The 71551-nt window shown below is 47.6% G+C and overlaps 1 protein-coding gene and 1 long non-coding RNA gene across 2 annotated transcripts; both read right to left on the bottom strand.

Annotated features, from left to right (window-relative positions):
* Nucleotides 1-36570: 36570 nt before the first annotated feature.
* Nucleotides 36571-36903, bottom strand: LOC116461481 (glutaredoxin-1-like). The gene has a single exon (XM_032754045.1). The coding sequence runs from the start codon at nucleotides 36901-36903 to the stop codon at nucleotides 36571-36573; it is 333 nt and encodes a 110-aa protein (XP_032609936.1).
* A 15697-nt stretch (nucleotides 36904-52600) lies between these two features.
* Nucleotides 52601-56431, bottom strand: LOC116461066 (uncharacterized). The gene is made up of 3 exons (XR_004245979.1): nucleotides 56141-56431; nucleotides 55403-55512; nucleotides 52601-52742 (listed from the first exon to the last, which is right to left on the bottom strand). It is a non-coding gene; the product is annotated as an uncharacterized LOC116461066 (long non-coding RNA).
* Between the last annotated feature and the right edge of the window lie 15120 nt (nucleotides 56432-71551).

Here is a 71551-nt window from a genome sequence, read left to right as displayed (position 1 = left end):
GCAAGGAAAACAATCAGACTCATCCTTTTAGAAGATCCTCGGGCTGCTGGGTGGAGAGTGGGCCTGGGCGGGGCGTGAAGGGAAGTCAGAAGGCCAGAGAGGACGCCGTTGTCATGAATCAGGGGACAGGTGCTGGTGGCTCAGACCAAGGTGGTGGCTGTGGAGGTGGTGGATTCTGGATGTATTTTAAAATAGGATTGGCCGGGCGTGGTGGCTCATGCCTGTAATCCCAGCACTTTGGGAGGCCGAGGTGGGTGGATCAAATGAGGTCAGGAATTCGAGACCAGCCTGGCCAACATGGTGAAACCCTGTCTCTACTAAAAACACAAAAATCAGCCAGGCATTGTGGCGCGGATCTGTAATCTCAGCTACTCGAGAGGCTGAGGCGGGAGAATCGCTTAAACCCAGGAGGCAGAGGTTGCAGTGAGCCAGGATCGTGCCACTGTACTCCAGCCTGGGCAACAGAGTGAAACTGTGTCTCAAAAAATAAATAAATAAATAAATAAAATAGGGTTTATTTAATTTATTTATCAAATCAAATCAAATCGCCTTGAAGCCTTGGGTAGTTGGAAGTGCCCTTTTCCAAGGTGGGGACAGGTGTGTGAAACGCGGGATGGGCTGTAAGGGATCCCAGGACAGAGTCCAGCCCTCCCTATGTATTTCCTGTCTTTGCAGGTGGGTTGTGGTTCTGAACTCAAGGATTAAGGCTTCCAAACTTGGCCCAGCCTCAGTATTGCCTGGGAGCTTTGGTCAATATGATTCTCAGGTCCCAGATCTTTTGACACAGGAGCTCTCAGGTGGCCCCTATGTGGGAGTCCCTGCCCCAGAGCCCAGTGGTTGTTTTCCCCCTAGGACTGTGGTGACTCCTGTCTTTCTCTTCTAGGTGGCCAGACCCAGGTGAGGGAAGAGGCAGTGGTGGGAGAGTTTGGAGGGAGCCACAAGAGACACACATGAGCAGAGGCTGCTGGAGAGTCAGAGATGTCGAGAAATGCCGGGAAAAACAAGCCACCTTTTAATTTTGACCTCATTTCTAAATGATCACAGCTACCAAGGAAGATACTAATTTGCCTCCCGGGAAGTGGCTGGGGGGAGCACCAAGAGAAACTGGCAAGCAAAACAGGACCCAGAGGCTGAAGTCCTTGCACTGAGTACTTGCAGAGGTGGAGGTGGGGAGGGCTGGGACTCTGAGGGCCCTTTGGGTCCCTGGGATGACGCTAAGATAAGTCAGGCAGCTGCTGGCAGTCCAGTTCATTCTGAACCCATCCCACGAGAGGGGCTCAAATGACCAAAATGTGTCTGTTGCCTTGACAGGCTTGGGAGGTTCATAGAACATTCTCTCACCAGCCCTCTTCACCTGGGGGTCATCCTGTAGGTCTCCCCACAAGCATCACTTCTCCAGGGAAGGCCTCCCTCGCTCCCCATTACTGGGTCATATCCCCAGTGTGAACACCCACTTGGCCTTCTCTTTCCTCCCGTGGGCATGTTCAATTCATGATGTGCTTTCATCGAGCAAGGCAGACCTGCTGTCTCCTTTTACAGGTGAAGGCGCTAAGGTTCAGAGAGTTTAAGCAGTTTGTCCAAGGTCACACAGCTTGCACATGGCCTGGAACTTCTGTGGCTGCCGCAGATACAGAAAACATTGCCCCCAAGTCCTTTGTTATAGCTGAACACCACTTAACAACAGAAAACTATGGCTACCCAAAAGGATCAGACGAAGCCTCTCAAAGGACCAAATAAATATCACTGCTAGGCCCAGGCACGACATAGGGATTATGTTTTGGATGCCACATCCACTTGGTGACAGGGCGAGGCCAACCTTCGCCGAACGGAGCCCTCCCCTTCCCCAAAGTCAGCTGTTTCTCTGTCCCTAGAAATGCCTCTGAAATGTCAATTGTGAGTCACCCCCACCTCCCCCTCCTCCTACGAGCCATGTAGCAGCTCAAATATATTACACATATTAAAAGAATATATTCTCTGGCAGCCCTGAAGGGGATAATGAAACCTATATATATATATATCTATATATTTATACACAATGGATTGGCTCGAAATGCTCTGAATATCCCTCCAGCTGTGGCAACCCTTTGAAATATGACACTCAAACGCCTCCCCCACTGGCGGCTGGTGGGAGACATTAAAGATTTAAAAAAAGGGAAGGAAGGAAGGAGACGAAGGAGAAGAAAAAGGAGGCAGCTGCTCTTGCCTTTGGCTGTGCAGCAGCAAACTATGTTTAAATATTAAAACCACCCATCACCCGGCCCAGCTGTCCGCCCCCTTCAGTGGCCTGAGTTCTTGCCAGGGTCTCCTGTGGCTCAGAATGGCTGGGGGGCGGGGTGGGTGCCACGCAGATCTAACCCCCCAACCCTGGGGATGTGGCAGAGGCTGGGAGGTTGGAGGGGGAGGCTCTGCTTCTGATCTCAGATTCTGGGCTTGTCTAGGCTCGGCTGGGAAAAGGGATCTGATGTGGGAGTGGGGTTGGGGGGCGTCTGCTGGGTTTGAGGCAGAAGATAAGGGTTGGGATCCTGACTGCCGATTAGGTGCTGTGTGAACTTGACCTTGGGGAAATCACTCCCCAGCTCAGGCTGCAATAACCTTGTCTATACTGTAAGAGATTTAAACTTGATCGTGGGACTTGAGGAGTCTATGAATCCTCAAAAATTACATGCAAAATTGGGGTGAGGTCAAGGGAGTCACAGTCTCACTGGAGTGACTGGCTCCTCTCTGAGTGTTCAGACCATGGTTCCCATCTCAATGCTGGTATTTTAGGTCTCCGGGTAGGGCCTGATTTCCTCTGCATCCTGGTTCCTGTAGGAGAGGCACTTTGTAAATGTTTGTTAATGATCAGAGATATGGGAAGGTACACCTTGTTCCAACACTGTAATTAAAGGTGACCGGAAGTGGCGTGGGTTGTCTTGTAAGGCGGTGAGCTCCCTGCCACTGAAGGAATTCAAACAGAGGCCGAATGAACTCTTTTTGGGGATGCTGTAAGGGATGCTTAAGCATTTGACAGGGTTTGACTGTGAGATCCCTTCTGATCCCAAATTTCTTATAATTTTAATTTTTTAAAACTTTTAGGTTCAGGGTTGCATGTTAGGTGGTTTGTTCTAAAGGTAAACTTGTGTTACAGGGATTTGTTGTACTGATTATTTCATCACCCGGGTATTAAACCAAGTGCCCACTAGCTATTTCTCCTGATCCTCTTCCTCCTCCCAACCTCCACCCTCTGGTAAGCACCAGTATCTGTTACTCCCCTTGATATGTCCATGTGTTCTCATCATTTAGCTCCCACTTATAATTGAGAACATGGGGTATTTGGTTTTCTGTTCCTGTGTTAGTTTGCTAAGGATAATGACCTCCAGCTCCATCCATGTTGCTGCAAAGGACATGATCTCATTCTTTTTTTATGGCTGCAAAGTATTCCATGGTGTATATTTACCACATATTCTTTATCTGTTGGTCTACTGTTGGTGGGCAGATAATTTTAATTTGTTATGATTGAAGGCTACATAGAACTTCAGCTATGACTGAGGAGAGGAATAGGGAGAGCAGTTTGGGGTTTCTGTATATTCTACCAGAGTGTAAAGTGGCAGGCGTGTAGCTTTGCCTTCCAGGTACCTCTCATGGTGGTGTGGAGTGATTCCAGGGTTTAAATACGCATATTTTACTATGCCATAGCTCCTAAACTCACACCAAACGCTTTTCATCGTCTGCTCCACTGAAAAGGCAGGGATCTGTTCCTTTCCTTTCCTTTTCTCTTTTCTTTTGTTTTCCTTTTCTTTTTGAGATAAGGTCTCCTGTCGCCCAGGCTGGAGTGCAGTGGTGCAATCACGGCTCATTACAGTCTCGACTTCCTGGGCTCAGGTGATCCTCCCACCTCAGCCTCCCGAGTAGCTGGGAACACAGGTGCATGCTACCATGCCCAGCAAATTTTTGTATTTTTTGTAGAGATGGGGTTTTGCCATGTTGGCCAGGCTTGTCTCTATCTCCTGGGCTAAAGCGATCTGTCTGCCTTGGCCTCTCAAAGTGCTAGATTTACAGGTGTGAGCCACCATGCCTGGCTGGATTTGCTTCTTCCCTGGAGGAAAAGCTGACTGAGCTGGACTCACTGACAGCTGAATGGTTTCCAGCACGGAATGTCTCTACAGGATTTGCAAGGGAAGTTTTGTCTTTTTTAAAAATTATTTTTTAATTATTCTGGGTACATAATAGGTGTAATATATTTACGGGGTACATGTGATGTTTTGACGCAGACATACAATGTATAATAATCAGGGTTATTGAGGTATCTTTCACCTCAAGCATTTATTATTTCTTTGCGTAAGGAATATTCCATTTCTACTATTTTAGTTATTTTAAAATATACGATAAATTATTTTTGACTATAGTCATCCTAGTGTGCTACTAGATCTCATTTGAGACAGAGTCCCTCTCTGTCGCCCAGGCTGGAGTGCAGTGGTGCGATCTTGGCTCACTGCAACCTCCGCCTCCCAGGTTCAAGCAATTCTCCTGCCTTAGCTTCCCGTTATTTCTTCTATCTATGTTTTTGTACCCATTAACCATCTTCACTTCCTCTGCCTCCCTGCAACCCTTCCCAGCCTCTGGTAACTGTCATTCTTCTCTCTGTCTCTGTAAGTTCAATTGTTTTCGTTTTTAGCTCCCATATATGAGCGAGAACATGCAAAGTTTGTCTTTCTGTGCCTGGCTTATTTCACTTAACATAATGTCCTTCAGTTCTATCCATGTTGCTGCAAATGACAGGATTGTATCTTTTTTTATGGCAGAATAATATTCCTTTGCATATATGTACTGTCAAGGGGCATTTTGACTACACCAGACTGGGATATTTGCTCACCTATTAACTCTAGAACCAAATCCCTGAATAAGATGTGACTTCCCTAATCGGGATGCTCCAAGTCTAAGATCCAGGAGTCTTAAGGGTTCAGGATTCCAGAATCTAAAGTTTCTATAACTTGAAGTTTCTGAAAGTCAATATTTCTAAGACTCTATAAGTCAAGAAATCTTTAAGAGACAGTTCAAGAAAAGACTGTCTATGGGGAATGTATGTTAGGGGTGGAAGTGCTAAGGAATAAATGTGAAACTTTTTTGCTTTTTTTTCAATGTGTGAACCACTTACCCATAGAAAATAAATCTATAAAAAGACCATCTGCAAAAAGCAAAGTGATTTCACTTGTTTAACTTAGAAAAATACAAAATATTTTCTCTGTTAACAGGACTGGAGCTCAGGTGGGAGTTTGATAAAGGGATGGAGTCTGTTGCATGCTAGTAAACCACATCTCCAAAGAATGCCGGGGTCTGTAGCATTTGCCAGTTTTCATGGTGTAAATACTTCCACCGCAATCGATTTCAAGTTGCCAGCAGTTTAACAATTGGTTCTCAAGGTTCCCGAAAATCTAACAATCGCCCTTTTATGACCTAGCAAAAGCTGGCTGGCTAGGCTTCTGCAATTGAACCTGGAAGAGTCAGAGGTGTTGTGGCTTTGAGGGCAATTGTTCAAGTGAGAAGAGGGATGTGCAGATCTCAAGATGACATAGGGATCCTGATGGGAATTTTTCCTGCTTCTGGAGGAGGGAAGCAGAGGGCTATTTTTCCTCCTCTGGGCCAGGGATGCATGGAATGGCAGAGGTGGGGACTCCCAGCTATAGAGACTGGGAGGGCAGGTGAGTGGTGGGACTGATTAGGAAGAATAGCAACTGTCCCTTCACCCAGCCCATCCTTTAGTGGAGGTGGACATTCACCTATTTCCTCACACTTTTTTTTTTTTTTTTTGACAGAGTCTCCCTCTGTCTACCAGCCTGGGGTGCAGTGGTGTGATCATGACTCACTGCAACCTCCACCTCCTGGGTTCACACAATTCTCCTGCCTCAGCTTCCCGAGTAGCTGGGATTACAGGTGTGTGCCACTGCACCTGGCTAATTTTTGTATTTCTTTAGTAGAGATGGGTTTCACTATGTTGGCCAGGCTAGTCTCGAATTCCTGACCTCAGATGATCCATCTGCCTTGGCCTCACAAAGTGCTGGGATTACAGGCTTGAGCCATCACACCTGGCCCCCTCGCGCAGTGATTCCATGAAAATTTATGCAGAGCAGAGATCATTATGCTCATTCTGCTGATAAGAAAATTAAGACCCAGACAGGAAAAGGTATTTGTTTCCAGTCACATAGTTGCCAGGAAATAAAATGATAGTAGCTCAAATAGATTGAGCATTTACTCTGAGCCGGATCTATGCTAAATAGCTTGACTTGTTGCTTAGGTTGGGGGTCCCTGGAAGCAGATCTTGAGACAAAGTTTCCTGTGCAAGAGATTTATTACAAAGGTGTGCCCAGGTAAGGGGGAGAGGGGCTGCAGAACAGGGAAGGGGAGGAAGCCAGGCAAAGGTGTGAGTTCAGGCCATGCCCTAGCCTCAGCCTAATGGGATGTGGGTCTGGAGCACCCCAGAATTTGTCCCAGCTGGAAGCAAAAGATCCGGGCTTTCATACTCCTCTGTTAGTAATTGGCTGGGGGCCGTTCTCGGGGCACATTGACTCCCAGACCCCCAGGTCAAGCCTCTGAATAAGGATTTCTTTCTTCCTTCCTTCCTTCCTTCCTTCCTTCCTTCCTTCCTTCCTTTCTTTCTTTCTTTCTTTCTTTCTTTCTTTCTTTCTTTCTTTCTTTCTTTCTCCTTCTTCTCTGTCTTTCTTTCTTTCTTCTCTCCTTCCTTCCTGTGTCTCTTTCTCTTTCTTTCTTTCTTTCTTTTTCTCTTTCTTTCTTTCTTTCTTTCTCTCTCTTTCTCTCTCTCTTTCTTTCTTTTTTTGACACAGTTTCACTCTGTCACCCAGGTTGGAGTGCAGTGGTGCAATCTCAGCTCACTGCAACCTCTGTCTCCCAGGTTCAAGCGATTCTCCTGCCTCAGCCTCCCAAGTAGCTGGGATTACAGATGTGCACCACCACACCCTGCTAATTTTTGTATTATTAACAGAGATGGGATTTCACCATATTTGCCAGGCTGGTCTCGAACTCCTGACCTCAAGTGATCCATCCGTGTCGGCCTCCCAAAGTGCTGAGATTACAGGCATGAGCCACCATGCCCAGCCTGAATAAGGATTTCTTATTAGCATCCAAACACATTGGAGCTGGGCATCAATAATTGTATTAACTCAATTATTCCTCCCAGCAATGCTAAGTGGTATTATTATCACCCCCACTTTGTAGATGGGGAAAATGAGGCACAGAGAGATGGAGCTACCTGCCCAGCATCACACAGCTAGTGATTGTCAGAGCTGGGTGGAGCCTGGGCCAAACTGAGGCCTGTTCCCATTGTTCTCTTCTGGGAGGAAGGGAAATTGGTGACTGGAGGAGCAAGAGAAGATGGCCAGAGGCAGGGGAAGCTGTCAGGACCAGGGACAGCAACTGTTGGAAGAAGGGGGAAAGAGAGGGGAGGTTTTAAGAGACCTGTTTGGGCTGGGTGCAGTGGCTCACGCCTGTGATCTCACCATTTTGGGAGACTGAGTCAGGCGGATCACTTGAGGTCAGGAGTTCTAGACCAGCCTGGCTAACATGGCGAAACCCCGTCTCTACTAAAAATACAAAAATTAGCCAGGTGTGGTGGTAGGCACCTGTAATTACAGCTACTTGGGAGGCTGAGGCAGAAGAATCGCTTGAACCCAAGAGACAGAGGTTGCAGTGAGCTCAGATCGCACCACTGCACTCCAGCCTGGGCGGCAGAATGAGACTCTGTCTCAAAAAAAGAGAGATCTGTTTGGACAGAGGAAGGTAAATGAGAGAGAGGAGTAGGGAGGTGGGGGTATGGAGAAGAGGCTCACACAGCGCTCTCTTCCTCTCCCCCAAACATCCTAGTCCAGCCCTCTGAGCCTTAGTCTTTTTCTCTGTAAAATGGGGTGAATAGAGGTACCTGTTCCCTCATAGTGCTGTTGAGAGAATTAAATAAGAAAGTGCTTGTCAAGTGCATGTTCCGGGTGGCCCACTGTGAGGACTGACAGCCACAGCTGTTCCCTCTGCCTGGCCAAGAGGCACCAGCTGGGGTGCCAGATATGAGCTAAGTCTCTGGCCTGGGGGACGAGGGGCTGTTCTAGGGCTGAGTGTATGCTGGGGGAGAGGGCTGGGGTGAGCTGAGGTGGGGCAGTGGATTTGCTCCCAAGAGCCTGAGGGGAGCCATCAGTGTGCTTTCAGCTGGGAAAGTCATGACTGCAGTGTGGGGTGTGTGCTGGGGCCAGAGGGGCAGCAGAGAAATGTCAGGGTGGGGAGATGGTTGAGGTTGGGCGATGCTAACGTCCAGGCAGATGGAGGGTGGTGCGGCTGGGCTGGCACAGTGGCTGACACACATGGCTTGTGGGTGTGCAGCATAGTGTGTCCTGTGCATGGGCCTGCATGGGCAAGTGTGTGTGGTCTATCTGAGTGTGTGTCGTGTGTGTCTGTAGGGGCATCTGCGTGTCTGTGTAATGGTGCCTGTGTGTCTGGGAGTGAAGTTGAGGGCGTGCATTGTACTAGTGTGCCTACCATACTTGAGCGTGTTTGCAAATGTGTGCAGGTGTGTGTCTGGCCCAAACCCGGTAGGCTGGGGTGGCAGACGGGCTGAAGGCTTGGCAGTGGCCTGATGGACAGCCATGGAACCCCTTCCACCCCTCTCTCACAGGAGCTGACTCCCAGACCAAGGAGGAGGGCGGCTGGCACTGAGTCCGTCCTGTATCTGGAAGGATTGCCATGGCCCTGGCCATGGGGGAGGGCTCTTAGGACCTGGGGCAGGCTGGAGGAGTCAGGACTAAGAAGGGAGAAGGGTGGGTGAAGGCTGGGTGCAGACCTAGGAGAGGGCCACCTCCCTGGACCTCTGTTTCTGTGTCTGTGAAGTGGGCCTCGAAGAGTGGCCCCAAAAGATACAGCTGGGCAGATCCACCAATGTCCGCTGGCTCGAACCCTACCTTACACAGAGGCCCAAACTGGGCAATAACTTGATGAGTGTTGCCCAGCAAATCAGTGGCTACTTGGAGGGCAGACCCCAGCTTCCCATGGCCATCTGAGTCAGGGCCCTGGCAGGGATTCTGGAACACCAGCACTGGGCCTCCCTTCTCCAGGCAGCACCCAGCACAATACTCCAGCCTGGGGGACAGGACTGATAGATGCTGTCCCCTCACGTTCTGGCAGATTCCCAGGCATGACTTCAAAGCTCGAAACAGCATGGGAATCCCACTATCAGAGCTCACAGCCTGTCCATTCTGCAGGATTTCAAGGCCAAGGAACAGCTTTTCTGCCTATCATTCCGCCATTAAGGAGTCAGTCATTTGGCTATGTAAATCTTTCAAATGTTTCTTTTTTAAAATGTAGGTAATTTCAGAAAGTATTTTACTTTCCACCTTGGTTGTCAATTAAGATTGGGACCGGGGAGTTGAGTTGGACTCTCTATGGGTCCAGGTTACTGGGGGAGAGGTCCTGAGGTCAAGCTAGGACCTTGTACTTGCAGTGATGAGCCCTGCTTTGAGAGAAATGCCAGCCCCACCAGCCAATAAGATGGAGAGAGGGAGGAGGGTGGAGTATGTAAACCGAGGCACAAAAGCTGGGGCCAAAGCAAACATTTTATAATTGTTATTATTATTATTATTTGAGATGAAGTTTTGCTCTTGTTGCCCAGGCTGGGTGCAGTGGCACAATCTTGGCTTGATGCAACCTCCCCCTCCCGGGTTCAAGTGATTCTCCTGCCTCAGCCTCCCAAAAAGCTGAGATTACAGGTGTCTGCCACCACACCAGGAAATTTTTTGTATTTTTAGCAGAGACGGGGCTCTATCATGTTGACCAGGCTGGTCTTGAACTCCTGACCTCAGGTGATCCACCTGTCTTGGCCTCCCAAAGTGCTGGGATTACAGGCGTGAGCCACCACGCCTGGCTGCAAACACCTTATTAAAAGACACCTTAATTGAAGTTGAACACCCTAGTTAATAGCCATCATCTTCATTAACTGTTAACACCCTGGTTAACTGCAAACACCCTACTTAACAAAAAGCTTGCTTGTTGAACACCGTAGCATAGTTAACAGTGAACACTCTAGTTAACAGCAAACATTGTTCTTAACAGTTAACACTCTAGTAAACTGTGGACATGCTACTTAACACTTTGGTTGAGAGTGAACACGTTAGTCAACAGTGGAACACATCCTAGTTAACAGCTAACACCTTCATTAACAGTTAGCACCCTACTTCACAACAAGCCCTTTAGTTGACAGCCGGTCTTTGGCAGAAAATTAGGATGAGGCACTCACTGAGGGTTTTGGGAGAGGGAGGAAGCTCAGCCTCTGGCTCTGTCCCGAGGCCTGGCCCACCAGCCCCACAGCGCTACCTCCATGCAGTAGTGCCCTCCGCCCGCAGCTTCCCCGTCCTGCCCCACACCCCTGCTGGCTGCAGCTGTACTCTGCTCAGGAACCCAGGCTTACAGAGGGAAAGAGGAAACCACAGCTGGGATGTGAAATCTCAGCCTGAGTGTCCTGTGCTTCCCTGGAGGGGAGCTCAAGTTCCTCTTTTGTGTCAGAGATGAAAGTCTGAGCTAGAGTAGGTGGGGAGCTTGGAGTGATTTGTGTGTCTCTCTTTCCTCTCACCCTCCCTTCCTCCTTGCTCTTAGTCTCACTGTTAGCCCCCAGCTGGCTGTGTCTGGCTCCCATTTCTCCTCTATCTCGCACTCCAGCTGACCATCTTGTTTCTGGATCTTTCTCTTTGCTCATCATCTTTCCTCAAACTCTCTCTCTCTCTTTTTCTTTTTTTTTTCTTTTGAGACACAGCCTCTTTCTGTCACCCAGACCAGAGTGCAGTGGCGCAATCTCAGATCACTGCAGCCTCTGCCTCCCGGGTTCAAGTGATTCTCATGCCTCAGCCTCCTGAGTAGCTGGGACCACAGGTGTGCACCACCACGCCCGGCTAATTTTTGAATTTTTAGTAGAGATGGGGTTTCGCCATGTTGGTCAGGCTGGTCTCAAACTCCTGGCCTCAGGTGATCCACCTGCCTCGGCCTCCCAGAGTGCTGGATGTGAGCCACTGCACTGGGTCCTCAAACTCTCTTCCTCTGACTTTGTCAGTTTCTTCCCCCTACTCTGGTCTTTCCCACTCTTTGTCTCTGTCTCTCCCTCCCTCCTTCTCTTATCGTCCTCCAGATCTCTGCCCAAGCACCACCTTTTCCAAGAAGCCCTCCCTGACCCTCCAGGCCTGACTTATGTCCCTGTGTCCTCCTGGAAACCATGCTCCTTGCCTTCAGAGCCCCCACTTCTACTCGTAGTGAGTAATTACAAACCAGGGTCTGTCTCCCCACCAGCATGTGAGTTCCTTGTTTGCCTTGCTCACTGCTGTATCCTCAGTGCCTGGCATACAGTGAGTGCTTAATAGATGTTCCTGGTGTAATTGCCTTTCTCTCTGCCCCTTCTATTCTCTCTGCTTTGTCCTGGCTGCCCGGATGACCCTGCCAGAGGCTTCTCCACTTGTCTCTCATCCTGCTCTTCACTTACCCTGTCTCCACAGCTCTTGGTGGCCCAGGGTGGGCCTTGGCCTTCAGCCTGCTGCCCCAGGACCCTCACTGCTTCCGTAGTGGGAACCAGTGCCTGTCTGAGCCCCATCCTGACCCTGCTGGGAGGTACTTGTTATAACTGGTTAGAGAAAAGAATGATACAAAGAGAAAGGGATTTGCCATTCCAATCCCAGCCATCTCTGCTTGACATACCTTGTGACCCTGCACAAGTCACCTCATCTTTTGAGTTTCTCTTTCTCCATCTGTGAAATTGACTGGAGATCAGCAAAGACATTCCATGGGAACCTGCTTTGTAACCCATGAAGTGCCTTGTTGGTACCTGTGACTACCAGATGTTAGTACAACGTTTTCCTTCCCTCTCTGGGCACTGAGGCGCAAGAAATTCAATTTGCAGTCCCCAGGAGCCCAGGCTGGGGGGCTTGGGGTGCTGGGGCTCTTCAATGAGGGAAACTAGGGGAAGGACAAAGTTGATGTCTCAAACCAAATTCATTAATGTGTGCATCATTGAGCAGGGGTCCTCAACCCCCAGGCCACACAGCAGGAGGTGAGCAGGGGACAAGCAAGCAAAGCTTCATCTGTATTTACAGCTGCTCCCCATCACTCACATTACTGCCTGAGCTCCACCTCTTGTCAGATCAGCGGTGGCATTAGATTCTCACAGGAGGGCGAACACTATTGTGAACTGCGCATGCGAGGGATCTAGGCTGTGTGCTCCTTAAGAGACTCTAATGCCTGATGATCTGTCACTGTCTCCCATCACCCCTGGATGGGACCGTCTAGTTGTAGGAAAACAAGCTCAGGGCTCTTACTGATTCTACATTATGATGAGTTGTATATTTATTTCATTCTGTATTACAATATGATAAAAATAAAGTGCATGATAAATGTAATGTGCTTGAATCATCCGGGAATCATCCTGAAACCATCCTTCCCCCAACCCCACACCAGTCCTTGGAAAAATTATCTTCCGTGAAAGCTGTCCCTTGTGCCACAAAGATTGGGGACCACTGTTACTGAGCACCTATTATGTGCCAGGCACTGTTTAGGGCTCTAGGGCTATATCAGCAAACAAATTAGAACTCTGCTCCTAGTTCCTAATGCAGTCATTCCACCATCCATGACTTCAACAGATGCGCATTGAGCACCTACTGTGTGCTGGGCACAGTGGAGGCCTTGGAATGGAGAAGTGAATGAGACCTGCCCTCACAAGTGCATATTCAGTGCTCCATCTCTGTTCAGTGCTTAGTGCCTTTCCATGCTCCAATATTTTACCTTCGGCCTGCCCAACTAAAGTGACGAGAGCGATTGCAGATTAGGTGACTTGCTGAAGGTCATGCGTGCTGGAAATTGGAAGAGCTGAATCAAAACTCCGATCTGTTTGGTCTAGGGCCCTAATTCTTTGGGTACCTTGGGTTGTATCTATCCTCTGTTTACAAGTCTCTCTCTCTTTTTTTTTTTTTTTTTGTGAGATGGAGTCTCGCTCTGTCACCTAGGCTGGAGTGTAGTGGCACCATCTCGGCTCACTGCAACTTCCGCCTTCCAGGTTCAAGCAATTCTCCTGCCTCAGCCTCCCAAGTAGCTGAGATGTCAGGCATGTGCCACCACGCCTGACTAAGTTTTGTATTTTTAGTGGAGACGGGGTTTCACCATGTTGGCCAGGCTGGTCTCAAACTCCTGACCTCAGGTGATCCATCTGGCTTGGCCTCCCAAAGTGCTGGGATTACAGGCATGAGCCATCGCGCCTGGCCCCAAGTCTCATTTTCCCTGTCTGTACCCTGAGTGACCTTGGAGACCATCCAGCAATGTGGATCAGTGAGAGGAGTGCTGGGGCCTGTGAAGCCGGGGAAGGGGCACCCAGACTAACATCCCTTCTCCACTAGCGGCCAGGCCAGCTCAGCCTCTGTGCAACTTTCCCTGCTTCTGAGTCTGGAGGTCGTTCTTATTATTGGCTCCAAATGACTTTTGCATCCATTTATTTGCTGCATTTTGATTTTGCATTCAATTTCCGGTCCATTCATGGTGTCTGCGCTACCTAGGGGATGCAAAATTGAGGCAGCCAGGAGTGCAGTTTGGACACGTCTGACAGCCACTGCTCCTTGGAGGGAGGAACGCTTGACCGACTCCACAGTGGAAGGGCTGATGAGCAGGAGGCTGCCCCGCCACTGCCCCCTACTCCAGCCAGAATCTGCCAGATGGGCTTCCCACCCCGAAGCTGGCTTCTCCACTCCCCTGGCTCCAACACACGTATCTCAGCTGGTGAGATAGCCACTGGGAACCCAGCCAGTCCCTGGGGCCTGTAGGCAGGGCAGGCACTGGATTTCCCAAAGGATTTGAAATCCTGCAGGGCTGTGCGGGAGCATTTGGGCAGGGAGAGCAAGATTTGAGTCCCAGCTTGGTCCTGCCAACCTCTCTTCTTCACTCACCTTTAGTGGTGTTTTTTTTGTTTCATTTTGATTTGAGATGGAGTCTCACTCTGTCGCCCAGGCTGGAGTGCAGTGGCGTGATCTCGGCTCACTACAACCTCCGCCTTCTGGGTTCAAGTGATTCTCCTGCCTCAGCCTCCCGAGTAGCTGGGACTACAGGCATGCGCCACCACATCCGGCTAATTTTTGTATTTTTCGTAGAGACAGGGTTTGGCCATGTTGGCCAGGCTGGTCTCGAACTCCTGACTTCAGGTGATCCACACACCTTGGCCTCCCAAAGTGCTGGGATTACAGGTGTGAGCCACTGAGCCCAACCTAGTGGGGTCTTTCTAATAGACAATTTGACCTGGCAACTCTCCTGCTCAAGCCCCTTCCATTGCTCCCCACTCCCCTCAAGCTTGGGTACAAATTTCTGGCCTTCCAAGCCCTATCCACACGAGCCCCCTCTCTCAGTTCTTCCTAAGCTCCAGCATCTCCCAGTGGCTCCTATTTCCCCATGTTCACACCTTGGCAGAGGCTATTCCCTTTGCCCAAACCCTTTGCTATATTGTCCTTTAGGCAAACTCCTAGACACTCTCTGCAAATTGTGAGGATACCAGCTAGCCCTCTGCAACAGGTATTACACTTTGCACTTTATATGCCTTATTCACTTGGCACTCACAGCCCCTCTAAGAGAAATTCCCATTTGCAGATCTCCTGAAGTCAGCAAAGGCTCAGAGAAGTCAAGCAACTTGCCCTGGGTCACACAGTAGGATGGCAGTGCAGGCAGTGCAACTCCAGAGTCCATGCTTCTAACCTCAGAGCCTCAGAACCAGCTCAGAGCCCACCTCCTCAGAGCACTCCCAGCCACACAAATGCCAACCTCCTCCATCGCACCTCACTCCTGTTCTCAGCAGAGAGACCTCCCTCCTCATCTGGGGCTCCCATGGACCCAGGACGTTTTTGGTGATTACATTTCCACACTGCCTTTATTCCCTCATGTCTGGCTCTGTCATGAGATGCTGAGGCTGGTCCAAGACTGTGGCTGTGGGTTCCCAGTGCCCAGCATGGGGCTCGGCAAAAAGGATAAATGTAACTAAGATTGGTCTCATCGGGAGCCCCGCAGAGATGACAGAAGGAGCAAACGAAGTAAGAGATGTAAACAGGCTGGGTGCAGGGGCTCATGCCTATAATCCCATCACTTTGGAAGGTTGAAGTGGGAGGATCACTGAGCCCAGGAGACCAGCTTGGGCAACATAGTGAGACCCATTCCCTCTACAAAATATAAAAACTTAACCGGGTGTGGTGGCATGTTCCCATAGTCCCAGCTACTTGGGAGGCTGAGGTGGGAGGATCGCTTGAGCCCAGGAGGTCGAGGCTGCAGTGAGCTGAGATCGCGCCACTGCACTCAGCCTGGGCGAGACCCTGTCTCAAACAAACAACAAACAAAAAACCAAGCTGTAAACAGACCTTGTGTGGCTTTTGGGTTCAGGAGGTGGGGAGGTGTTATTACATGCAGAGGTGACGGGCTGCACAGCAGTGATCCGCAGTGTCTACACCATCTTCCCTCCACAAAGTCAAGATGGGGCGTCATCTCCTAAAGGGTCTCTGAAAGCACACCAACATTAGCCAGTTCAGTATCACTCCATTTCCCCCCGCCCCCCAATCCCCAGCCTTGGAGAGATTGGGGGAGAAGGAGGGTGCTTCTGGGGAGGAGGGGTCTCTGATGGAAGTCATATATCACAGTGGCAGCTGAGGCAGAGAGATGGGAGCGATTTTTTCTTTATGGTTTGCAGACAAATGTGGTGGACAGAAAATGGATGGCAGCCTTTGGCAGCGAGAGACCTGGGGCCTAGGGAGCAGCCATGCCTGCCCGGGCAGTGGGGATCACAGGCAACCACTCCCCACGGACCCCCGGCTCCCACCTGAATCTATTGTCTTGGGCAGAGGCAAGGGGGCAGCCCAGACGTGGGGAAGAGGCATTGAGGGGGCGTGGGAGGAGGGTATGTGTGAGGTGGCCTGGGTCTGTGCTGACTGTGCGACCAGGGCAAAGTCGGGCCCTCTGTGGGCCTCTGTTTCCCCTCTGGTACAGTGAGTTGTCAAGGCCAGCAGAATCTTGGGGAGGGATGTAGGTGGGCTTTTTCCCGGATCTCTTATCTTTAGCTGTCTCTTAGGGCCTGGGAGAGTCAGGAAAGTGGACGTAACTCTGGCAGAAGTCTCAGGAGCCCCAAAGCTACACATTTCCTGCTTCCAAATTATCCTTGAACCTAAAGGTTTGGGGAGCTTAGAATCTTAGAACCTGGAAAGCTTGTTTTCCTAGAAACCCAGATTCCTCAGCTCTGAATGCATTCAGTGTAACTTTCCACCCACACCCCAGGTGTGCAAGAAATGTAGCTTCCTTTGTTTTTAAATAACGCATCGAACTTGCATTTCAAGCTCCGTTCTGCCAGGATGGAAGAAACCCAGGCAGACTGGGCTTCCCTCTTTCATGGGGCTGGATGATACTGGGGGACTGCCACAGGTCATGGGAGAGGAGAGGTGACTCCTCAGTTGTCTGCCCATCAAGACATGCTGCCCCTTCTGACCCTCAGTGGCTGGTCACCATGGCGTGCCACTGTCCACAAGGCCGCTCTGGTCTTTTGAGTCTCTGTGATGCTCCCACACCATGCTGGGCACAGGGGCCTCTGCCAGGCCATATCAGAACTGTGGATCCAGACTGGGGCTCAGCTTGGAGTGGGGCACAGGCCACCGTTGCTCTCAGGTCCTCTAGATGTGGCTGTGGTTTCTGACATCACCCTCAGGCCTGGAGATGGGGTAGGACTCCTTTCTCCAAGGCCTGCAGGTTCAAGGGCTCTGGGTTTCCCTTCAACTCCTCTCCTGAAACCCAGCTGAGGGGACTGCATTGAGGATCCTAGGGGTGACTGGGAGCTGGGTCACATCTGTTAGAGAAAAAAATTATTCCCACCTGGTCAACATGGCAAAACCCTGTCTCTACTAAAAATTAGCTGGGCGTGGTGGCACATGCCTGTAATCCCAGCTACTTGGGAGGCTGAGGCTGGAGAATCACTTGAACCTGGGAGGCAGAGGTTGCAGTGAGCCGAGATTGTGTCACTGCATTGCAGCCTGGAAGACAGAGCTATCTAAAAAAACAACAAGCAAACAAAAAGACAAAACAAAACAACAAGAAAAACAGAAACATTTATTCAACGACACTTGTTGAAGAGTGGTAGGGTAGACTTTTTATTCAGGACCATGGCAATAGGGACCATTGCAATGGGATTTTGTGGTGGGGGAGAGAGAACAGGCTCAACTCCGAATACAGCATGGGCAAGTGGGAGTTTATGGCTAAGGAGCAGTGCAGGGGTCCGAGGATGGAAAATGACTGAGAGGAAGCATCAGGGGTGAGGGAGAATCTGACTCAACTGATCTAACAGGATTCTTGCTGAAGACAGGCCAGGGGGATCAGGCGTAATCTGGGGCGTGGTGGAGGGTGAACAGCCTGAATAGATATGGAGGATGATCAGATATTGAGGATGGGCGGTTCTTGCTAAACTGACTTAGGGTTTTTTTTTTTTTTTTTTTTTTTTGACACGGAGTCTCACTCTGTCGCCCAGGCTGGAGTGCAGTGGCGCGATCTCAGCTCACTGCAAGCTCCACCTCCTGGGTGCACGACATTCTCCTGCCTCAGCCTCTTCGGTAGCTGGGACTATAGGCACCCGCCACCACGCCTGGCTAATTTTTTGTATTTTTAGTAGAGACAGGGTTTCACCATATTAGCCAGGATGGTCTCAATCTCCTGACCTCGTGATCCGCCTGCCTTGGCCTCCCAAAGTGCTGGGATTACAGGCGTGAGCCACCGCGCCCAGCCGTAGGGTTCTTGCTAAAACTGGATTTTGTAAGAAAGTATGCAGATGGGCTTAGCAGAGTTTCGGGAGCCTGACTAAAGTTTGGTCAAGTGAAGAATCTCTGTTACTCTCTAGAGTTACTCTCAAAAAAATAAAAATAAAAATAAATAAAAATAAACATGATGGGTAGAGAGGCTACACACCCTGTTCCCTGAGAGCATTTGCTTTTTTTTTGAGATTGAGTCTTGCTCTGTCATCCAGGCTGGAGTGCAGTGGTGCAATCTTGGCTCACCGCAACCTCTGCCTCCTGGGTTCAAGCAATTCTCCCATCTCAGCCTCTTGAATAGCTGGGATTACAGGTGCGTGCCACCACATCTGGCTAATTTTTTTTTTTTTGTATTTTTAGTAGAGATGGAGTTTCACCATGTTGACCAGGCTGGTCTTGAACTCCTGACCTCAAGTGATCTGCCTGCCTTGGCCTCCCAAAGTGCTGAGATTACAGGCGTGAGCCACTACTCCTGGCCAAGCATTTTCTTTTCAGGGGTTGGGAGGAGAAAGAGAAAGGAATTGGGTTGGTGAGTGGTATATACAGGGGTATTCAACTGTATCTGTAACATTTTATTTATATATTTATATATTTTTATTAGTTATTATAAATTATATATAAATATACATATACATGTGTTTCTGTATGTAAGTTGTTTATAAGTTTTTAAAAGAGAAGCATGGCCTCCATATCCTTCTGAAGGTGACTTCTCTGTCTTCCTATTGCATTGCTACGATTCACATTTGTTGTTGCTTGTGGCTGTTGTTCATTCATTTTGACTGCTGGATAGCATTCCATTGTGGGAGGATATCGGAGGATGCAAGTCCCCAAGACCTCCGCGACACTGCTGGTGGAGTGCAAATTGATGCAACTACATTGGAAAACAATTTGGCAGTATCTCATGGAGGTGAATATTCAGCAATTCCACTCCCAGGTAAATACCCAAGAGAAACTCTTGCACACACACAGCAGCAGACACGACAAGAATACTTATAACAGTTCTGTCCAAAATAACAAAAACCTGGAAACAACCCAAATGCTCATCAACCCGAGAAGGAATGAATATGCTTGTTTGCTGACAAAATACATTTTAAAAAATAAATAAAAGGTAAGAACTGAAGCAAGTCAGGCATAATTCTAATATAAGTTAAAACTGGATCGTGGGCACATCCATCTTTATTAATTTATTCTTTGAATGTCTGAGGTAATTCATAACAAAAAGAAATTGTGTCTTGAAAAATCCTGAATTGTAGCATCTTGGACTTAGAAGGCCTGTAATCTTTGGTGTCAGAAGGGGTTAGGGATGAGCTAGTCATGTCTGTGACATCCGGGAGCTTACCCAGCGAGCTTCCAGCCTTTGCCTGTGTACTCTCTGCAGTGGAGTGACCCAGAGTGCATGATAAGATTAACTCCAGGGGTGGGATAGGTCAAGATACAAACATTACTCTCATCTGCAGATATTGTTCATAAGGAAGGGAAGTGACCTAGAATGACATAGAAAGGGCTGATAACAAATCAGGGTGACCAAGGATGACACCCCCCTGCCAACTCCACAAGGGGCTGACAAAGCTGTGCCCTATCCTAGAGATAGGCTTCTGGAAGGACCAGGATGGGTCAGCATAGCTGGAAAAGGGTGTCCCAGAGCAGAATGTGGTGCATGGGTCTGCCCGATAGAGGGAAGCTGGTGGGCCCAGGGCATCAGGCCAGAAAACTGCATCTTCCTCATTCCCTCCCCTCCAGAATCTTGTCCTATTCACCAAGTCCCCTTATGTTTTATAATTCAGTCCCCCAGCCCTTCTGGGACATCTGTACTGCGTTTCTCTTTAACTTGAACAGCACGCTGCCGGATGCATGCAGGCCTGAACACACAGACTCTGTGTCTACATGTGGACATGACTAGACCTGTATGCACATGGGGTCCTGAGGAGTTAGTAGCTGTGGACATGCGTGTAGCTCCCCCTGGACCAAGTCCATGCCACACCTTCACTGCTGCCAGATGACTCCCCAGCCTCTTCTTGGCTTCTCTGCCTTCCATCTCATCCTCTCCAAGCTCCACACTGCAACCAGGGGTTGGGGAGACTCCTGAAACCCAGAGCTGACCCTGCCACTCCACAGCATGGATGAATGAATGTGTGTTACAGGCACATTTCTATGCTTATGCATGTGGGCTCCTGGATCCTGTGTGTGCACATGGAGATGTGTATGTACCCTATTTCATTTTTATATTTATTCTATTTTTTGATTTGGTAATACCTGGACACCATAAAACTTCACACAATTAAAAAAGATACATAAGTAAAGTCCATGTCCCAGTGGCTTTTTGAATGGTGGAGGAAGGACTTCCAAAAATCTGCTCCTTCATAAAAGCAATGAAAATACTGGAGAAACTCTCCAATATACCCTTTTAAAATGCTGGAAATTAAAAGCTTACAATAATCTGAGGAGTGTTGATTTTAAAATAGCTGAATCTTGGTAAGACCATGAGCTTTATGATGTTTTGTTTTTGTTTTTCTAAGACCAAGTGTTGCTCTGTCACCCAGGCTAGAGTGCAGTGGCATGATCATGGCACGGCAACCATAACCTCTTGGGCTCAAGCAATCCTCCCACCTGCCAGTCTTCTGAGTAGCTGGCACCACAGGCATCCACCTCCATGATGTTTTAACCTGCCTTAATCCCATTTCTCTCTCCCTATCTCTGTGATGTTTTTGAAAACGGTGGTATTTGGTTTTCTACCTGTTTCTTTGGATATAGCTTCTAAAACTTTTGGAATCTCCAGAGTAATTAGTGTCTTTTGTGTGCTAATGACATGACTGATGGCACGAGGTAGGAGGGGGGCCCTAGACAGCTTCAGGATGGGATCTGGTCATGGACCAGTCTGAGAAACAGAAGTGAACTCTAGAGCCTCAGAGACCTGTAGGATACCACCAAGTGTACCAACATGTGCAAAATGGGAGTCTCAGAAAGACGGGAGAGAGAGATGAGGAAGAAAGAATATTTGAAGAAATAATGACCAAAACCTCCAGAAATTTAGTCAAAAAACATTAATCTGCACATCCAAGAAGTGCAACAAACTCCAAGAAGGATAAACTTAAAGGGGTCTGTATCTAGGCACTTCATTGTCAAACTGTTGAAAGCCCAAAGCAGAGAGAATCTTGAAAGTCTCAAGATAAAAGTGATTCACCAGGTGCAAGCAGTCCTCAATAAGATTAACAGTTGACTTTATATGAGAAACCATGAAGACCAGAAAGCAGTGGGATGAATATTTGAAGTGCTGAAAGAAAGACTACTAACTAAGAATTCTTTATCCAGCAAATTATTCTTCAAAAGGGGGAATTAAGACATTCCTAGATTTAAAATATTGGAGAATCTACTACTAGAAGATTTGCCTTACAAGAAATACTAAAGGGAGTCCTTTAGGTTGAAATGAAAGAACAGTAACCGGAATCTGCATGAAGAAACAAAGGTTATAGAAGTAAAGTATAGAAATAAGGAGGAACGATAACTACATAGGTAGATACACGGCTACATAAATGTAATTTTGTTTATAAATTTTTCTTCAATCTTATTTAAAAGATAACTGCACAAAGCAATAATTATAAAGCTATGTTGATGGGCTTATAATGTAATGTATAGAGAGGTAATTTGTATGGCAACAATAGTATAAAAGAGGAGGGAGGAAATGAAAGTATATTGGAGCAATGTTTTAGTATACTATGGAAATTATATTGGTATTGAACCAAATTAGATTATTTTAAGTTAATATATTGATTGTAATCTCCAGGGAAGCCACTAAGAAAATAACTCAAAAAATAAAAGAAACAAAACAAGATAATAAAAATGGTATACTAGTAGCCAGGCATGGTGGTTCACACCTGTAATCCCAGTACTCTGGGAGGCTGAGGTGGGTGGATCACTTGAGGTCAGGCATTCAAGACCAGCCTGGCCAACCTGGTGCAACCCCGTCTCTAGTAAAAATACAAAAATTAGCCAGACATGGTGGTGGGCACCTGTAATCCCAGCTACTCAGGAGGCTGAGGCATGAGAATCACTTGAACCCGGGAGGTGGAGGTTGCAGTGAGCCAAGATCGTGCCATTGCTACTCCAGCCTGGGCAACAGCCCGAGATTCTGTCTCAAAAAAAAAAAAAAAAAAAAGGTATACTAGAAATTATCCGTTTAACACTAAAGAAGGTAGTATTGGAGGAATAGAGGAACAAAAAGACGTAAGACATACACATGGCAAAGTAAAATGGCAGACATGAATTCTACCTTATCAGGTAAGAAAAAAAGGAAAAATACGTAACATGAAAATCATAACCAAAAGAGTTCTGGAGAGGCTATACTAACATTAGACACAATAGTCTTTAAGATAAAGATTAATACTAGAGACAAAAAAGGATGTTTCATAATGATAAAATGGTCAATCCATCAGGTATACATAACAGCTATAAACACATATGCATCTAACCATAAAGCTCCAAAATATATGAAGCAAAAACTGACAGAATTGAAGGCAGAAATAGACAATTCAACAATAATAGATGGAAACTTTAATATTCTACTTTTAAAAATGAATACAATACCTATGCAGAAGATCAACAAGGAAATGAAAGACCTGAACAATATTAAAAACTAACTTGACCTAACAGACATCTATGGAATATTCCCCTCAACAACAGCGTTTTTCTCAAGTACACACATCTCATTCTCTAAAATAGATAATATGTTAGGTCACAGAACTAGTCTCATACGTTCAAAAGGATTTAAATCATACAAAATATGTTTTCTTTCCACATAAAATGAAATTAATTATAAAAACATAATGAAAGAACTTTGGGAAAGCAGTTTTCAAAAAATGTGGAAATAGAAACAACACACTACTAACTAGCCAATTAGTCAAAAAAGAAAAACAAGGAAAGCTAGAAAATACTTTGAGATGAATGAAAATGAAAACACAACATACCACAACTTATGGGATGTTGCTTAGGCAGTGTGCTTAGAAGAAAGTTTACAGCTACAACCACCTATATTAAAATAAAGAAAGATCTCGAATCAGTCACCTAAACTTCCTCCATAAAGAAATTAGAGCAAACTAAATTAGGGCAAACTAAATCCACAGTAAGCAGAGACAATTACATAATAAAAATTAAAGAGGAAATAAATGAATGTACCACTTTATACCTAGTAGGATGGGTATAATAATGAAAAAAGGACAATAACAGGTGTTACCTGGCAAGGATTTGGAGAAATTGAAACCCTCATACATTACCGATGGGAATACAAAATAGAAACTTTTTGTTAGTTTCTCAAAAAGTTGGACATAGAGTTACTACAGGACCCAGCAATTTTACTCTTAGGTATACATCCAAGTCAAATGAACCTATTTTCACACAAAAACTTACTAATGTATGTTTATAGCAACATTATTTATAATAGCCAAAAGGTGTAAGCAACCCAAATATCCATTAGCTGATGAATGTGTAAACAAAATGTGGTACATCCATACAACAGGGTATTATTAAGCCATGAAAAGAAAGGTGCTGCAACATAGATGACCCTTGAAAACATTATGCTAAGTGAAAGAAGACACAAAAGGCCACACATTGTATTATTCCACTTATATGAGAGATCTAAATAAGGAACTCCATGGAGACAGGAAGTAGATTGGTGGTTGCCTAGGGCTGGGAGCAGGGAGAAATGAGGTCTGACTGCTAATGGGTATGGGGTTTCGTTTTGAGGTGATGGAAATATTCTGGAATTAAATAGTCATTGTACAACTTTGTGAATATACTAAAGACACTGAATGCGCACTTTAAAAGAATAAATTTTATGGCATATGAATTATATCTCAATAAAACTGTCATAAAAGTCCATGTTCTGCCATGCCATTTTCTTAGTTTCTTGTGTATCTTTCCAGAGATACTCTAGGCACATGGCAGCATATATATGTATATAATAAATATTTCTGTTTTTTTTGTTTGTTTTTGTTTTGTTGAGATGGAGTCTCGCTCTCTCGCCCAGGCTGGAGTGCAGTGGTGCAATCTCGGCTCACTGCAATCTCTTCTTCCTGGGTTCAAGTGATTCTCCTACCTCAGCCTCCAGAGTAGCTGGGATTACAGGCATGTGCCACAACACCCAGCTAATTTTGTATTTTTAGTAGAGATGGGGTTTCGCCATGTTGGCCAGGCTGGTCTCGAACTCTTGACCTTAAGTAGTCTGCCCGCCTTGGCCTCCCAAAGTGTTGGGATTACAGACGTGAGCCACTGCGCCCAGCCTATAATAAATATTTCACTAAGTCTGAGATTCTATTAATGAAAACAGTATTTTATGTACTAAAAAGGAAGAAAAAGTTAATTTTAATTGTAAGGCATATCTCAATTTCAGGTATGTTAACATGTTTAACATGTGGCTCTTGGAATCAATGCAAACATTGATCACATGTTTTGGAGAGCTCATGTATCAGGATATATCCTGGATGTGGTGGATACTTTCAGTGAACCTCGTAGGTCTGAAAGACACAGTAATGGTTTTCTGTGTCTTTATCTAAGGGTGCTTCCTGCGTGCGCTTAGCCCAGAAATGCAGAATTAGTGCCCAGAAGCAACCCTCAGTCAACAAGGAACAGGAGATGTAGTGAAAGCCAGGCATGGTGGCTCACGCCTGGAATCCCAGCACTTTGGGGAGCCGAGGCGGGCAGATCACTTGAGGTCAGGAGTTTGAGACCAGCCTGGCCAACATGGCGAAACCGTGTCTCTGCTAAATATATACAAAAAAAAAAAAAAAAAAGAAAGAAAGAAAAGAAAAGAAAAAAAAAATTAGCTGAGTGTGGTGGCATATGCCTGTAATCCCAGCTACTTGGAAAGCTGAGGCAGGAGAATCGCTTGAACCCGGGAGGTAGAGGTTGCAGTGAGCCAAGATCTTGACACTGCACTCTGGCCTGGGCGACAGAGCAAGACACCATTTCAAAACAACAACAACAACAACAAGGAACCAACCAGGAATTTTAGAGAAGCACCAACAACTTCCTTGCCCTTCAGAGACAATTCTGAAGTGCGTCTCACATGGTCTTTCAGAGGATGTCTAGCAGGACGGAGCCCCAGAGACCCCAGGTGGTAACTCACTCAGAATACACATTTGTCTCCTGTCATCCTTGCTGAGATTCCTGGGATCCCACATAAACTATTTGCACCCAAATCCCAGTCTTAGACTTTTCCTTTGAGAGAACCCACATTTAAACACTGTGTGTACGGCTGTGAATGGGGTGCGCACATCGGTGTTCATGAGTATATGGGAATCAAAGAATGAATACATGGGCATACCCATGTCTGTGTGTGTCTATGGAAGTATTTGTGTTTGGAAATTGGCATGAGTGTGTATGTACACGTGTGCATGTTTGTGCATGAATTTTTTTTTTTTTCGAGACAGGGTCTTGCTCTGTCACCCAGGCTGGAGTGCCATGGTATGAATACGGCTCACTGCAGGCTCAAACTCCCAGGCTCAAATGATCCTCCTGCCTCAGCCTCCTGAGTAGCTGGGAATACAGGTGCCTGTCACCCCATCCAGCTAAATATTTTTGATTTTTTTGTAGAGATGGGGTTTCACCATATTGCCCGGGCTGGTCTAGAACTTCTGGGCCCGAGTGATTCTCCCACCTTAGCCTCTCAAAGTGCTGGGATTACAGGTGTGTGCCACCACACCCAGCCTTTGTGCATGCTTATACTCCAGTGCAGATGCATCTATGGAATGCTCATGTGTGACAGTGTCCATGCACATGTATATATTTGTCATATTGCACATCAATGGTCTCTGAGACATGTTTAAGGGCGTGTTTGTGTGCCTGCATGAGCCAGAAAGGTCGAGGGAGCCCGAGAAAGACCCTCAGAGGATCTCTGGTGCTTAGGAGCCTCTTGTTGGGTGGTGTTGCTGGGGAGACGGGTGGGGAATGCATTATAACAGTGGCCTGTTGCATGCCCTCTCTTTCTCTGCAGATGCCTGTCTGGAGACAACCTCATCAAGTCTGGTCTCAGATGTGTGTTCTCTCTGATGGGAGACAGCTGGAGCGGCTGTCAGGCCTCCCTGGCAATAGCGGTGCCTGCGGCGGCACCTGTCAGCAGCACCTTAACGCTGTCCCAGTGATGGCTGCTGTGAGTGGGAAGGTGACAGGAGGCAGTCGTTCTTGGGGTCTGGGAGGCTCTTTGCTGCACTGCTCCTTGACCCCTTTACATGGAAGGGTGAGCCCCAGTTCCTGTACATCTTCTGGAATTGCAGACCTCCTCCCCACATCACCTCCAGTGGATTTCCTCGCTGGTCTTGACTCTGGCTGATGCCATCCACACGCCTCCACTCCAGCTGTTTTCCTAAGACAGGGTGTGATGCCATGCCTCCCTGTGTTTCCTGGTCCCTCTGCCTCAAAGACTTTGGTTTCCCACCTCTGTCTGGTGAATTTCCCCTTTCCAAGGCCGGCTTCCAATTCCCTTTTTCAGACATCCTGTCATGCTGTGCCCAGGCAGAGCCTTCCTCCCCAAACCCACACAGCCCTTTGCACATGTCTCTTCCATTACACATATTGGTTGCCAGGAAGGAGAAGTCAGGTGAATGCCTGCCTCTGGCTCCCAATCACAATGTTTGAGTCTCAAGGAGGGCGACCAGGTGGAGTTAGGTGACCTCACCCCAAGAGTACAAGGGTCAGAGTTGGGCAGGGTAAGGTCTGGATCCCAGGAAGATAATTCTGTTGTTCTTAAAATAAGACCCCAGCTGGTGATGAGGAGAGAGACCTGGAGGACACAGAGAAGGGCCCAGAACCCTCCTTCATTCCAAGAGGAGAGGCTGCTGACCACAGTGCAGAGGGCCAAGGTTCTAGGAAAGGGGCACAGAGGTCAGGACCGGACTGCAGTCCAGCAAGAACCGGAGCTCAAGCTTCAGCCTTCTGATTGAGCTCACCAGTCTCGAAGGAGACTGGAGCTCCCCGGACCTAGGTTCAAATCCCCACTCCTCCACTTATTTGCTGTGTGACCTTGGGCAAGTCACTTCACCTATCTGAGCCTTGGTTGCCATCAGTGCAACATGAGGTAACAGTGCTCAATTTATGGAGATAATGTTGGGGAGGGCCTAGCCCAGATATGGGCACACATACAATCCTTACTACCAGCCATATGAGGTAGACAATATTATCATCTCCATCTTGCAGATAAGGAAACAGGCTCAAAGCAGTTGAGCATTTTGTACAAGGTTAAACAACTGGCAGTGGGATCTGACTCTAGGCGCTCCAATTTCCAAGCCCATGTTATTTCTGATACTGTAGGTGTGTTCTGGAAACAGAAAGGAACTGTCCAGTGTGGCTAAAAGTTAGGGTCCTTGCAGAGAACAAAGTATGGAGCAGTTGGGACTGAATTTCAAAGGGCTAGATGTCCATTCATACAGTAGACAATGGGGAGCCACTGAAGATTGTGGAGTAGGGGCATGGCAGGGCCAGAGCTGCAACTTCCAAAGATGAATCGTGTCGCAGTACCTAAGATGGATGGGATGGGGATGAGAGAGGCAGCAGGAGCCCCATCAGGAGACAGCACTGGGTGATGCTGACTTTAGATGACAAGGGATATGGACAAACTAGCATTTTGCTGGGGAAGGAAAACAGAGAGCTCAGGGATGAGAAACAGCCAGGGGCAGGGCCATTAGCCTTATCAAAAACCTGATTGCTCTTAGCAAAGTATTTAATACAATTTCCTGCTATTAGGGCCAAACCTGGACTAGCAAGATTATTAATTCTAAAGATAATCATTATGCTGGGCGGACCGTATTTTAATATATGGCAACAGGCGAGCTATTGTCATTTTTTTCCCTTCTATCTTGATTGCAGGTCACCCAATTAGAGCTGGCTTCAAGTGCCCCTTCCTGGAGGTAGTGAGATAAGGCTTAATGTCCTCAAACAAGAACTATCGGCTGTGACTAGAGGCCCATAAATATTAATAAATCTATAATTAGTCCTGTGAAAAGGGGGATCAATCCAGGAGAAGGTTCCGCCCATTAATACTAGAAATCACTTTTGCTGGGAAAGTGGGCTTTTCTGTTCCAAATGCCAGGCTGTTTGAGGAGGATGCAGCTCTGTCAGGTTTGCCAGACTGATTCACGTCTACTCCGTCATAGTCATAGTATCGTGGGGGCAGTGAGAATCCGTGCAGGGTCTCACAGGGGAGAAAGGCTTCCCAGAGGTGGTTACGGAGAAGGTTGTGGCCCCCATGATCTTGTCTATCATTATTTTAATTTTTTACCTGTTTTTTTTTTTCTTTTTTTTTTTTTTTTTGAGATAGATTCTCACTCTGTTGCCCAGGCTAGAGTGCAGTGGCATGATCTCAGCTCACTGCAACCCTCCGCCTCCCAGGTTCAAGCGATTCTCCTGCCTCAGCCTCTCTAGTAGCTGGGATTACAGGTGCCCACCATCCCGCCCAGCTAACTTTTATATTTTTAGTAGAGGTGGGGTTTCACCAGGTTGGCCAGGCTGGTCTTGAACTCCTGACCTCAGGTGATCCACCTGCCTCGGCCTCCCAAAGTGCTGGGATTACAGGTGTGAGCCATTGCACCTGGTCGTAAGTTGCTTTATTTACTTATTTAAAAAATATTTATGTATTCATTTATTTTCAGACAGGTGTCTTGCTGTATTGCTCAGGCTGGTTTTGAACTCCCAGGCTCAAGCAGTCTTCCTGCCTCAGCCTCTGTAGTAGCTGGAATTACAGGCATATACCATCATGCTTGGCAATGTAAGTTGTCTTATTGTTATTGTATACCAGAATCCTAATAAAGAAAAAATTTCTTATTCTTCATGTGAAATTTGAGTGGGATAGTGGGCTAAGTGAGGGAGCTTTGTAGAGCTATAAGGTACCCAGATATATGAATACATGTTATTCTATTCCAAAATTTTTATTGAGGTACAGTACATACTCAGTAAAATACACACATCTTTAAATACAACTTAATGACATTTTTTTCCTTTTTTTTCTGAGATGGAGTCTTGCTTTGTCACCCAGGCTGGAGTGCAGTGGTGTGATCTCGGCTCATTGCAACCTCCGCCTCCTGGGTTAAAGCAATTCTCTTGCCTCAGCCTCCTGAGTAGTCGGGATTACAGGTGTGTGCCACCACGCCCAGCTAATATTTTGGTTTTTTTTTTTTTTTTTTTTTTTTTGGTAGAGACGGGGTTTCACCCCATGTCTGGCCAGGCTGGTCTTGAACTCCTGACCTCAAGTGATCCGCCTTGGCCTCCCAAAGTGTTGGGATTACAGGCGTGAGCCACTGCGCCTGGCCAATGACTCTTTATATATGCATATACCTGTGTAACTTTTACCCAGGTAAAGATAATGATTCCATCAACCCTGAAGGCTCCCTTGCACCCTTCCCATTCCACATCCCCCCAGAGGTAACCACCCTTCTGACCTTTCGTACTAATAGACCCAGTTTGCCTGGTCGTGAACCTTGCATGAACAGAAACATACAGCACCAACTTCTGGGACTCATCATTATGTCCCAAAATCATAGGTAAAGTATGTTTTAAAACAATTGCTATTTGGTATCACAAAAGTAATACTTACTGTAGAAATGATATAAAAGCACAAATGAACAGAAAATGGTGGACATCACCTTTGTACCTGAGAGCTTCTAAGAGCATCTCTCTCTATGTGTTTGATAATAATAATTTGATGTGCCCAATGTAGAAATTCTGGAAAGTAAAAGACTCTTGGGCTGGGCGTGGTGGCTCATGCCTGTGATCCCAGCACTTTGGGAGGCTGAGGTGGGCAGATTGCTTTAGCTCAGGAGTTTGAGACCAGCCTGAGCAACATGGCAAAACCTCGTCTCTACAAAAAAATAGAAAATTAGCTGGGCGTGCTGGTATGTGCCTGTAGTCCCAGCTATTTGGGAGGCTGAGGTGGAAGGATCACTTGAACCTGGGAGGCAGAGGTTGCAGTGAGTGGAGATCACACCACTGCACTCTAACCTGGGTGACAGAGGGAGACCTTGTCTCAAAACAAACAGACAAAAGACTCTTGGTTGCAACTGACACAAACCCGACTTCCATTGGCTTGAGCAAGATTCAATTGCTTGTGTCAAGTAACTGAGAGAACCAGGGGCTCAAACGATATTTCTGTCTCTCTCCCCATCTTTCCCAGGCTTGGCTTCATTTATGCAAATGGGCTCTGTCTATGGCCAGTAAAGTGGCCACCAGCAACCCCTGACTCAACCCCCCACTTCAGCAACCCTAAGAGCATCTTTCTCTATAGCAATCCCAGGGCAAACTCTGATTGGCTTTGCTGGGGTCACATGCCCATCCTTGGGCCAATCACTTGGCTAGGCTGATGGGGGACTCTAAATGGTCAGCTGGAGTCATGGTGGGGCAGCGTCATGGTTACAGCTGCACCAGAGGCAGGAAGTTGGTGAGGGGAGGTGTTCCAAAGGCACCAGAGAAGGAACACAGAAAGAGTGTTGGGGAGACCTAACTAGGGCAGCTTTGTCCTGCACAGTCAGCAGGATGTTGTCCAGCTAGGCATGGTGGCTCACACCTGTAATTCCAGCACTTTGGAAGGCCGAGGTTCGCGACCAGCCTGAGCAACTTAGAGAGACACTCCCCACCCCGTGCCCCATCTCTACAAAAAAAAAAAAAATTAAAATTAATTGGTCGTGGCGGCATGCACCTGTGGACCCAGCTACTCAGGGGGCTGAGGCCAGAGGATCGCTTGAGCCAGGGAGGCGGAGATTGCAGTGAGCTATGATTGCACCACTGCACTCCAGCCTGGGTGACAGAGGAAAAACCTGTCCCAAGAGCTTTAGCAAAAAAAAAAAAAAAAAAAAAAAATGGACTGTCTGCTCTGCAGAGCAGGACGTTCCTAAGGATAGGGGCTGGGACTTTTGTCTCCTTAGTGAGCTCCAACCCAAGTGTCTCAATCTTTGGTCCCATCTTCGTGCCTCCATCTCATATTTTACAAGGTCAGAAAAGCTTCAGGGCTTGAAAAATGAGGATGTGGAGAAGACAAACCTCAACAATCTAGTGAAAACCAGCTGACCATGACCTCCTGTGTGCACCAGGCCAGCCTCCTGGTTGGGTCCCTGGCATGGCATCCAGCCCAGAGTCTGGCACAGAGATCGTGTTGTGGTAGAAGGCGGCACTAGACTCCAGAGGCCAGGCTTGGACACTGGGCCAAATTGAGGACTAGCTAAAACAGATCTGCGATGGAAGCCCCTCCCCAAACAAAGCATCTCCCTGTAAGATGTGCTCACCAGTGCGCCAGGTCAGTTTACCATTGCCATGGCAACAGCTGGAAGTTACTGACGCTTTTTATGGCAACCACTGGACAAACCGGAAGTTATCCTCATCCTAGACATTTTTGCATCAACTGCTCCTTAATTTGCATATAATTAAAAATGGGTATAAATACGAGTGTAGAACTAGCTCTAAGCTGCTACTCTGGGTACGCTGCCTATGGGGTAGCCCTGCTCTGCAAGGATCAGTACTGCCTCTGTGGCTGCGTACACTGCCGCTTCAATAAAAGTTACTAACACAACCAGCTCGCCCTTGAATTCTTTCCTGGGTGAAGCCAAGAATCCTTCTGGGCTAAGTTGGGGCTTGCCTGTCCTGCATCAGTGTCATCAGATGTTTGACTAAAGGGAGGGAGGTGATAACAGCATTTATGGTGCACTCATTGTGTGCCAATCCTCCGTAATTCCCTGGACATCTTACTGTAGCCTCGTGTTTCAGGCACTGGAGATTCCTCTCTTCCGGGGTATTACTTTGATTCCCATATAATGGGTTTGCTATTTTAATTATCTTACTTTTACTATTAAGTGTTTAGGGTGTACAAGAGAAAAGATACCAATTCTTTCTCCCAGAGTTTACAATCTAGTGGATGGGGAAACTGAGGCACGCACAGTTGCACAGAGCAGTGTGGATCATGGGGAGGTGGGTGGGTGTTCGGTGGGGGAGGCCATCTGGAATGAGTCCGGAGTATTGATGAGAGGGACGAGAGGGATCCCTTGAGGTGGGCTAGAGGAGAGAAAGGGGGTCTCAGCAGTGGCCTCCCCAGGTCTAGACCCGTTTCAGCCAGTCCAGGGCGGCCAGGGCTGCTCTTAGCCAGGCCCTCTCCCCTCCTCCTTCCCCCACCTCCCCTCTGCAGCAGCCGGATCAGTGATTGACGCGGTAATTGGCGCGCGTAGGCACCGGGCTAATTGAGGTCAGGCTGCAGATTGCAGTGGCTGCTTCGCAGAAGAGGTGGGCGCAGGAGCTGCGCGCGCTCCCTTCCCCTGCAGGGCCTGGTGTGAGGACGTGGTGGAGCGGGGAGGCCCCGCCACCCCGCGCCCCGTCCTTTTTCCCTGGGGAGGACGCTCTTCAGCGGCAGGTGTCGTGGGGAGGTCTCCTGGGCCCTCCCATTTCAGGGGGATGGGAAACTTCAGACAGAGGGAAAGAGGGCCAGGGAGCCCTCCAAGGCAGGTTGAACCCATCTTGGAGCCTGAACTCCTGGGGAGGGAGGGGCTCGGGAAAGAGCCCACGGGTGGGGGCGGGGGAGCCTTGGCGTGAGTAATTACCCCTCTTTGAGCTTACTCCCATTCATTCACACATTCATTCATTCGACACTCACTTATTGAGTGCCTTATGTGTTTGAAGCACTGGAAATAAAGTTGAAATAAAGACAGACATGGTTCCGCCCTCAGGAAGCTAACAGACAGTGGGGAGATAAACGAGCTAATAGTTGCTATTGCAAACATATTCTGTAGAGAGACATTATCTGCAGGGAGGCAACTCAAATGGGGTGGTCACGGAAGGCCTCTCTAGGGAAGGGACATTACGGCTGAGACTTGAGGGACAGAACACACTGGGAATGGGCAGTGTGTGAGTGATGGGGGCAGGGGGAACCTCTTCTCTAAGACGGGGTACAGAAAAGTCCTGATGAGCAAGGGTCTCGGATGGACCTGTCATTCTGCAACTTGCTTGTTTGGACTTACGTAATCCTGAGATGAAGACACGTTGGTACATGCAGTTCTAGTACATTCATTTTGCCTGTGCTTTTTCTACCATGCACAGCTGGTTCTTAGGCAAACAGCAGTTCCAGAATGGTTTCTGAAACCCCTACTGCAGAGGCGGTGTTTAGAGGATTTGGCTCATGTGGTGGGTAGGGGAAAGAAAGCTGACAGGGACTAGAGGTTCATTGCAGACAGCTAACATGGGGAGCATAGAGCAAAAAGGGAAAGATTTATCTAGCCTTGCAAATACTCCCCAACACTTACCAGCCTAAAGGAGCCAGGGAAAGGGGCTTGGGCTGGAAGACAAGAGGTGGCCTGAGTCCTCATCTCAACTCAAACTCAGTGTAAAACTTTGGGGAGGTCCTTTTCCCTTTTCCATTTGTAAAATGGGTGTATGCATGAGAATAAGACAAGGTTAGTCATTTCAAGGTGGTTTCCTGTCTGTGTTTTCTTAGATTCTGTTCTTGTCTCTGGCATCCATTAATCACAAGGCCAACATTTCCCCTGTGATCTAGAGCCCGTACTCTGAACCACTTTAAAAAATTTAACTCTCAGGACAGGCGCAGTGGCTCATGCCTGTAATCCCAGCACTTTGGGAGGCTGAGGCAAGAGGATTGCTTGGGCCCAGGAATTTCAGACCAGCTTAGGCAACATGGGGAGACCCAGTCACTATAAATAATTTAAAAATGAGCTAGGTGTGGTGGCACGTACCTGTGGTCCCAGCTACTCAGGAGGCTGAGGCAAGAGGATTGCTTGAGTCTGAGAGGTCGAGGCCACAATGAGCTGTGATTGTGTCACTGCATTCTAGCCTGGGCAACAAATCGAGACCATGTCTCAAAAAAATAAAAATAAAAATAAAATAATATCCAACTCTTTTGCACCAAGGCATCATTTTCACCCAGGGCCAGGCACCAGACAACTACGGAAATCCCTTATGCTTCCCACCCACCAGAATTATTCAAACTATCCTCAAGTCATTTACCCTGCATTGCCTTTCCCAAGGAAACCCGTAGGCTGTAGCTGCTCCTGCTCCTGCCTGCTGACCAATCCTGGTGATTTCCATGTGGCCCTGCATGGTGTGGCATGCCCCCTTGTCTTGGGAACTGTAAGGAATTAATTATTTCAATGGTATTAGCCTGCCTGGGTCATTACTCAGTCAACTTCATAATTAAGATCTGGGCAGACATTGGTTTCTCAGATGGTTTTGTGTATGCCTTTGGGGGCTGTCAAGAGGAATGTGGAGAGGAGGAGCAGGCTGCCCTGAAGGATTTGGATGTGTGTGCCACAGGTCCCCTCCCTGGCCTCATGAGAGCTGTTCTCTGGGACATATATAGCTGTCACTTCTGGGGAAAGAGTTTTGCTGCTCCTAAACTTCAGAAAACCTTGGTCCTACAGGCTCATCCATCTCAAAGATTTGTTCTGGCACCCATGTTGGTGCTACAGGGACAGAAATTCATCCACTTCTGTTTTATGGTTTCAAAGGGTTTCTTCAATTATTTGCTTTGTTGACTGAGGACATCTTGTGGACCAATTATTTGCTGATGGCTCTCATGGCTTCCATTCTCTGCGGTTATTGTGGGGGCTAGAAGTCTGCAAACTACATTTGTCAGATGATCTCATCAGCTGGGGCCAGTAGGTTCTGCTAATGGGAGGTTCTAGCAAGAGACAAAACATAGCAGCAGTAGCAGTAGACAATTTCAGTTGACCACACACAAGTGTGGGTTCCAGCAGGGTCAGTGGTTCCAGTGGTGACCATGGGAGTGGCTCCTGCTCAATGGCAGTGGCAGCACCTGCAGCAGCTCAGTAGTGAGTGCTGGCCTGTGGGCCAAGCCTGGAGTGTACCAGCTTCTTGATAATTGGGTGCCACCTTCTATTCCTGTTTGCTCTTCTGCTTCTCCTGGCCAACAACTTTGTAATAAATTCTATGCATTCAGTCCCTCTCTGCTTGAAATATCTTAAGGGCATTCTATTTCTCCAATGGGACAATGACTGATATACCTATATACCTTGGATAATTAGAAAGGTACAAAAAAGACTGTATGCTCACTTGGACATAAGTGCCATCTTTGGCAGCATTACTAGGAGTATAGTTCCAGGAGACCTAGGTGATATCTGGATTTCCTCTTTGCTGATGAGAGTCAACATGGAGGACAGTACTAGGCTGGACAAGATTCTGGGGTTCTCAGTAATCCTGAGTGGGCAGCTGGGCAGTGTTGTAGCTGGTTAGAAGGTGCTATGTTTTAAGTGTTTGCCCCCTTAAAACTCATGTTGAAATTTAATTCCCAATGTAGCAGTATTGAGAGGTGGGGCCTTTAAGAGGTGATTGGGTCATGAGTGCTCTGCCTTCATAAATGGATTAATCCATTTATGGATTAATGGATTGATGGGCTAATGGATTAATGGGTTATCATGGGAGAGGGACTGGTGGCTTTATAAGAAGAAGGAGATCTGAGCTAGCATGCTCAGCCCCTTCTCCCTGTGACATTCTGTGTCACCTTGGGTCCCTGCAAAGTGTCCCTATCAGCAAGAAGGCCCTCACCAGATGTGGCCCCTCGACCTTGGACTTCTCAGCCTCCATAACTGTAAGAAATAAATTCCTCTTCTTGATAAATTACTCAGTTTCAGGTATTCTGTTATAAGCAAAAGAAAATGGACTAAGATAGAAGGTGAGATTCTAAATCATCTTTTCTTATCTGAATTATGGAACCAGCCTCCTCACTGGTCACCCTGCCTCCAGCCTTGTCCCTTCCAGGTCATTTTCTTTTTGTTTTTTTCAATCTATAGGTATTTTTTATTAGAAAATAAATTAAGCGTCTCACTAGAGACTGAAGAAGGAAATTAACAATCTTACAATTCTAGAACAGGCAAACTTCATGATAAGGGATTCTTAGTTTTCAAAGTGTGGGGTGCCCTTTCGCAGATACACTCTTGGGGTGGGGGCTGTAAGTTTCCTCAGATATTTTACATTTTGTGCTATAATTCTTGTTGGTACTCTAAATCAAATAAATACACAGTGTTCAGGATTATCTGGATGGCCATCTTAAATAACAGCGTGTCCCACATGATCATAGCCTCTGCAATTGTGCCTCTGATCCATGTGATACCAAGACCAGCTATGCTTAACTTTTCATATTTCTCCAATTGAGTCCTCAGACCTTTCACAGAATTGTTGAACATTTCCTGTGAGATCTGTGAGAGGTCAAGGTGGAGAGCACTGGTTCAGAGCAGTGATTCTCAAGGCAGGATGGGATGGGGTGGAGTTGAGTGGAGAGATGCATGTAGTTTGAAAGAGCACATTCAAAATACCCACAAATTTCAAAACACCAACTCCATAAAGTCAAGCAGTGGAATGATTTCAGCTAATGGGCAGTAGCAGAAAACCAACTATGGATTCATCATTGTGGAGAAGGAGTCTGGATCAACATAGTTGAAAAACACCGGCTTAGAGGTAGAGGCATGCCGACACGTGGGGAACAGTAAGAAACGTGTGCCAAAGAGAAAGAACAATTGAGGGTCAGTGAGTGAATCCTAGGCCAGAACTTGTCACAGTCTTCTGAAAACCAAAGCGCATATCCGGAAGAAAACCAAGATGGTCCGTCAACCTTCTTGGCCCTGTGGTTAAGAACAAGTTGATCAACTTTTAAATACTGAGCCAAAAGAAGAAAAAAAGCTGTTTGTGCCCCCAGATTGATCCACCAAGAAGTGATGTCATCATTTGCAATGCCATCCAGCTCTTGAGGAGGGACATCAGAATGGGGCCTGCTCTGTGGTTACTGCAGAACTCCAATCTGCTTTAGCCAAGTCAGCAGCTCCCAGCTCTGTTGCATAGTGACTAGATCACTGCATCCGCCTATACAATCTTTACCAATAAAGACTCGAGGCACCGTTCTTGCTCCCGTGAGCTGTTTCAAATAATCTTGAATCTCGTTGGTGTGGTTAGTAGCTGCAATATCGACAGCTGCTACTACTACTTCCAGAAGCCCCTGTTTGATGGGCAATTGATTGAGGATCTCTTGGGTCTTCCAGCAGTATGGGCAGGTGGGGTTGATGAACACAACCACCTTCCCAGGCTGGATTTTGCAGTTCACAAACTCTTGAGCCATGCCGATGGGCTGTGGTCTCCCTGAGAGGAATCCTCAGTTGCAGGCATTCCTTGGGGTATTGAGCTCATTTATTTCCTTCCTTCCTTCCTTCCTTCCTTCCTTCCTTCCTTCCTTCCTTCCTTCCTCCTCCTCCTGTGTTTTTCTTTTTTTTTTTTTTTTTTTTTTTTTTTTTTTTTTTTTTCTTCTCTCTCTCTCTTTCTTTCTTTCTCTCTTTCTTTCCTTCTTTCTTTCTTTCTTTTCTTCTTTCATCTCACTCTGTTACCCAGGCTGAAGTGCAGTGATGCAATTGCAGCTCACTGCAGCCTCGAACTTCTGGGCTCAAGCAATCCTCCCACCTCGGCCTCCTGAGTAGCTAGGACTACAGGCATGAGCCACCATGCCTGGCCAATTTTTGTATTTTTTATAGAGACAGGGTCTTGCCATGTTGCCCAGGCTGGTCTCGAACTCCTGGGCTCAAGCAATCCTGTCTTGGCCTCCCAAAATGTTGGGATTACAGGCATGAGCCATCGTGCCTGGCCTCTCTCAGGTCATTTTCCACATATTGAACCGGAGGGTCTTTCAAAACCATTCCAATGAAGCACCCTCCCTGCTAATCCCTGTCCCAAATCAAGACCCGTCAGCAGCTCTCTGGTGCTCAAAATTATAAACTTGCTATTCCAGACCTTTCCTAACCTGGCCCCTATGGAACTCCCCAGCCTCTGCATGATCTCTCCTTGCCTTGCAGGTTATCATCTAGCTGCTCTGAATCACCTGCAGCCGCCTGAACATGCCATGCTCTATTTACTCAACTGATACTTATTAAGCATCCACTGTGTGCCTGACAGTGTTCTAGGCATTGGGGAATTGGCAGAAGACAATTCAGCCAAAGTCTGTTCTTTCAAGAATCTCTCCTCCAGGCCTTTGTACGTGCTGTTCCCTTTGTTTGGAATGTTCTTTCTGCCCCGTTTCCCACCCCTTTTCCTCCTTTCACCTTGGTATCTGCCATCTTCAGAGCTGAGCTGAGGCAGCACCTGCTTAGGGAGTCTCCCTTGACCCCAACCCCTCTCCCCAGACTGTTTGGATATTTCCTTTATGCTCCTACAACCCCCCGGCTCCCTGAGCTTCCTCTAACCCAAACATGGATCTCTGAATTGTCACTGTTGGTTTATACTCCTAGAGATAGAGTTTAGAGCTCCTGGAGAGTGGGACCTTGTCTGATTTGGTGGGACCGTGTCTGTGTCCCTAGACCTAACAGCGTCCAGCACGTGAATTTGTTGAATGAATGAACGAATGAATGAATAACCATGGACTACAAAAGCAGGAAACACTTTTTGGAGGGAAATGACCATGCAGGTCTTGAAAGGGGCACCCAAGATCATTCCAAACAGATATCAGAGGACTCAGGGTCCTCGTTTCCTCTGGCTCCCATTATCCTCAGCCTCAGCATCCAGTGCTTGGCGATCTACTCCTACTGGCCTCTCCAGCCCTATTTGTGCTTTCTCAACCCAGGTGCAGCCCTTTGAGCCAAGTAGGATTTCAGATTTGGGCTCAGCCAGGTCCTGGCTGTGTAAACTTGGAAAATAACTCCACCTCTCTGTGACGCAGTTTTCTCACCTTTCAAATTGTTTAGATCAGGGGTCCCCAACCTTGGGGCCACAGACTGGTACGGGTCCGTGGCCTGTTAGGAACTGGGCCGCATAGCAGGAGGTGAGTATCACCGCCTGAGCTCCACTTCCTGTCACATCAGCAGCAGCATTACATTCTCATAGGAGCACGAACCATATCGGGAACTGTGCACGTGAAGGATCTAGGTTATGTGCTCTTTATGAGAATCCAGTGCCTGATGATCTGAGGTGAAACAGTTTCATCTCAAAACCATTCCCCCACCCCACCACCATTCTGTGGGAAAATTGTCTTCCATGAAACTGGTCCTTGGTACCAAAAAAAATTGGGGACTGCTGGTTTAGATGGTCTCTGCCTCCCAGGGCTTTTGTGAAATCTCCAGGCAATAACCCATGTAAAGCACGAGCCTCAGGGCTGGGGCTGTAGTCAGCACTCAATGAGTGGGTGCTCTTATTGTTATTGCTTATGCTGAGAGCTGTGGGGAGTCATGGCAGCTTTCAGCGGGGGTGGGAGTCATGGGGTTGGATTTGCTCCTCAGATCTCCAGAGGGGGCTCTGGCGAGGACAACCTAGACAGGGCAAGACAGAAATGGGCTGGTGCAGGCTGGTAATTTACACAGCTCTCAAAATCAGATCATTAATGCTTTTGGCCAACGGCTATTGTAAAAAATTTAGAGTGAAATAAAAGATACAATCTAATCTTCAGAGCAAATTATAAAACACAAAACAGAAACAAATTAGACAGGCAATACAATCTCATTGAAGCAAACCAGTTTTCCCACGGACAACTCTGGGCTGGGTCAGAAACCACTTCTGCTGCGCCCCCATAGCACAGAACAGGTGACAGGAAGAGTCACAAACATATGTGTGGCTTCTAGGGACTTGAGTTTCCAGATTCACTCTCTCTTTTGTTTAAAAATCAATTAAAAAATTATTGCAATGCAGGGTGCAGTGGCTCATGCTTGTAATCCCAGCACTTTGAGAGGCAGAGGTGGGAGAATCACATGAGGCTAGGAGTTTGAGACCTGCCTAGGCAACAGCAAGACCTCATCTCTACAAAAAGTTTAAAAATTAGCCAGATATGGTGGTGCGTACCTTAGTTCCAACTATTCAGGAGGCTGAGCTGGGAGGATCACTTGAGCCCAGGAGGTCGAGGCTGCAGTGAGCTATGATTGTGCCACTGCACACAATTAAATATTCAATTATTGCTAAAGACATAAGACGAAAAATCTCCCTCCAACCCCAGGCTGTCAGTCTCCCTTTCACCAATAATAATGTATTGTTTATCTGACCTGAAAATTCCCATTCCTTTGCAAGTCCAGATATACACAGATAATTCCTTTGTTTCCAATACAGTTAATATTTTACACCCTCCTTTTTTCACTTAATGATGTGTCTAGGAGATCTTTCATATTAGGGTTTGTTTGTTTGTTTGTTTCTGAGACAGAGTCTCGCTCTGTTGCCCAGGCTGGAGTGCAGTGGCGTGATCTTGGCTCACTGCAGTCTCCGCCTACTGGGTTCAAGTGATTCTCCTGTCGCAGCCTCCTGAGTAGCTGGAATTACAGGTGTGTGACACCCCACTTGCCTGATTTTTGTATTTCTAATAGAGACAGGGTTTCCCTATGTTGGCCAGGCTGGTCTCGAACTCCTGGCCTCAAATCATCACCCACCTTGACCTCCCAAAGTGTTGGCACTACAGGCATGAGCCACCATGCCCGGCCCATATTAGTTCTTTTAACAGCTGTATAATAATCCAGTATATGAACAGACCATAATTTACTTAACCAGACCCTACTAATGGATATTCAGGCTGTTTCTTCAGTGAGTTTGTAAGAGAAATTTCTAGAAGTGAGGTTGATGGTTAAAGGATACAGGCATTCTTGATGTTGGTAAATGTTTCCAAATTATCCGCTTTTAAGGGGACACTATTGATGCTCTCTCTAGAGCCTTTGTATCTTTTACAGGTTTGGGGTGCTTCCCCTGACCTCTGTGTGCTCTTTTTTTTTTTTTTCTGAGACAGAGTCTCGCTCTGTTGCCCAGGCTGGAGCGCAGTGGCACGACTTTGGCTCATTGCAACCTCCACCTCCTGGGTTCAAGTGATTCTTGTGCCTCAGCCCCCTGAGTAGCTGGGACCACTGGTGTGGGCCACCATGCCCTGCTAATTTTTGTATTTTTAGTAGAGGTGGGGTTTCCCCATAACGACCAGGCTGGTCTCGAACCCCTGGCCTCGAGTGATCTGCCTGCCTCAGCCTCCCAAAGTGCTAGGATTACAGGTATGAGCCATCGCACCCAGCCATTCGTTGCTGTAAGAGAAGAGTTCATGCCTGTGACCTTCGTTGGAGGCCTGTTCTTCAGCTACTGGAGCTGCCTTGTCCATGGAACGAACCTGAAATGCCTAGCTGTTAAGCCCCACCTTGGGGGACTTAGTCAACAACAGACTGGGACAGGAGTGTGAAAGCCCAGTTTCCTTGCCTGGAGACTGTTTTACACTCCAGAGCTCCGTGTGGGATGTGGCTGAGGCTGGGACTTTGCTGAAAGTTTCACTGGGGTAGGTGTACACTCTAAGATGGCCCTAAAGGACTTGCCTCCTGGCACTCACACCCTTGTGTGATCCCTTCCCTTTGAGTGTAGGCTGTGATGTGATGTCACTTCCAAGATTAAGTGATAAAAAGACCATGGCGGGCTGGGGGCAGTGGCTCATGCCTGTAATCCCAGGACTTTGGGAGGCTGAGTCGGGCAGATCATGAGGTCAGGAGTTCAAGACCAGCCTGGCCAACGTGGTGAAACCCTGTCTCTACTAAAAATACAAAAATTAGCCAGGCGTGGTGGCGGACACCTGTAATCCCAGCTACTTGGGCGGCTGAGGCAGAGAATTGCTTAAACCCGGGAGGTGGAGTTTGCAGTGAGCCAAGATCATGCCACTGCACTCCAGCCTGGCGACGAGAGCAAGACTCCATCTCAAAAAAAAGAAAAAAAAAAGACTATGGCTTTTGTCGTAGGGTGGCCCTCTATTTCTCTCTTTCCCTTTCAGGGCTGTCTCTCTGTAGGGCAATCAAGCTGCCACTATATGATTATGATATGATATGATATGATATGATATGATATATGATATGATATGTGCTAGGATAGGATATTATATGATATGCTATGATACTTCAGCCGTCTGAAGTGGCAGGGAACTGATGTCTCTGGCCAACAGCCAGTGAGGACCGGAGGGCTGTCCACACTCACAAGAGTGAGTTTAGAAGTGGATCTTCCCCAAGTTGAGCCTTTGATTTTTTGAGACAGGGTCTTGCTCTGTTGCCCAGGCTGGAATGCAGTGGCACAATCTTGGCTCACTGCAACCTCCACCTCATGGGTTCAAGCAATCCTCGTGCCTCAGCCTCCCGAGTAGCAGGGATTACAGGCATGCACCACCACACATGGCTAATTTTTGTATTATTAGTAGAGATGAGGTTTTACCATGTTGGCCAGGCTGGTCTCCAGCTCCTGATCTCAAGTGATCTGCCTGCCTTGGCCTCCCAAAGTGCTGGGATTACGGGAATGAGTCACCACGCCCGGCCTCCCAGTTAAGCCTTGAGGTGATTGAGCCCCAGCCAACACCTTGACTGCCCCCTCCTAAGATACCCTGAGACACAACCATTCAGTGAAGCCACTCCTGGGTTCCTGACCACAGAAACTGAGATGATCACTGCTTGTTGTTTCAGATGCTAAGTCTGGGCTAATTTGTTATGCAGCAATAAATAACCAATGCATCTTACTGGGCTTCCTTCCCTTTCCTGTCCTGCCTCCTGCACTTTCTCACCAGTCTTCACTGGGAGCACTCTTTTTTTTTTTGAGATGGAGTTTCACTCTTGTCGTCCAGGCTGGAGTGCAATGGGGTGATCTCGGCTCACTGCAACCTCCGCCTCCCAGGTTCAAGTGATTCTCCTGCCTCAGCCTCCTGAGTAGCTGGAATTACAGGCACCTGCCACCATGCCCAGCTAATTTTTTGTATTTTTTTTAGTAGAGATGGGGTTTCTTGGCCAGGCTGGTCTCGAACTCCTGACCTTGTGATCCACCCGCCTTGGCCTCCCGAAGTGCTGGGATTATAGGCATGAGCCACTGCACCCGGCCTGGAGCACTCTGTTAATACACCACTTGCACAGATATCCTTGTCTGCTTCTGGGGAACCCAACTTAACACACTCCTATAGGCTTGTGCTAGTATACATTGTTGGCATTTGGAGGGGGAGGAGCTGTTTTCCCCATGGCTTCACCTACACCATGCACATCAAACTTTTACACGCAAATATAGCCTCGAACTGGACAAGCCAAGATAACTTTAATCCCAATGAGAGTTCCACAGGGAGGTCTGGGTTTTGGGGCTGCAGTCACTGACCCACTGCCCCTGACCCGCCTGCAGCACCTCCTGTACATTCCCACCTCTCTGACTGTGCTTAGGCTGGATCTCACCCTCACTTCACCTGCCTATCTTGTCATCCTTCCCATAAGGCCCAGATCCTAAATACCCGTCCTCCAGAGCATCTCCTGACCTCTCCATCTGGAAGTGATGCTTCCCTCCCCTTGAGCTTCCTTCACCCTCTGTGCTCCTTCTGATGGCTTTCTGATGGGTTTTACCCAACTTATCATTATTTCTGCTCAAGTATTATCTCCCTGCCTGCACGAAGAGCTCTTTGCAGGCTGAGATCCACCTCCCCGGAAAGTGGTTGGTACAGAGAAGTCGTGGAGATACTGTGTGAATGAACACCCAGACTCAGGGATGTCCTGGTGGGCTGGATGGCAGCCATCCTGAACTCTCTAGTCTCTGTCTGCCCCACGCCCAGCAGCCCTCCTCACTCATCCTCCTCCCTAGCATCCCTCAACCACTGTATTAGTCTGTTTTCACACTGCTATAAAGAACTACCTGAGACTGGGTAATTTATGAGAAAAAGAGGTTTAATTGACTCACCGTTCTGCAGGCTTCACAGGAGGCGTGACTGGGAGGCCTCAGGAAACTTACCGTCGTGGAGGAAGGTGAAGGGGAAGCAAGGGCCTTCTTCACATGGTGGCTGGAGAGAGAAAGAGCGAAGAGGGCAGTGCCACACGTTTTTAAACCATCACATCTTGCGAGAACTCACTCACTATCACGAGAACAGCAAGGGGGAAATCTGCCCCCATGATACAGTCACCTCCCACCAGGCCCCTCTCCCAATTCGAAATGTGATTTGGGCAGGGACACAAATCCAAACCATGTCAACCATGCTCTGGTTGAGACCTCATTACCTGTGCTGACAATCAAGGCCCTCCCGTGCCACTGCTGCTCCCCCTCCCCCCTCACTCTTGCTGCCCGTGCTACCTGCACTGTCTTTTCCAGCCATGCAGAGCTGCCCATAGTTCTCTAGAAACCATACTAGCTGCCATTTTCGGAGCCATGTCTCAGGCCCTGTGCTAAGCATTTTACATCGTCGTGGTTGCTGTGTGGGGGGTACCATTTTCAGCCCCATTTTATAGGCAGGAAATCCAAGGCACAGAGAAGCTAAGTGTACACAGCCGGCAAGAAGCTGAGGCAGCTGCTCTTGGTGCTCTGCTGCCTCTTTCATCTTCCCTGGGAATCACCAGTAGACGGCTCTTGGACATGCCTCACCCAAGGGCATTCTTTGGCCTCCTGAAGGTTGCTCAGCCAGCAGGGCAGGCCAGAAGTCACGGAGTTCAAACCTCAGGAGCAGCCCTCAATCAACGGGGAGGAGTCCCGCTTCCTCGTCCCTCGCAGGGACAATGTTGCAAGCAGTTTCTCTGAGTCCTCAGCAGCATGAGCTCTAGTTGCCTGCTCACAAACACACCCGTATTGATCTCTTTCCCTTCCCAGTCTCACATCCCCACTCTTTCAACATGCTGGGACCACCTGCCAGATAAACCATGTGCACCCAAATCCTTGCCTCAAGATCTGTTTTGAGGAAAGCCAACAGGAAGCAACAGCAGAGTGGAATTTGCACCCAGTCTGCCTGCCTGGGGCCACTCTGCTGCCCAGATATCCAGACATGACTGGCTGTGCCAATGGCTTCATGCTCCTGTCCATCTTGCCCCAAACCCCACCCATCTCTGCCCACCCTCCTCTGTTTAAAAGACCCTACTTATATAGATTTTTGTGTTTTCTGGAGACAGAGTCTTGCTCTGTCTCCCAGGCTGCAGTGCGGTGGCATGATCGTGGCTCACTGCAACCTCTGCCTCCTGGGTTCAAGTGATTCTCCTATTTCAGCCTCCAGAGTAGCTGAGATTACAATACAATTTTTTTTATTTTTAGTAGAGATGGGGTTTCGCCATGTTGGCCAGGGTGGTCTCGAACTCCTGACCTCATGTGATCCACCCACCTTGGCCTCCCAAAACGCTGGGATTACAGGCGTGAGGCACTGCACCCGGCCTTACATAGATATTCATAAGAAAATTTCTCTGACATCCTTTTTCCCACTTAGAATTGACCACTCCCTTAGGATCTCAACAGACAGACTTCTCCCTAGCCCCCATCATATCCCAGTGCCCTTATTTGTGGGCTTTGGGCACCACCTACCAACCTGGGAGGTCCTACTCATGGAGAACTTGCTCTCGTGTCTTCTTCACTATGGAAATACCCAGGTCCACCCAGGACTAAACACAGCAGGTGCTAATCCACCTTTGAATCCACTGTGGCCCCAACCACAGAACTCTCCTCCTCCTTCTGCCCCCTCACCCCTTTCCACCCCACCACCCACCCATTTTACATCATTTCCAAGAGGTACACCACTGTTTCCATCTCTTTGCTGGCCTGTTTGGCCACCCTCAGGGTGTCTCACGCTCTCGTTCTCTGATACATGGTTTCTCTGTCTCTCTTTCTCTCTGCAGACTTCTATCTCACTCCATCGCACTCATTTATTTTCCTATCTGCCTCCCCAACTGGATTGCGAGTCCTTTGAGGTCCTAATGTATCTTGTTTATCGTTATATCCACACTGTATCCTTAGTGCATTATCTACTACAGAGTGCATGCTAATAAATGTTTGTTGAATGGATAAATTAATTAATTACTTGATACACGTATCCCCGGATCCCTCAATGGAAGGACATAGGAACTGATATAAATTCCTAGGATTGTAAGTGACAGAAACCCAACTCAAGCTAGCTTAAGCAAAAGAAGAAATGTATTGACTTAATTATTAGGAAGTCCAAGTAGACTTCAGGCATGACTGGATCCAGAAACCAAACAAAGTCAACAGTTGACTCTCACTCATCCTCCTTCTCTCTGTGTATATCTCTTTGCCTCTCTGTATCTTTTTTCAATGTTGGCTCTGGTTCTCTTTCAGTTTTGACCACTTTCTCCTCTATCATAGTCAAGTGCAAATGCAAGACTTAGTCCTGTCTCTCTGGGCCTCAATTTCACTCATCTGTAAAGCAAAGAGTCAATTCAACCTCTTGCTCTCTAAGCCTCCTTCATAGCAATGTAGTCTTAAAGGGGATCTAAGATAACTTTCTCATTTTCTAGTTAGGAAAAACTGAAGCCCAGAGAAGCAAGTGATTTGTTCAAGGCTACCCAACAAGTTAGGGGTGGGGCTGACACCATAACCCAAGTCTCAAACCTTCATGGAAAACAAGGACAGTATTATTTTTGACACAGAGAACCCCAGAGAGAAGGGCCTTGATACTGAGTCAGAGCCACCCACCTCCTCTCTGCTTCCATTCTATCCTATCCAAATGCTGAGAATCGTGGACCACTGAAGGTTTTGTATCAAGTGCTTGTACCTCCCATACCCCCAGACCTGGATTTGAAAATCAGCTCCACCACTTGGCAGCTGTGGCTCTGGCAAGTCATTTCTCATCTGAGCCTCTGCTTTTTTCATCTGGAAAATGGGACAATGAGCCCTACCTTCTGGGTTGTTGTGAGGACTCCAGGAGGAGATGAGAGTAAATCTCTTAGCAAGGCCTTGCATGAGGTGGTAGGTCATAACTCATCCCAGTTAGACCAGGATCTTCCCAGTTAGACTGGGATCATCCCAGTTTTAAAACTTAAACTCTTGGCTGGTTGTGGTAGCTCGTGCGTGTAACTCCAGCACTTTGGAAGGCTGAGACAAGAGGATTACCTGTGTCCAGGAGTTCAAGACCAGCCTGGGCAACATAGTGACACCTCATCTCTGCAAATTATTAAAATATTAGCTGGGTATGATAGTGCATGCCTGTAGTCCCAGCCACTCAGGAGGCTGAGGTGGGAGGATCACTTGAGCCTGAGAGGTCAAGTGTGCAGTGAGCCAAGATCTCACTATGGCACTCCAGCCTGGGTGACGGATTGAGACCCTATCTCAACAAACAAACAAAAAACAAACTTAAAGTCTTACATCCCAGGAAGCTATTTGTCCTGGGCAAATCTGATGGTTGGTTACGGATGTTGTTTGGATGTGTGTCCCTTCCCAAATGTCATAGTGAACTGTAATCCCCAGTGTTGGAGGTGGGGCCTGGTGGGAGGTGACTGGATCGTGGGGGCATATTTCTCATGAATGGTTGAGTGCCATCCCCTTTGGTACTGTCCTTGTGATAGTGAGTGAGTTCTCTTGAGATCTGGTTGTTTAAAAGTGTGTAGTACCTCTCCCTTCACTCTTTTGCTTCTGTAAAGATGCCTGCTTCCGATTTGCCTTCTGCTATGATTGTAAGTTTCCTGAGGTCTCCCAAGAAGCTGAGCAGATGCCAGCATCATGCTTCCTGTACAGCCTTCAGAACTGAGAGCCAATTAAACTTCCTTTCTTTATAAATTACCCAGTCTCAGGTATTTCTTTATAGCAATGTGAGAACGGACTAATACAGCTATCCTCTCAGTCAGGCACCTATACCGGGCAGCAGGGAGGAAGTAGTATTCTCAGAAGATCCCATAAATCAGGCCTGAACAAAGCCAGATCTCTCAGAAAGATGGAGGAATCTTGCCCAAGACAATGCTGAGGAGCATCTTTCTGGGCCTTTGGCCCCTTTGAAGTTTGGAGCAATTTGTACAACAAGAAGCCTGAGAGGCTGTTTCTGCCTCCTCCTCCATCTGTCTGTCCCTCCAGCTTCTTGGACATCCAGGGGCTCTCAGAAACTCTGACTCCAAGAACATGTAGCTGGAGAAAACCCTGATTCTCACCCAATCTCACTGGGTACTCTCCCACTGTACAGATGGCAAAACCAAGGCCCAGAGAGGGAAGCCCCTTGCCCAAAGTCTCATGGCAGACTGTCTCCAGCATGGCTGACCTTGCAGATATGCTCCTGGATGCTTTCAGTGAAAATTCAGTTTACACCCATGCTGGGAGTAGGGTTTGGGGCAGACAAGTGAGTGATGTCTGTGAGGCAAGGGGAATGAGCACAGGCTCAAAGCCCAGCTCCCCAAGCCACAAACTTGCTGAGTGACTCCCCTGGGCCTCGGCGACCCGTCAGTGAAACAAAGGCGATAATCTTGCCTGGGGTGTCCCAGGCGCTGTAGCTAAGTGACAGAGAGCAGTGGGCAGCGTTAGTCCTTGTATGGCTAGCAGAGCAGAAAGAGCCTTCAAAGACTGATTTTAGTGTGTCTGGAATCTTGGGCATTCCCAGATCACCCCTTAGCTACCATCTATACTATTAGTTACTTAATATATTTCTTTAAAATAACTTAAAATATTTTAAAGGAATATGAAACATTACTTGTTATGATGTACTAGTTATATATATATGTATATTTTGTTTGTTTGTTTGTTTGTTTTTTTTGAGATGGAGTCTTGCTCTATTGCCCAGGCTGGAGTGTAGTGGTATGATCTCGGCTCACTGCAACCTCCAACTCCCAGGTCCAAGCGATTCTTCTGCCTCAGCCTGCCAACTAGCTGGGACTACAGGCGCACGCCACCATGCCTGGCTAATTTTTGTATTTTTAGTAGAGACAGGGTTTCTCCATTTTGGCCAGGCTGGTCTCGAACTCCTGACCTCAACTGATCTGCTTGCCTCAGCCTCCCAAAGTGCTGGGATTGCAGACATGAGCCACCACTCCCGGCCTAGTTATATATTTTTTTTCTAGCACTATTTAAAGTAAATTCAAAGTATTCAAACAAAAAAGTTGGATCCTGGAATGCCTCCAAACCTAGGGCATATCCCCAGCAGCATGCATGTTGTACTTAGTTAAACATTGATTTCATCCTGTCCCCACTCCCTGCATCCCATTGTAAACTCAGATCGAGAGAGGAACAAGGACAGAACCAAAGTCACAGAGAGAGTTAGCCACAGGGTGGGTGCTAGAGTCTAGACCCCTCCACAGTTCCCACCATTCCAAGGCAGGAGCCCTTGCTGAAAGAAGGAGCCAGGGCTTTTCCTGCTTCCAGATATTTTCATGTCCTGTGTCCCCACCGGGAAAGCCCTTTCCCCTCAATTGTCCCAGGCCAACTCCCATTCATCCTTCAAAACTCAGTGTAAACAGTCACTTTCTCTGGGGAGCATCCCTGGCAAGCAGAGCAAGCCTGTCTCCCTCATGTGACACCCCATCCCAGATTAGAATGACCTGTTTGGGAATCTTTCTCCACACTGAGACAGGGAGACCCAGGTCTGATTCATCTCCGCCCTGAATGTGCTCCCTGGGGCTGGACATCCAGGAGGCTCCAGGCAGCACTGATTAATTAGGGAAATCTGAAAACAGTGGAGCCCAGAGCCCTGGATCAGTCCTGTCTTGGTCCCAAGAGGGACAGGGCCACCAGGCTGGCAGCTTGTCCCAACTGATGAACTAGTTCAGCCAGGGCCCCCATCACTCCACTAGATACATTTCAGCTGCTGAGAAAAAAGTTCAGGGGCTCACCTGGGTCTGTTGCTTAGCAACAGGAGGCTGTAAATGACATCGCTCCTGACACTTTAACTAACCCCTCCATGGCAGGTGGAGGATAATGAAGGCAAAGGCAGACAGCGAGACGGAATTGAAAGCCAGACTCAGGAGTGAACAGAGGCAGATTCTGGGAAATATGGAAGCCTGCAGCAGGCAGTTGTGAGCCTAGGGATATGGGAGGGGTCTTTGAGACAGTTGGTGGCTGCTCTGTTCCTGGGAGTTCTGTTCAGGTGTCCTGGGCTTATGTGTGCCAGCCTTTAAAGGAGATTTGCTAGGCTTGGTCACTAATAGCAGGTTAATAATTCCAGGGGCACTATGCCTGTAATTCCAGCAGTTGCCGCTAGGAGGACAGCAGCAACTTCAAAGGTAGATGACTCAGGGTAGACATAACTATACACCTATCAAATCTATGAGTTGGCAGGGAACCTAGTTTAGGAGGGAGATTTTATTAAGCACCACCTTACTTTTGTTAACTCACAAGATCCTCATAATACCTCTCCATGATTACAGAGGTATTTCCACGTTAAAGATGAAGAAACTGAAAGCTGTTCCTTCAACAAGTATTTATTGAGTTCCTGTTATAAGGCAGTTACTGTGGTAGGGTCTGCATAGACAGCAGTGACCAAGACAGACGGAAATCCCTGCCCTATGGCATTCTAATCAAGGGATAGATAATAAAGAAGAGAAATAAGTAAAATATATGGTATATTAGAAGATGACAAGGGCTGTGGAGAAAAATAAAGCAGAAAAAGAGATTGAAAGGGACCCAGGGGGAATGGGTACATGGAGTAGTCAGAAAAGGCCTTAGGGAGGGGCATTTGAGCAAAGACCAGAAAGAAGTGAGGAGGAAGTCATGTGACTATTCAGGGGATGTGCATACCAGGCAAAGGTCTTGTGGTAGGTGTAAGCTTGGTATATTTCAGGTTTGGAAGGAGGCCAGCATGGCGGCTGCTGGGTTAGAAAGGAGGAAAGCAGAAAGACATGAAGTAGGCCATTGTAAGAACTCTGGGTATTTCTCTGCATGAGATGGGAGCCACAGGAGTATGAGTGTTGAATTTGCCAAATAAAAATACAGGATGATGACTAGGCGAGGTGGCTCATGCCTGTAATCACAGAACTTTGGGAGGCTGAGGTGGGCAGATTGCCTGAGCCCAGGAGTTCAAGATCAGCCTTAGCAACATGGCAAAACCCCACCCCTACAGAAAATATGAATGTGGTCGCATGTGCCTGTAGTCCCAGCTACTCAGGAGGCTGCTGTGAGAGAATCACCTGAGCCCGGGAAGTTGAGGCCGCAGTGAGACTTGATTGCACCACTGCACTCCAGCCTGGGCAATGATGTGAGACCTAATCTCAAACAAAAAAATCCATAAAAGGATATCCAGTTAAATTCGAATTTCAGATAAAGCACACAAAAAAATTTCCGTATAAGTATGTCCCCAATGTTGCATGGGATATGCTTATAATAAAAATTATGTGCTGTTTATCTGAACTTCAAATTTAACTGGGCATCTTGTATTTTATCTGACAAACCAACATGGGAGGGTCTTGAGCAGAGGAGTGACATGGTCTGACTTGGATTTCAAGTGGATCTCTCTGGCCAGTGTGTGGTACACAGTCTGAGGGATGTTTTGGTGGAAGCTAGGGGCCCCACGAAGAGGTCGTTACAAATGATCCAGGAAAGAGATGATGGAGATTCGGAGCAGGGTGGTGGTGGGGGAGGTGGTGAGAAGAAGTCAGTTTCTAGACACATTTTACAGGTAGAACAAGCAACGCTTCCTGTTGGATTAAACGTGGAGTGTGAAAGAAAGAGGGGTCAAAGCTGACTCTGAGGTTTTGGGCCTGAATGGCTGGAAGGATGAAGGAGTCATTTACCGAGATAAAGAAGGGTAAGGAGGAGTGGATTAGTGGGGAAGAAAGGGGAAAATCAGGGGTTCAGGTTTGGGTATTTTAAGTTTGAAATGTTATGAGGCGTTCCACAGGGAGATGTGGCATGGGATGATGTATTGGTTAAATAGTGTCCCTCTAAAATTTGTGCTTACCCAGAACCTGTGAAGTTTTTGCAGATATAATAAAGTTAACATGAGGTCAAATTGGATTAGGGTGGGTCCTAATCCAATGACTGATGTCCTTATAAGAAGAGGGAAATTTGGGCATAGAGAAATACACAGAGGGAAGATGCTGTGAAGACACTAACACCATGTGAAGATGGAGGCAAAGACTGGAGGGAAACATCAAGCCTAGGGATGCCAAGGGTCGCTGGGATCTGCTAGGACAGATCTAGAGGTCTGCAGGAGGGGCTCTGGGTGGGGCTATGATTTAGGAGACATCAGGGCACAGATGATATTAATATATTATTTTTTAATTTTAAATTTTTTTTTTGAGACAGACTTGTGCTGTGTCACCCAGGCTGGAGTGCAGTGGCACGATCTCGGCTCACTGCAACCTCCGCCTCCTGGGTTCAAGCGATTCGCCTGCCTCAGCCTCCCAAGTGGCTGGGATTACAAGCACATGCCACCACGCTCAGCTAATTTTTTGTATTTTTAGTAGAGACGTGGCTTCACCATATTCGCCAGCTGGTGTTGAACTCCTGGCCTCAAGTGATCCACACTCCTCAGCCTCCCAAAGTGTTGGGATTACAGGCATGAGCCACTGCACCTGGCCTGACATTAATATTTAAAGTCATAGATTGGATAATATCACCAAAGCAGTGAAAGTAGATGAAGAGGAGAGGAGGACCAAGGACTGAGCCCTGGGGCCCCAGACTGAAGAGGTGGGAAGTTAAGGGGTAGCCAAGGAAGGGTACAGAGAAGCAGCTGCTGGTGAGGTGGGAGGAGCACCAGGCAAAGGCAAGTGGAGAAAGTGTTTCCAGAAGAAGAACGTGATAAATGTTTTTGTGTCACTGCACTCTAGCCTGGACAACAGAGTGAGACTCCGTCTCAAAATAATAAAAAATAGAGAGAATGGAAGATTCTTCCTCTTCTTTTTCTTCTTCCTCTTATCCTCTTCTCCCCTCTCCTCTCCCTTTCTCCTTTCCCTTTCCTTCCCCTCTCTTGGAGGTGCCAGCATTACCAGGGACTGAGGAGGCAGCAGGACCAAGAAGGCGGCAGCCTAGCTGGAGACCATGGATGTAGGGGGACCATGGTCATGGTCATCATCGTTGGGGTATTGTTTGCATACAGGAGACTGAGCAAACATTGAGGGTAATGGGAGCCAGCTCCCCCTCCCCATCTAATCAGTACCCCATTCCTGTCAATTGCCCCTCCATAATCTTGTGATCCTCATGCGGTATGCCTCTGCACACATATTTACTGCAGTTCTATTCATTCATTGATTTAACAAATAGTTTTGAGCCTGCTACTGGCTGCTGGATGGAGATCTTAGGATATAGCAGTGAACAACACACAGTCCCTGCCCTCATGGGACTCACATCCTAGAGGAAAAGATGGACATTAATCCAAGAATCAAATTTCAACAATGATAAGTGCCTTACAGAAGAGGTCCCTTGGGCTTTTAGCACATAATAATGGGAGGTTGACTTGCATTGACCTGAGAAGATAACTTTTGAGTGGAGACCTAGTGGTGGAGGTGGTAGGAGATAACTAGGCAAAGAGCCAGAGAGAGTGGTCCAGGCAGGGGACATAGGTGGCTGAGTTCTACTGGGCGTGGGGGGTTGGGGGTTCAGGGCGCATGTGAACAGGGCAAGGAGGAGTGGTGAAGAAGATGAGGGCATGTGCTGGGTGCAGTGGTTCACGTCTGTACTCTCAGCTACTTGGAAGGCCAAGACAGAAGGATTGCGTGAGGCCAGGAGTTTGAGACCAGCCTGGGAAACACAGCGAGACCCTGTCTCTACAAAAATAAATCAATAAATAAGGCCAAAGGATGAGCAGAGCCCAGACCATGCAGGACCTCGTAGGCCATGATAAGGAGTTTGGTTTCTTTCTAAGAGCACTAGGAAGCCAGCATAGGGGTTTAACCAGGTGCAACATGGTCTGGTTTGTATTCTTCAAACAATTTTTTTAAACTGACACATAGTAATTGTGCATATTTATGGAGCATTAGTGATGTTTTGATACATATAATGTATAGCAATCAGATCAGGGTAATTAGCATATCCGTCATCTCAAATATTTATCATTTCTTTGTGTTGGGAACATTCAATATCCTTCTTGCAGTTATTTGAAACTAATATATTATTGTTAATCCTAGTCATCCTACACTGGTATAGACCACTAGAACTTGTTCCTGGTATCTAGCTGTAATTTTGTATCCTTTAACAAAAGTCTCCCTATCCTCACCCCCTTAACCCTGCCCAGCCTCTGCTAGCCTGTGTTCTACTTTTTACTTCTATGAGATTCGCATTTTTTAGCTTCCACATATGAGTGATAACACATGGTGTTTAATTTTCTGTTTCTGGCTTGTTCCACTTAAGATAATGTTTGTATTCTTAAAAGATTACTTGGCTGATGTCTGGAAAATGGATTGTAAGAGTGTGAGAGTGGAAGCGGGGAGACCACAGAGGTGGTTTTTGTCGTGTAGGAGAGACAGGATGGTAGCCGGACTAGGGCATCGGACATGGTGGTAGAGAGGAAGTAGGAGATAGAAGTGCTGGGATGAGTGGGATGAATGGTATCTTGACTGGTGGGGAGGGTGTGTTGTGGAGTCAGGCTTTGGGCTTAGTAGCAGGGTGGGTAGTGGGGCTGATCCCCAAGAGCCCAGAAAACAGGGAGAGCAACAGGCTTTGAGGGCTGATAGGGCATTTGGTTTGAGACTTGCTGCAAAATGTCCACACAGTACATTCAAGCAAGCTGTTGGTTGTGCAGATCACAGTTCAGACTAAGGCAGCGACTTCAGCCTCAACTTACAAGCAACAAGCATTTGAACAAGCCTAATTACTACTTATCTCAATGCGCAGATGAGAATGAACTGTCCAGGAGAAATGACCTCAGGCTGGATCAATCAGAGAAGGTGTCATGGAGGAGGTGGGACTGGAGCTGGGTCTTGAATGACGGGTAGGATTTGAGGAAGGGAAGGGAGGGTGTACCAGGCAGCATAAACAAAGGTACTGAGGTGAGAATAAGCATGGGGCATGCCGAGGGTCACAGAAAATCATGAACAGCCCATTTTGGGTGATGGCCACTTCTGTGGAGGCAGGGAAGGAGGAATGAGTTCCAGGAGGGGGAGATCAGGAGCCCTCAGAGTTCCTCATAATGTTCTAGTGCTTAAGCTGTGTGCTGGGCAGACGAGCATTTGTTATGTGATGAACTCTATTTTCTTGTTCTTAGATAGAGTCTTTCCGTCACCCAGGCAGACTCATTGCAACCTTTTCCTTCCAGACTCAAGTGATCCTCCCATCTCAGCGTCCTGAGTAGCTGGTACTACAGGTGCATGCCACCACGCCTGGCTAATTAAAAAAAATTTTTTTTTGTACAGATGAGGTCTCACTATGTTGCCCAGGCTGCTCTCAAACTCCTGGACTCCTACCTCCTTCGGCCTCCCAAAGTGCTGGGATTACAGGCATGAGCCACTGTGCCTGGCCTGATTGACTTTCTCTCTCTCTCTCTGTATATATATATATATATTTGGTTGTTTGTTTGTTTTGTTTTGTTTTTTGTTTTTGAGATGATCTGTCGCCCAGGCTGGAGTGCAGTGGCATGATCTTGGCTCACTGCAACCTCCGTCTCTTGGGTTCAAATGATTCTCCTGCCTCAGCCTCCTGAGTAGCTGAGATTACAGGCGCGCACCACCATGCCCGGCTAATTTTTGCATTTTTAGTAGAGACGGGGTTTCACCATGTTGGTCAGGCTGGTCTCGAACTCCTGACCTTGTGATCCACCCACCTTGGCCTCCCAAAGTGTTGAGATTACAGGCGAGAGCCACCGCACCCGGCTGATGGACTATATTTTGTATGGTTCAGATCATTTTTTATAATTCGTGGTCTAGAGGGGCGAATAGAGGGGAGAGTAGAGAGAGGTCTCTTAGGCTTGAGTTTACATTGCAGCTTCCTAATGGTGTGACTGTGGGCCTATGGATAAGGGACTTTATGCATTTGAACCTCTTTTCATCTGTAAAATGGGCATGAAGAACTCTTACCTCATCATCTCTCCTTCCCTGTCTCCTTCCCTTTCTTCCTTCTTTACTCCCTCTCTTTCTCTTCCTTCCTTCTGACAAATATTTACTAAATGCCTACCGTGTGGAAGGCCCTGCACAAGGTCCAAGAGATATGCTCCCTTATGGTACTTACAGTCTTTAGAGAGAGACATGAATCAAACAAATACATGAATGCACCACTGCAGACAGTGATAAGAGCTATGAAGACAACAAACGAGAGCTTCCGTGGTGAAGAATAAAAAGATACTGAGACAGGGTGGTCAGGGAAGGTATTTCAGAGGAGATATGAAGGAGTTTGCCTTGGAGGGGGTGAAGAGAGAGGGCAATGTGTCAGTCAGAGGGCACAGCATGAGCAAAGGTCCTGAGGTGGGAAGCACACAAGGAGCTTTGAATATTGGTGTTAGCAGTCCAGCCAGAGAGGGGCAGGCAAGGGGGAGAGAGGCACGGCAGGAGAGGCTGGGAAGACATGTGCATTCAGGAACATGGGCTTGCAGAGCACATAGCACGGCGCTTGGTGTGCGTGCTCAGGAGATGCTGGTGGCCTTTCTTCCCACCCCTTCTTGGGGGCCATGGCTAGGGTGACAAATGGACGTCTGAGGGCAGAAAGGGGGCTTGGAGGCCCAGGAAGCCTCTAAAGAGCACCTATGGTAGCTATGACAATGAATCCAACTCCTTACTTCCTCCCCAGCATGCTGCCAATTGTATATTCCCGTTCTTTACCATGTTACTTTGCAGTGTCCTCCCACTGTGACTTGAGTGGACATTGCTCGGCCATGGGACTTGCTCTGGCCAATGGGATGAGAGCAGAGGTGCATCAAGCAGGGGCTTGATAAGCACTTCCGTGGTTGGGCTTGCCTGCTTGTGCCTCAGCTACTGCCACAAGAACATGCCCAGCCTAGCCTGCTGGTCCTGGGAGGAGGAGGGGGCAGAGCTGAGCTACCCCAGCCAAGCCAACCCAGCTGACCCACAGACTTGCAAGTTAATTAAATGCTGCTTGTTGTTTACCATGGGGATTTTTCTGGCTGTTCTGTGTGCAGCACTCAGTTCTTTGCTCCAGTGAGGTCCTTGGATCTGGGTCTTTTCTGCCTTCACCCAAGCCCAGGAATACTAGAAGAGAGATGGTTGGGCCAAGCCCAGGATTCTGACCTTGGACCTGCTGAAGCCTCACTCTAGGCACCAGGAAAGCCCTTCTCCCTATGGGGTCTCAGTTTTACCATCCATTTAATGAAACATCTGGCCCTGATTGCCAAGGCCTTCATAGGGACTAAGAGCTCAGGTTGTCCAAATATGACTATGTCCCTCCCTTACTTAAAACACTCAGTGGCTCTCTATAGCTTTCAGAGAGAAGTCAAAGCTCCCTAGGCTGGCATTCAAGGCTCTGCATGGTTTTCCTCCTGTCGACGTCTGCAGTACAGCTTCTACCACTCACTCTTTGCTTCAGCCATGCCTTATTGGCTCCAGTCTTCTCATCATGCTGTGCCTGTTCATGCCTCTGAGTCTTTGCACCTGCTATTCCCTCTGTTTGTAAAGCCTGCCACTGCATTTCTCTGCTTTGTGAATTCCTATGCATGGGCTGTGGCTTGTTTTTAACTAACTTTCATTTACTAACATTTGCTGAGCTCTTACACTATGCCAGGCACCTTGCTAAGCCCTGTGTTCTAGTTTAGTCTTCCTGGCAACTCTATGAGGTAGGTATTATTATCATCTCTATTTTAAATATGAATAAACAGAAAAGTAAACTGACTGATCCAAGGTTACACAGCTAGTAAGTGGTGAAGCCAGGATACAAATTCAGGCATCAACAACAGATTTGAACCTAGGTCTATCTGTTTCCAGAGCCTATGTCCTGTGGAGTCACCTCTCCATGATGCTTCTTGCAGAATTCTCATGCAAGTGCATGAACTATATTCATTCAACTCACAGACGTTTTCTTGAGTGCCAGGCACTGTGCCAACCTATTCATGAGCAATGACTTCCTTAATCCTCATACCAGCCCTAGGAGGTCATGATTCTTACCAATCCCATTTTGCAGATGAGAACAACTGAGGCCCAGATAGGTAAAGGGACTGGTCTAAGGCCGTGGAACCAGTAAGTGGTGAAGTTGGGACACATACCCAGGCAATCAGATGGATGCCCAGACCCAAACTAGACCTCTTGGCCACAGTGACTTTCAATTTGCCATAAACTTCAAGATCCGGTTTGGGCACCAACTCCAGGATGCTGAGTGGCTAATTTATGGCTCTGGGGAGCCAGAATATTCATGGCTCTGGCCTGTCCAGCCTCCCTCCCCACCCCCAAGGACTTCAGAGCTGACAACCCAAGATGCAGTATGGTTTGGACAGAAGTCAGATGCTTCACAACACTGTTGGGCATCCCCCATCTCCCCAGTTTTCAGCCCGATGCACTGACCACAGCCCCCACCCTTCCCCCTGGGCCTCAGGCTCTGAATCCAAACAAACACAAAAAGCCAAATGACTTTCACTCTGTCCCTTCCAATTCAGTGATTTTGGAGGAGAATAAATACCGAAGCCACTGGCATGAATAGAAATTAATATAAAACTGTGCTAACTGCACAGGGATGTTTTTTAAAAAGAAAAAAAATTCTCAATTTAAAATCTCTACACAAATAGACTCTTCTAAGGTCAAATGAAAGATAAATGCCTCAGGAAAGCAAAGAAGTCATCATTTAGGCTGAATTTTTTCTCTCTCTCTTTCATTTCCTCTCTCTCTCTTTCATTCTGTCCCCTACCAATATTTCTTTCTATCCCTGTCTTTGCCTCTCTTATCTGACACTCGCTCTTCCTGTCTGCATGTTTGTATGTGTCAATCTGTCACTTTTATTTCAGTGGCAGAATTGCAACTGCAGGTGAGTAGTATGACCTTGGTCAAGTCATTTCCCAGCTTTGTGCTTCTGTTTTCCTATCTTTACATAGGAAGTACAATTACTTTTTGCAGAGGGATATGAAGCAAAGCAGGACCTCATGAAGTAAAATGATGTTTCTAACCAGAGCTGGCAGTCTCACTCACCCTCTAGGTCTGGGCCTGGAGGATGGAAAAGATTAGGAGCAGGCACCATCTGGTCACAAAGTGATGCCAATGAACCAATGGAGTGAATGGCCTTCTGACCTTGGCCTCTTTGCTGTCCATCTGATTCAACCTAAAGTTGCCTTAAGAAAATGATTCTGGTTTGAAAAAAGGAGAAGCTGAGAAACATGTAAGGCCAGAGAAGTAGAAACCATTTTAAAGGTGAGATAAGAGTCACCTTGAATGGGAAAACAACCATATGATGAATTTAAATCAAAGCCAGAGGGATTGTAATTAGTAGAAGGAAGATCTTCTTGACAACTGAGGGGGAATAAAACACTGGGGAAAACCTACCGGAATGGGAGGCACAAGGCTGTGATCTTTTTAGGGCAGAGATCACATCTTTCTCGGTTACCATTATCTCCACAGGGCACAATAGAGGGTCTCGGTCCATAAGTATTAGTTGAGTGGCTGACTTAATGAGTGAGGGTTTCTATTCCTGGAGGCCCCTAAGACAAGGCTAGATACCATTTCCCCAGAACACAGAGCCTTGCTCACCAATGAGCAATACAGTATTGCTCACCAATCATTGGATGAATGTTGAATATGAGAGTTTACTAGCTGCAAGTATTGCGTGTGCAGTATTGCTGCTATTGCACACACATCTCTTAAGGACTGAGTGGATATTGAAGGAGAGGGGGCATCTCCAGGGTGGAGCAGGAATCAGGGGTTGGGGGGATTACATGAATGACACTTTGTCAGGTAGCCTATGAATTTCTGCCTTGTTAGTTTGAAGTATTCTGCTACCTAGAGGCAGAGTATTGGACTTAAAAAATTCTGACAGCCCAAGTATCATCTCCTTCTGAGATGGACTAAGCCAGTAGATGGAGAGGAGAGACCTAGGACAATGGAAAGACTGGAAGGAATAGCTTTTTGTCCTGGGAAAACCCTTGATTGGGAGTCAGAAATCCTGGTTTCTAAACTCAAATCAATGTAAAACAAGAACACCAGCAAGATACCCCAGAGCCTTCTAACCAGCAGGAACTGCTCTAGTCGTATAGCACAGATTGGATTTCCTGGGAGGTGGACTTAGAGATGGAGACTAGCATGTAGGGTGCTTATTATGGCATGCTCTTAGTTGCAATACCTGCAGATGAGAGGGAAGGAAGTGGGACAGAGCAAAGGGAGAAATAGAGTTGTGATACAAGCTCAGCAGGGACCTTAGCTACCCCTGTAGATGGTTCTGAAGCTAGGATACTTCAGAGTTGTCCAGAGTTGGAGTGGGCCTTTACATTGCCATATCAATCAGTTGTTGGATACAGGCTACCACAGGAAGAGGTGTTACCTTGAATGACGCAACTCTCTTCAGCTGAGGCAACTCCTGTAGGGGACTGACAGCTGATGGCTTCCCGCCAGTGACGCTACCAGTAGCTGGTGGAATAAACCCTTCTATTATGAAGGGGGATCTTGGTGTACATTGCAGTTCCCACCATAGCAGGCTACTCCCATTAACACCAATCCTTATTGCAATCCTACAAGCTAGATATTATTATCACAGTCAAAAACTGAATTTTGGAGTGTGTCAACTTGCCCCAAGCCACACAACTGTTAAGTACTAGTTGTGGAGCTAATTCAAACCCATGTCTTCCTGGCTCTTAATTCCTTCCTTTTTTAACTACACCTCATTGCCTTTGATATCTTCACCCCTTCCCCCAACCCAAATTCCACCTATCACTCTCAAGATCTTGACAAATAGCTCCCCTCCCTGAGGCTCAGACTCTTCATCTGTAAAAGAAGGAGATTAAATTATATCTGAGATTCTTAACCAGGGGTCCATGAACCCTATGAAATAGAAGGCTAATTTTGGTATTTATGAGCAAAATTTTGAGTTTTAAATATTTTTCTTAGTAAAAGACCCATGAGATTGTTTATATCCTAAAAGGCTTATGACTCCCCTAAGAGGCTGAGATATAACCGGACCAGATGGTCTAAGGTCCTCTTCAGCACACACATGCTGTGATTTTGCGCCCTTACAGCGGAAGCACGACAGACAGCGGCAATACCATTCAGCACCACGGACAGAGCCACGCTCCGATGTCTTCTGCAGAAAAGTCCCATCAACTATTACACTGACCCAAAGAATGAACGATGCAAGACCCCTGAGTGCCCAAAATCAGTGGGATAGGAAGTCAGAATCTGCAACAGACACAGATGGCTTTCCCTCTCCCCCCTGCCTTTTCTGTAAAAGAGTCCCAAATGTTGCAATTGTCCTCACAGTGACATTTCCCCCATCCTGGGGGCCTCCAGTCCCTCTCCCCACAACAGTGACGAAGAGGGTATCGAGCCGGGCAGTGGAGTACCCTGGTGACAGATTAGCACTGCCAACCACCGACACAAAACCGTTTGGTGTGGGGAAATGATAGATGTTAACACTCATTTTAAACACAGGCAACTGAATTCCTGCAGACAGGCGCCACGGCTGGAATTTAGGGCACAGCTGCTAGGTTCAGATAAGGTGCAGAATCAGCCCAGCATACCGCGATGTTACTTAATAATGAAAATGTGGTGATTGATGCTGCTGTCTCGAGAATATAACCTCCCCATTTGGAGGTTTTCAGCTCCCAAATCATCCATTCCACCGTTTTTTTTTTTTTTTTTTCCTTTCTTTCTTTTTTTGGAAAGGCAATGTGTGTGTGGTGGGGGTGTGGATACAGGGTTGATGGGGCCTGGCAACATGAAGCTCATGATCCTAAAGAATTTTTTTAAAAGTCCAAAGAGCTTAGTTTGAAAGAATTCAATTCTAGAAAGCTCACCTGGGACAGCAAGTTCAACATGAAAAATTGGTTTGGACAAGTTACCTTCCATATTTTTATGGTCAAAGGCTTCTTTTACTACACTACTCCCGATTTCTATGATGTCACAAAGAGCCAATCAGAGCTTTTGATACAGGACCTCAACTCCCACCTCTTCCTGAGCCCCAAGAGAGCTGGACCATTTATCTACTGCCTCCTGAACAGCATCCCCTGGAGAAAACCTCAGATTCTGCATGTCCAAAACTAGTCTAGGTTAGAATATCCAAGCAAGCCCTTTTTGCTCACCATGGCAAGTGACACCACTCAAGGCAAAACACCTGGGCATTATCCAAGACTCCTCCTTCACCCTCATCTCCCAAGTCCAGCATCTCAAACCTGATATTTTTATCTCCCAAACCACTCTGTCTTAAATTCACCTACTTTTTTTTTTAGCCCTATAGCGTTAAAATACAACCTCACCCCTTTCCCCTAAATAGCCACTGGGCTCCAGCTCTTTTCTCCAATTCATCTTTTATCCTGATCACCAGAATAATTTTCCTAAATGGAAATATATCACATCACTCTTCTGCTTAAAACCCAATATCCTATAGGCATTCAATGTCCTGTAGGACAAAATCCAGTTTCCTTACCATAGCATCAAAATCTTTAAGGATCTGGTTTCAGTGTATCCCTCAATGTTACTCACAATCTTTACCAAAAGCACCTGAAATATATGCTTATTTCTGCCTCCTTGCCTTGCACATGCTGTTCCTTCTGTCTTACAAGCCCTTCCTCTCCTTTTTCTACCTGAAAGGCACTCATTCTTCAAGATTCAAGGCTCAAATTGTTTCTCCTTTGAGGAGTCTTCCTTACCATCTTCCCCACTCCTGACAATGTCAATTTCACTTTCTTCTGTGCTGTTACAATTATAGTCACCCTGTATTACAGTGACAGGTTGCCATCATTCCCTCACTTGCTAGAATTGGTTTCAAATCCCTGTTCCATTATTTTTCAGCTCTATAACCTTCAGCAAGTCATAGGACTCTCTCTGGCCCTCAGTTTCTTCTTCTATAGCCTGGAGATAATAATAATACCTATCTCATCATTAAATGATAGATGTAAAGTATCCAGTGTGTACCCTGGGACACAGTAGGAGCTTAATAAATATTAATTTCCCAGTAGAGAAAAGTTGTTAATCTAGAGCCCATGGAAGACTTGGGAAGTCCCTATCTCAGATCAGGGTCCTAGAAGCAGAGCCTCAGAAGAATTCTGTGCAAAGGGTTTATTGAGAAAGTGCTCTCAAGGAAAGGAGAGAGGGAAGCAGGAGAGGGAAAGGGACAAATAAGGATGTTGTTTAGGGTAAAGTCTGTCCTTGGCCTAATCCAAGGGGGGTTTGGAGCATAAGTTACAGCACAGAGTTGTCCCTACCTAGAAACAAGGGAGTTGCCTTCTGTACCCCCTTGTCAGCCATATCTGGCTATGGGCTGATGCAGGGTGGGTGGACAAGGGTGTAACCTCCCAGAAGAGAGGACCCTCATCAGCCGAGAGTGATGCTACAAAGAAGGGAGCAGCTATTTAGGGGGCATTGAAGCCTACAGCAAGAGGGCAACAGGTGTGCCTGCCAGTGGGAGGGGGTCTGAATGCGGTGTCAACAGAATCTACTAGTCCTGAGAGACAGTTACTGCTTTAAGGAGGCTGAGAGGTTGTTTTGCATGGAATGGAGGCAGAGTCCAGACTTTATAGATATCTCCATTTTCATTCATGCAATAATTCATGTATTCATTCAAAAGATCTTCATTGAACATCTACTCTGTTCCAGAGACTTTAGTAGGCCCTGGAGATACTGGAGAGCAAAAAAATGGCATCTTTAGGGAGCTCATAATCTAGTAAGGGTGAAGATATTCATCAAATGATCTGTCTTCAAAGACAAAGGTTTCTGAAGAGAAGGAACTCAGTTCTGGGAGAGTGTATAACAGAGGGACTCAGTTCAGCTTGGGGCACTTAGGAGGGCTTCCCAGAGGAGGAGACTTTTGAGTGAAGGTATGAAGGGTAAGAGTTCACTGGTGAAAGAAGGGGTGATAATTAGGAGGGGAAGGAGAGACGTGTGGCTCTCTTCTTGCTTGCTTTTGGAAGTCCTGCTAAAAAAATGTGAGAGAGCATCTCTAAGGCAGGGAGCACTGCCTTAGAGCTGTTGTTGGTCATTTACCCTTGAGTATAAATGACATTTTAGTATTTTTTGTTCCTGCAGATAGCTTGTTGAAGGGGAATGAAGAAAAAAGCCTGAGGGGCACTGAATGCTTTGCAGAAATCCATAAAATGGCCCAAAATAAGAGCTGGGGAGAAAAGGGCTTTGAGACAAACTTGCTGATTTTGAATCTTGCAGCCACCGCTCCTCCCTCTCTCAGGGCCTCTCTCCCTGTCTCTCACAGAACTTAGAGCTGGCGGGAAGAAGCTTGGCTTGGAACCAGCCACGTCCAGCCTCTGCCTTTTTTGAAGCTAGAGGTAGCAGCTGCCTATGCAACATGATCTAAGTGCCCAGCCCTACTCTCTCTCTGCCCAACCCTACTGCCAACAGCCACTGTTCATTGCCTGAAATTCCCATCATTAGCATCTCAAAGCCTAGGCTGGGGGTCCTAGGAGCTCCATTCTCATTCTGGCTGTCTTGTTCTGACCTTGGGCATGTTCCTTCACTTCTCTGGATGCAAGGGCAGGATGGATTCGGCTCCTCTGAGGTCCCTGCAGCCCTAGCTGTCTATGTGTTTTTTCCTCACCACAGTTAACCTATTAAGGTTGCAAACTCAAGGTGGTGTTCTGGAGACCCCCAAGAGAGCTGGGGGATGTCTGAGCACCTGGAATCCAGGCTGGGCACCTTCCTCAGTCTTCTGGCTGGCAGAAGCTGTGGCCCAGGAGTTGGGAGGGAGAAGGGCTCTGGAAGAGGCCCTCAGCCCCTTGTGGCCCTTTAAACGCTGCCAAAATGACTACTGCTGCCTAGATTGCTGCCTGGAGCTGTCAGACACGCGTCAAGGTCAGGGGTGTGCATCTGCCCCAGACACAGCAATAATGGCTTCTAATGGACTGTAAACAGGTGAAGTTTGCTGCAAAGACATTGCTGCTGCTGGAACAATAAAAGCTTCTTTCTTCTTAACCCTCTCCTGGATTTTGATTATGCCACAACTATGCTGTCTTTAAACAGGGCCTTCTCCAAAGACATTCTTGCCTGGAATCTCATCCACCCTTATCAACAAGAAGGTTATTATTAGTCCACCTTTCAGCTGGGAAAACTGAGGCCCAGAAAGGGAAAGAGACTTGTGTGAGGTCTCAGACCTACGATGAGGCACAACCACAAGTATAACTTAAGGCTTGGTTGATCTCATAGCCCAAGCTACTAACCACTACGCTACCCTGTCTGCAGGTACTGATGATTTGCGCTGGACTTTGCTAAGAGATGTAAGAGAGATAAAAAGTGACCTTGGAGCTCAGAGGTCCAGAGGGAAAAGTGAAGACCTTCGAATCACACTAACCTGAGTTCTTGATCTCTTTAACTTGCTGCGTGACCTTGGGTCCATTAATTAACCTCTCTGAGCCTCAGTTTCCTTATTTTTAAAGTGGAGCAATAGGATGATTGTGAGCATTGAAAGAAATTAGATGCATGAAATGCCTGGCACAGAGGTATCAATAAAGGTTAGTCCCCTCTCCTACACCCGCTCCCCTTGAGTAAATCTGGGATATTTGAAACTTCCTTGAGGAGGTGATCTTAGCACTGGGACTGCCAGATGAAAACCAGTGATCCAGGTCCCAAAGTCCAGCCCTCCTCTCGGGGATGCTGTCCCCAAAGTCATCATGTGCCAGGCAGGCAGATAGCAGGCCCCTCTCCCTCCCTCCCAACCCTGGGCTGGCGGGCAGGAGTGAAGACAGTGAGGACCATAAACAAGGCCAATAAGAAAGTGGTAATTCCACGGCGCCGCCATTTCCCATCATGCTGCTACTTTTAGTGCCAAGGCAGAGAGGTTGGATGGCTCCTCCCCTGGGCCATTTTTTCTGAGCCTGTTAGACACCAGGTAGGGAGGTAAGGAGAGTGAGGGCAAGGGAGATAGGGGAGGAGGGAGTGGGACTTCACCCTGGCCTCACCCACCCTCCACCCATCCACTCTGCGACTCTGTCCTTTCACCCGCTGGCTAGAGAGCACCTCCTCTTCGATCTGCTTCCCCGGTGGACCCCAGAATAGGACCTTCACCCTCTACTGTGAACTGCACCTGAGGACCCCAAAATAGGACCTTCGCCCTCTACTGTGGACTCCACCTGAGGCTCACATTCCTGCCCTCATTTCCATCCCCACTCTATTTCTCTCCAGAGCTCTTGTCACCTTCTGACATGCTTGAAAATTGATTTACTTACTTTTTTGTTGTTGTCTGTTTCTCTCCAGCAGACTGATTCTCCACACTAGGCTCTCTGAGGGTAGAGATTTGTACCTGTTTTGTTTACTGCTCTATTCCTAGCCCCTGAAACAGTGCCCAGCACATAGTAGGTGCTCAGTAAAGTACAGAATGTGGTTATCCACTCATCCACTCTTATTATCTAATATTTCATTCAAAACACATTGAGGTGAATAAATGAAGCTACCTGTTCTGGGCATGGGGTTAAGTGCTGGTGGAGTCTAAATGAACCACACAGCCTCCCCTTTGAAGTGGGGGGATCTGCAGTGAAGTGGTGCAATCATGGAATTACGATTACTGATCGGAGTCAGGATGCCTGGGTTTACTTGGTGTGTGACACTGGGAGAGCTTTCTATACCTCTAAGCCTCTGTTTCTCGATCTGCCAAGTGGGTATGGTCAAAGGGGTTGCAAGGTGGCAAGGAGGCCCTGCATTCAAATGTGCTTTAGCACAGTGCAGGTGACCAGGGGAGCTCCATGGACGATGGCCATGGACCTGCGATCACTACTACAACACAGCCCAGAATGAAAGCAAGTAAGCAAGTGCTCTAATGGAGAAAGAAACCACGTGCCGAGGATCCGCAGGAAAGGAGGAAGTGATCCTGATGTGGAAGGTCAAGGACACAGTCTCAGAAGCAGCAGTGCAGGAGCTGGGCATCCTGGAGCTCCAGCGTTCTTGGTGGAGGAAATGGCAGAAGCAAAGGCACGAGGTGTGGGAGGAGCTGCAGGATCCTTCTGTATGTGTGTGGGGGGGTGGTAGGAGATGAGGAAGGAGAGGAGATGTAGGGGGTGAGATCAGGGGATCTTTAAATGCTGGAGGGAGGAATTTGAACCCTGTCCCAGAGGTGTGGGTGCCACTGAAGGATTTCGAGCAGCGGTGGGGCATGGCCCACTGGGATTTAACATGTCTGTCTGAGGTGGCTTGGATGTGGGGACAGGAAGCAGAAAGGGTAGCCAAAAGGGGGCTGATATTTCAGGTGGGAGATGCTGAAGCTTATACAGAATGTCAAGGGGGGAGCTGGGTGCTGACCATGGCACTCAGACCCACACTCCCTGCTGATGGGCAGACGCCGCCTGTCTTGCCCACCCTCATGCCCACCCCTGGTCTCCAAGAGGGTTCCAGGGAAGAGCAGGGGGAAGAAAACTCAGGGCCTATGTCCCTGCCCCTCCTGAAATATCTCTGACCCTCAGATCCCCCAGCCATTCACCTATCCTGATGGGTGAAAATCCCAGCTCCTCTATCACCCAACGCTGTGATCTTGGGCACGTCACTTCACCTTTCTGGGCAGGCTCCTTTATGTAAAACATGGAAAAGGCTGAGATGAGAATAACCCCTGAGTCCCTACTCTGTATCAAGCCCTGCCACTCATCGGGGGAAAAATTCTAAGTGAAACCTCCAGAAGGAGGCTGGTACCCAGAGGGGGTTCAGTCAACATCCTCCAGCCTTTTTTTTCTTAGCACTTCAAGGGGGCCTGCTGTGTTTTCAATGATGCTCTGGAATATCTGGCCAATGAAAGAAATATCTTATGAACAGGACTTTATAGTTTATGCAGCACCTTCAACCCTATTATCTTACTGGAAGCTCTGTCTTAGAGGAATGTTAGGTTCCATTGTATGGATGAGGAAACTGAAGTTCAGAGAAGTTAAGCAACACTCCTAAGATCACGTATGGTTTGAACCCAAGACTATTGCGTCCAAGCCCAAAGGGTTTCCCCTCCAGCCTCGCCACCTCCCCAGTCGTATGAGTTTCCTGAAGGCAGGACCGTCTTCCAGGATTGGCTTCTCCAAAGTACCTCCCCTAAGTGTATGTGGGAAGAGGCAGACAGTGCCCCTAGTATCTTCCTGGGATTGTCGATACCTGCTACGTACCACATTTCTCACGTTCCTTCTCTCTGACCTTCATGTTGGACCCCGTGAGCTGTGACTCGTTACCTCCATTTCACAAATGCAGAAAACAAGGCCCAAAGTTCTGCCAGCTCCAGGGGGCAGGACTCACTCACATTAAAGCCCAAGCTGCCTGAATCCCCTGACCAAGCTCTTCCTCCGTGGGAGGCTGGTGGCCGAGCTTACCAGGATGCCACAGTCAGTGAGGGAGGAATCGCAGGGCAGAGACAGGCTGTGCACACAGCCCTGTGCTTGGGTAACTGATGGTCAGCATCTCCAAAACTTTCCCATGGCTCACCTTTCAACCCCTGAGCTGACCCCCTCTTTCTGCACGTTGCTGGCACAAGTAGGGATGAGACTGGGAGCCTGCCCGAGAGGGTTTGAGGACACCTGAACCACCCATCAGCCTCAGCAGATCTCATGGGAGCTGAGGGTTGGACCTTACCCTCCACTAAGAGGTCTTCTGGTGTCGCCTCCTGGTTTTGCAGATGGGGAAACAGTAGCTGGAGCGCCTTTACTGGGCACCAGGCATTTTCACTCTCATTACTGTTTGAGTTCTCATTATTTTGCAATAATGCACAATTTATTAATGAGGAAATGGAGGCTCAGAGAAGGAAAGTGTCTTGACCTGGACTACAAAACTAATGAATTGTGAGATGAAGACACAAGTTGGCCCAAGCTAGCTGGCTCTTTCCACCACATGAGGACACAATGGGAAGTCAGCAGTCTGCAACCCAGAAGAGGGCTCGCACCAGAACCCAACCACGCTGATACGCTATTCTCAGACATCCAGCCTCCACAACTACGAGAAATTAATGTGGCTGAAGCTACCTAGTCTATGGTACTTTATTACAGCAGCTCAGACTGACTACAGCGGTCAGTCAATAACCTGCTTGTGATACTGTACTATAGTTTTGCAAGACGTTACCAGTCAGAGAACCTGGGTAAAAGGTGCATGGGATCTCAAATCCCAGTTCTGCTCCTTTCTCACTCTATGACCTTGTGCAAGTCACTTCACCCCTTTGACTCTCAGTCTCCTTATTTGTAGGAAATAATATTTGTAGGAGGTAAAATGCTAGCCATTTAGAAGTGAAAGGCAATGAGAGTATGTCATTTCCAAACTGATGGCATGCAGGCAAAGTAGTATTCGGAGGGAAATTTATAGCCTTTGATGCATTTATGAGAAAGCAAGAGAGATTAAATATAAATTAATTAAAATTTCAGTTCAAGATACTAGAAATATAACAAAGTAAATTAAAAGAAAATGGAGAGAAGGAATTTTAAAAGACAAAAGCAGAAATTGATGAATCAGAAAACAATTGTGGCAAGAATTAAATAAGATCATTCATTCATTTGCTCACATACTATATTCCAGGCACTCTGCTAAGTACAAGGGCTATAACAGTGAGCAAAACACACAGCCCTGCCCTCATGGAGTTTTCAGTCTAATGACAGAGGCAGATACATGAGTAAATGCAGTACAATGTTCAGTGAAATCAAGGCAAAAGCAGAGGGCACTGTGGGGTCTAGCAGAGGGGCCCTGACCCATCCTGGGGAGAAGGACTGTCCCCCAGAAGGAGGTGTGTAAGGTAAACATGAGGATGAGCAAGGTTATTGTGAGAGTGTTCTTGACGAAGGAAATAGTACATGCCAGTGTTTGATGCAAGGGAGGTTGTGTCAAAGTGGAGGAAGTGCAAGCATTCCTGATTTTCGTGAGTACTTCCAACAACCTTGTGAGGTGAGGATGATCATCACCTCCATCTTATAGCTGAGGACATTGAGGCTCAGAGAGGTTCATTAACTTGTCTCAGATCTTTCAGCAAATACGTGATGAAGTTGGGATTGAACCAGGTGGCTTAGCCTGGGTTTCCTAAAACACAAAGTCTGGAGCAAAGTGTACATACTTTATGGGAGGTGCAATTCTTGGGCAGCAAGAATGAGGGGGACGGGGTTGCAGATAGAGAGGAATAGGAAGCAAACACAAAGAGCTATGTTTCTGAGCTGGCCATAGAAACATATCTTTTCGCGCCAATGCAACTGGGTGCTGGGTCACTTGGAGTGGCAGATACACAAGCCATGTGGAACCTCCCATTTTTGGAATAGTCCATTTGTCTGAGGCTCCTTCCTGGCTCATGATTGTCGATGTTCCCGATTTGCTGCAAGGAGTGCTGTTATTCGGCCCCTCCAGAAAGCCACTAGGGAAGCCTGATCCCCTGCCCTAAGCATGGTGCTCTATCTGAATGTGAAAGTGGTGGAAAGAGCCTCCCTCAGATCGAGTTGGACCCAGGGCGTCAGCTGCTGCAGCTTGACAGGCTTGATGGGGTGTCTGCAGAAGGCTAGTCCTCACCTGGGGGAAACTTAGGCAGCTGGACTAGAAGAAGAGCCAAAGACAGCAGCCGGGCTCTTCATTGAGCAAGAGGGGACAGGTGGATCGAGTCAATCTGGGACGATACACGAGACCAGGCCTGTCTGATTCCAGAACTTACACACAAGAGGTCAGACCTAAGGCTGGGAAGGTGGGCAGGGGCCAAAGTCCAGAGGGCTTATTGACAGATGGAAATATGGGGCTCTGCCTGCAGGGTAATGAGGAGCCATGGGAGGATTCTCAGCACCTGGCAGGATGGCCGGCACCAAGGGCAACAACCCAAGAGAAGCTAGATCCCACTGGAGGCTGTGGGTCCAGCAGCCTTATATTGGCAGGGTGTAGGGGGCTGCCCGTCACCCCCCTGCCCTGCCACTTCTCTGAAGCCCAGGTCCAGAGGCTGGCAGCGGGGTGCTGCCCATGACAACTGCAGTGCTCATCCTTCAGCATGACATTGGCACATCACTGGGGGAGTGGAGGGTGACGGAGCACCATTCCGGGCGGTAATGGCTCCAGCGCCTGGAGGAAAATGACATAAATAATATCCCATTAGAGGCGCTGAGCGGCTCCGCTGAGTGCCTTGTGTTGCTGGCAACATTATGGGCTTCATAAACAGACTCATTCATTTTCCACTCCTTGCTCTGGTGGATGGGGGATGGGAGAGCTGCCAGGGAAGGTGACTGGGGGCTGCAGAGGCAGTGAGGGGCAGGAACAGCACAGTCCACCCCCCAAGCCTCAACTCGCATGCCTGCAGCTTGGGCCGCCAGACTTGCTGGCCCCGCCCACCTCTAGACTTTTGCCCACACGCCCTGCCTCTGCCTGGAACACGCTCTCCCCAGCTCAGTCTTTGGAAACCACACTATTTCTTTCAAGGACTAACTCAGGTTGCTCCTTGGTGCTGAGTTCTCCGTGCAGCCTTCGTAATTCCCAATCCTTTTTTTAAATTTTATTTTATTATTATTATTTTTTTGAGACGGAGTCTCACTCTGTTGCCCAGGCTGGAGTGCAGTGGTGCGATCTTGGCTCACTGCAAGCTCCGCCTCCCGAGTTCATGCCATTCTCCTGCCTCAGCCTCTCGAGTAGCTGGGACTATAGGTGCCCGCCACCACGCCCGGCTAATTTTTTGTATTTTTAGTAGAGACAGGGTTTCACCGTGTTAGCCAGGATGGTCTCGATCTCCTGACCTCGTGATCTGCCCATCTCGGCCTCCCAAAGTGCTGGGATTACAGGCGTGAGCCACCGTGCCCAGCCCCCAATCCTTATTTTTTTATTTTATTTTGAAATGGGGCCTCTATCACTCAGGCTGGAGTGCAGTGATGCAATCACAGCTCACTGCAGCCTCTACCTCCTAGGCTCAGGTGATTCTCCCACCTCAGCCTCCCAAGTAACTGGGACTACAGGCACATAACACTATGCCTGGCTAATTTTTATATTTTTAGTAGAGCTGGATTTCATCGTGTTGCCCAGGTTGGTCTCCAACTCCTAGGCTCAAGTGATCCACCCGCCTTGGCCCCACAAGGTGCTGGGACTACAGACATGAGCCATCGCGCCTGGCCCATTCCCCATGGCCTTGAGGCTCCCTTAGCTCTGGTGAGACAGGCTGGTACACTGGAGGGCATCCTGGAGACAGACAACTCT

Source organism: Hylobates moloch, unplaced genomic scaffold (assembly GCF_009828535.3).
Source record: "Hylobates moloch isolate HMO894 unplaced genomic scaffold, HMol_V3 SCAFFOLD_21, whole genome shotgun sequence".
Classification (NCBI taxonomy): domain Eukaryota; kingdom Metazoa; phylum Chordata; class Mammalia; order Primates; family Hylobatidae; genus Hylobates; species Hylobates moloch.
Note: the sequence above shows the minus strand (reverse complement) of the source record. Positions and strands in the feature narration are given on the sequence as shown.

Coding starts and splice junctions, on each gene's coding strand:
- LOC116461481 (XM_032754045.1), bottom strand. CDS start 36,903: ATGGCTCAAGAGTTTGTGAACTGCAAAATCCAGCCTGGGAAGGTGGTT.